General features: G+C 41.9%; 1 protein-coding gene across 1 annotated transcript; it reads left to right on the top strand.

The window, feature by feature from the left end:
* The first annotated feature begins 19,041 nt into the window (after positions 1–19,041).
* LOC117406416 (adrenodoxin-like) lies at positions 19,042–58,599 on the top strand. Its single transcript, XM_034010415.3, has 4 exons — positions 19,042–19,394; positions 34,101–34,225; positions 52,971–53,100; positions 58,274–58,599. The coding sequence occupies exons 1-4, from the start codon at positions 19,231–19,233 to the stop codon at positions 58,389–58,391; spliced, it is 537 nt and encodes a 178-aa protein (XP_033866306.1). The 5' UTR covers positions 19,042–19,230; the 3' UTR covers positions 58,392–58,599.
* Positions 58,600–58,997: the final 398 nt, after the last annotated feature.

The raw sequence follows: 58,997 nt of genomic DNA, 5'->3' as shown, positions 1-58,997 counted from the left end.
GAGGAAAATCTGAGCATCATCAGCATAGAAATGGTATGAGAAACCATAGGATGCGATGAGGGGGCCCAGGGAGCAGGTGTAGAGAGAGAACAGGAGAGGACCCAAGACTGACCCTTGGGGGACTCCAGTTAAGAGTGGGTGAGGTGTGGAGGTTGCTCCACGCCAGGTTACCTGGTAAGTGCAGTTGTGTCTCAGTAAATATTACATACTCTACACGACGTGAAGCATGGAAGCGGTGCGCTCCCTGCCCAAGAAGTGAGGGGTCAGCGCCCCCTGCCGACCCGCAGCACTACACCCCTGACTGTACTACTGCTGCAGTTTCCGGTAGACTTTTGAGATACAATTTTGTAGTTTATTAGATTGCATGATGTTAAATAAAATATCAAAATTATGTTCACATAGGTTTTTTTTTTTTGGTTTTTTTTTTAAATTATGTCTGCATCCTAATATTCTACTAGGTGATGTAAAACACAGGGGCGGATCCAAGAGAGGGGGGTCAAGACTGTCATGAAGGGGGAGGGGGATACCTGATATGAAACATACCGGTAAAGTAAACAACATTTTGACATTTATTGTACAGAATATTCTGTATTTTGCACAGTTTATACCGTGGGTGCATTTTGTATATAGCCTAGCTATATATATCATTATGGATTGGTTGTCTTATAAGGTCATATTGTAAGTGCCTGCAGCAGAAGTTGTAATAATAAATAATAATAATACATATTCTACACACATATATAGTGTGTGTGTGTCTGTCTAGTGTCATGGCAAGTATCCAAGTAATCAGGGCTTTATTTTAAAAATTAAAGCCCTCTAATAATATAATGCTAAATCTTATATAAAATTATTTTGCGCAATGTTATTTTCAAATCATTTTCTTAAACAGCTACACATATAGGTTATCTTAATGCATGATGCATTGTGGGGTTATGCTAATTTCAGTTCACAAGAAATGACAACATTTGCATATCCAGATACCCATGATACACTTCAGTTTAAAACTGTATTTAGTAGTATTCTTCCTACAAAGAAACATTCAGTGTTTGTTTTTTTATTGGACTGCAATACAATAGCATTTCTACAAGTGCAACTAGGTATGCACCTTGTTGTGAATTACTTAAATACTGGCAGTACTTGTCAGTACTTAATGGCTAGTTGTATTTGGTAGCTAGTAATGTTAAACTAGTAAGCTGTCAATTCATAGTAGGCCTCTACGCATATGCCTTTTATTCTTGTGAGCATAAGAACAGGAACAAGCGTTTGGGTAATCGAATACACGAATATGTTGGTCCCTTTGTATTGGAATAGCAAATATTACATCTTTTAAAATCCCACAAGCTACTGAAGTAATGATTGAACTATGGATCATTATATAATATTCTCTCAAGCTTATTTTTAGATTGTAAAATGAAATCTGTTTTTAACTGATCTACATCAGGCGTTGGAACTTTTCAGTACTTTGGAGGTTAAAATAAAACCTATGCACTGTTTTATTGCAAGGGAAAACTTCAAAAGACATACCTGCTCTGATTTTAGTTACCTATCTGTAGCTTGTTTAGAACAATGCTCATCCGACATTAAGCATTGTTATCTCTGACGAAATTCATACAGCAGTAAGATTGATTTGTAGACACCACAAATAAAATGGAACATTATTGTCATTGGGAGCCTCACCTCTAATGACTCATCCATTCTTCACATAACTAAGAAATACACCATTCCATTTCAATTTGAAGACAACCACCAACCAATACTTTTGGGATATGCCTGCCTTATGTCAGAGCTGCCGATAGGCCCCTCCATGGAATGACGTCCTCGGTCCCATCTGCCGAAGGAATAAATAGTCGCTCCGCGGAGCTCACTTCCTCTTTTGCCTCTCACCTATGTTAAGTGTGTTTTTGAAAGAGCTCCTCTTTCAAAAACACACTTAACGACGAGTCGACTGCAGTTTCCTTGCATTCGTGCTGAAAGCTGGCTTGCCACTCTCTCTTCTTTCTTTTTCACGGCCTGCTTCGCTTGTGTCGCAAGCTGTCTTTTCTATGTTATATGTTTCTATGTTGCCTATCATATGAGTGTGGCTCAGTTTGCCCCCCCGGCTGTCAAGTAGACCTCGCCGGCTGCCTCGGTCCGCCAACCTCAGTGCGTCGTGCCTTCAAAACATTTTTTAAAAAGTGTGTTCTCCCTTCTCCTTTACTAACTGAGCTCTCGTCCGCTGTGTCTTTGGCCTGTGTGTCTTCCCTGGTGCATGCTGCACGCTGACCAGGTGGCTGACTACATGCGGTTAGGGCAGGCACCACTGCATTAGCTGCCCCTGGTGCTTTAGTAACTCGATGCATGATCAGCCCTTGGTACTTCGGTACCTCGGTGCGCACAGTGCCCCGCAAAAGGGATCATGCGCCAGCCTCATGACCTCGAGCCGACAAGACGGGGGGACCATCAATTGGGTTACAGGCTGTCCTGTGCCTGTGGCAAGGTTTACCCTATTCATGATTTGCACCTGATGTCACAAGTCACGTGCCAGCAGCTTGTCGGCCATTTCGGACGTCAAAAACCTTCAGACGGCATATTGACAGCCTGTTTACCAGTGTTTAAAAAAACTAAAATAGAAAAAAGACGTTGTAGTATGTGGTACAGAGGAGAGCCCAAACAAGTTTTATAAATGTAAAACATGCGTTACACAAATAAATTAATTAAACAGTTTAATAATTTCCTTGTCGATGTGGAAAATAACCTTGTTAAAACGTGATCTGGAGGTCGTTGCGTTGTGCAGCCACATCAGTAACAAAAAGGTTAATTCAAGGTAAGGAGCAAATAAATAAATACATAAATAATGAATTGCCCGAGCTAAATTACACTTATTAGCTTTCACTTGAGTCTGGTGGCCCTGAATCTTTAAGCACTTTAACGCAAGGGAAATAGGCAGACTTGCTATCAGTAAGTAAAGTTGTCACCTGGCCCCACAATCCCGGGACACTGAGACAGAACGGGATTTTAAACTTGCTGCTAAATTGAAATAAATTAACGTGTTAATTAGCCCTACACCTTTGCTAAAATGAATCATATTGCTGAATTACTGTGCGCAACAAACAAGTCATTCTAATCAGTTCAACATACTGCCTCCGAACAGCTGAGCAATGTTACTTGATTGGGAGAGTAATTGTATGTTTTAGCGATTTATTATTAACAAACAGAAAGTAAGAACATTTTACGTATTAGTGTCTGCAAATAAATACATGAAATATTATTATTATAATTAATAATAATGAAATACATAAAAAGTAATATATTGTATTCATTATTATTATAATTATACCATTGTTTGCCGTGCATGGTAATTAAGCACCATCATTAATTTGATCGAAGGTATCGGAGCTAATTAACACGTTCTTTTCTCTCAGTTAAGTAGTCTTATTTTCATTTGTACTTTAAATAAAGCGCACACCCTCAGAAAGGTGGGATTCTTACACAACAATGTCACCCTATAATTCATATAACTTAAAAACATAACAAACTACAACAACAAAAACCTCCGAATTCTTCTTTGTAATTCTGGTCTTATGTCTCCTTTGGCTATTAGTGCTGTCACTGTCATTGCTAGTTTATCAAGTGAAATTGAGACGTGATTACCTTAGCCATGATAAGATGACGGACGCGTCTCCCTGGTATTAGCCACTGATGTCATCCATCCTGATACGAAATACAGGTATGCATCAAGGCTTTTGTATGCCTTGAGATCTTGGTCGGTGTACGGGGAGATGTTGTTTATTACATAGTGTGATATATATATATATATATTGTCACAAAGACGGCCGGAGTGGGTGGCGTCAGACCAGAGCCAGGAAGTAAACAACAGAGACTTGGGGTTTTGGTGAGGCTGAGCGCGTGATCGCGCTCAGCATTTAATAAACCGAACAGAACAGAAAATAAAAGGTTTTAAACACAAAAACACGGGACACGGCACTCGAGCCAAAACAAAAAGACAAACAAAACGTACTACACTTAAACAGACAGACGAACAAACACGGTGAGTGAAAACACTTCTAATTTACGTTCTTACTTTGTTTTATTTTCTCCTTCTCTCTCTCCCGTTCTCCACTCACCGAACACCCAACCACGAGTGAAAGAAAATGTGTCTATATATACTGTTGTGCTGGGATTCAATTACTAATTAATTATTCACTTGAATCCCAGCACGTGAATTAATTCTGTGCAATCCCGTGCTCACATATTACATTTAACCAGCACGTGAAGTGATTTGTGCCCTCCTCGTGCCTAAATACAAATCTACACTTTAATACACGTGAAACACAGACCCGTTTATATCCCGTGTACCAATCTATACACCAACATTAACACACGCATGCAACACACAAATGCACACAGGGACGGGGCACATTGCCACAATATATATATATATATATTATATATATATATATATATATATATATATATATATATACTGTATGTATGTGTGTGTGTATATATATATATATATATATATATATATATATATATATATATATATATATATATATATATATATATATACACCATACCCAGTGTGTTTCCCCGTGATGTTCAGACAGCGCAGAATGACTTGCTTTACCAGGTCGTACTGGGCAGCTTCAGCGTCCGTCATGGCCTGGTATGCTGCCTGAGCCTCCCGGTCAGACAGGGACCCAGCTGGCTCGCCCAGAACTCCTTTAGCCATGACGCGGTGGTAGCTAGCCGCTCAAAAGCGACCAGTTAAGCTTCCGGGTCATCCTCCGCCGTCATCTTCTGTGCCCTTGCCCTTGGGGCCATCATCATGAGTCCAGTTGGTACATGGGGCGGTATCGCCAGACCGACCCTCTCCTTCAGTGCCGTGTACCTTGCTCTCCAGCTTTTGTACACTTTCCCGCGAATACCGCTGCTCCCTGCCTTCCTCGAGAAGGTCAGGAGAGAAAAAGCAACAGTTTTCCTGGTGGCCCCGAGATGGCCCAGGAGAATCTGGTTTTCGAACCTTTGCCAGCTGCTGCAGGGCCAGCCCTGGGGGATCCCACTGTGCATGGACCGTCTGTCCGCATTAGGACTCTCAGATGCGGTCGTTAGTACACTGCAGAACGCTAGGGCTTCTTCCACAAGAGCACTATATGCGTACAAGTGGAAGTATTTTCAAAAGTGGTGTATGGCCAGAGGTCATGACCCCATCTACTGCCCCATAGCAATTATTTTACAGTTTCTGCAAGATCTGCTAGAGGTGGGCAGCTATATCTGCGTGCCACGTCCCTATAGACTCAGTATCCTCGGGCGCCCATATTCTGGGGACCCGTTTTCTAAAGGGTGCTCGGCGGCTGCGGCCCCCTAGAAAGGACATCCTCCCCGAGTGGAGTCTAGATGTGGTATTGGAGGCTCTCAATAAGGCCCCGTTTGAGCCTATACATTCCATAGAGCTGAAATATCACTCTATGAAGACAGCCTTTTTATTGGCCATCACCTCCGCTAAGCGAGTCAGTGAGCTACAGGCTCTGTCTGTGCAGTTCCTGTATGCGTGTTTGGGATGATGAAAACAGGCTATTGTTGTGCATGAACCCTGCATTCCTACCTAAGGTGATTACGGTTTTCCACTTGAACCAATCAGTGGAACCAGAGGCCTTGCTTCAGAGGAGGATAGGAAACTGAATTCCCTCTGCCCAGTGAGGTCATTGAGAGGTTATATGGATAGGATGAAAGCGCTGCATGAGTCTGACCAGCTCTTTGTTTGCTATGGTGAAAGGACCCTGGGTCAAGCCCTTTAGAAGCAGTGACTCATTGGCTGATATCTGTACTGTGGCTAGCTGGGCTACTTCGCATACATTCACCAGGTTCTATCGACTTAATGGGTTAGATCCCTCAACGCCTTCATTAGCCACAAGGGTACAGAGTGACTACTTATTCCCTCGGGAGGCGGGACTATCGGCAGCTCTGACATAAAATGCTCAGCGAATACCTACCTAAGGGAGGCATATCCCAAAAGTATTGGTTGGTGGTTGTCTTCTCTTTCAGGGAACCAGGGTTACGGTAAGTAACCTAATGTTTTGTTTGTTTTTTTTATAATTTTATAATATAATTTTGGAGCACTGTGTATTGTGTCCTCGTTAAAGGAAAATTAAGAATAGCTCAACCACCATTCCGATCTATATTTTAGCTGCATTTGTGTTAGACATGACAAGCCCTGAATTAAATTTAAATGTAAATTCTGCACTAGGTTTACGATTGCGTATTTTAGATATAAATTGCTTACTAGATGTAATAAAAGTACAATGCACGTAACGAACTGGAATGAAGCCTACCTTTTTGAAACAAAAGCCAACATCAACCCTTGTCTTTTGCGATCCATGCTGCAGTCTGTCTGGCTCTGAAATTTTATGGCAGGGACCAGGGCAATAGTAGCACGAACCCTTGTGGACAGATGCTGCTGACACTGAAATAAAATTTTAAAATTGCCACTAGATGTCATGATTCCAGTCATTTAGTGGTATAAAAAGTCGGTCCAGGTAACAATTTCTTTTCATTTTATCTTATACAAAAGTTTTGTTATTTAATGAAGGGGGGGCGGGGGTGTACAGACCCCAGGACCCCTCACCACCCTGGATCTGCCCATGGTACAAGCCTGAGGTACTGACAACTACTATACTGTACCATTCAATTTTTCTATATTGTAAGAAAAGTCAGTCGCATAGTGCGATGTCGTTCCTGTGTGCCCTAACATTTTTTTGGGGGGGGTGGGAAAATAAGTTTGAGGGTTACTTTTATCCAATTAGGGTGCATACATTGGTGACACGTTACAGGCAGATTACTAACAATAGAGACATCTAGTGCCAAGATAGCTAGCGGCATCGGGCCAGAACTGGCATTTCATCTGCACTGTTGGCTCGCTACCACCGTTGGCGACCAGTAATCGGGCCAGCACTGGGCCACTGTCAGTACCGTCATATAATCAGTTGATGTTCTCAACATTATCGGGCCAGTTCTGGCCCGACTCTGGCGAACCTGTTTCATTATTTTTCTTTTTTATATATTTATTTACAGACAGTACACCCACTTAAATGTATTTTCATTCAGAATTGCTTTTTTAGAATAATACCACATATCAGTGATTCTGGCCCAATGCCGCTCGCCGGGAACCGTCCCAGTGGAACCTACCGGAGCCTGGCCAAAAGAACGGGTTGATTCAGTGTACCTGTCTAAATTGAAACCTGTTTCAATTCTAAACCTACAAATGAAACATTATTGTGTAACTAGCAGATGTAATAATAAAACTGGTATCTTTTTTATTTCTATATCCATGTGTTAAGTTAGAAGATGATTGTGACGGAAATATAATGAGTTCTGGTTGTAAATCTCCCTCTCGACCTGTGAGAGTACGAAGTAGCGAAAGGGAAAGGCTTTGGACAGGTTGTCCTGACAGTTCATTCCCTGGGTCGGAAAAAGACGAGACTCCAGTGCGGGAATGTACTGACCTGGAAGGTAAACGAGGTAGCAGCTGCAGGCAACAGAATCAGCTGCAATCGTATACCAAGGGGTCATGCATAATCGCATAAAAGGGGCTGGAGAATTGTAAATCTTTTCCTTCGCTTTTGGTTTCGAAATAGACCCGGAAGGACCCGTGCACTGTGTATTAAGAGTATCGTGAGTGTTTGTTTGTTTGTCTTGTCTATAATTGTTACTTGTGTGTTTATAGACGGCTGACACGTTCCGGAGCTGTTGCCAAGGGCCAGCACTGAACCCAGAACAGCACTGCACTATTTGTCACTCTTTAAACTGTATCATCCACCACGATCACTGCAGCACACGCACCCGGGACTGGTGACCATGGTTGTATATTGTGGGAGAGATACTGTGTTTCTTGTTTAGGGCTGCAATCCCTGTTACTGTTCTCCGTGTTTTACGCATCGCTGTGTATAACCAGAGTTTATTATTTGGTCACCAGACCTGGATTATAACTAAAATAAAAAGGATATTTTTCCATACCGGATTACAAATCTGTCTGTTTATTCCTGCACTGCACCACCTCTGCACCTGTACATAATCAGCAACCACTTTGCCACACGTGGTGTCAGAACACGGGATGGATCGCAACGCACTAGCGGAGCTGCTGGAGGTGCTGGATAGCAGACGGGACACAGAGGAGAGAAAGAGGGAGGAGCGCTACACTGCGCTCATTGAAAAGGTAGGGCTGGCACTTTCCACAGCACCAGCCCCTACCGTAACACCAGCAATGTCGGCACCGAAGGCTTGGGCGATGAAGATGACAGCGGAGGATGACCCAGAGGCGTACTTGGTGGCGTTTGAGAGGATGGCTACCACCGCCTCATGGCCGCGGGAGCTCTGGGCAAGCCAGCTGTGACCCTGCCTGATCGGGGAGGCTCAGGCAGCCTACCAGGCCATAAGCGACCTCAGCGCTGCCAGTTATGACCTGGTCAAGCTGGCCATTCTCCGCCGGCTCAGTGGGCCCCCTTGAAGGACCGCAAAATGGGAGGGAGCATCACTGAGACAAGGCTGGGGTCTGGTGGGAGAGTGCTTGAATGGTAACAAACGCCAGTCAAAAGGAGTCGGAACGCAGTGTGACCGAGAGGGCGAGGTTACTGGGCCATCCACGGTAGATGCTACTCCGGCCCCTCTCAATATACCGGACATGTGGTACTCAAGCATGGACATAGTGTGGGGCCAACATAATGACCCGTCACTAGTGCACGCTTGGGGGCAGGTCCGGTCTATTGAAGGTAAGGATGTTGATGGCGCTGGGGTGCTAGTATATCCACACTTCAGTATCAAGGGGCAATTACTATATAGGGTAAATCTAGCTGCGAGCACAGGACAGCCTGTAACACAATTATTTGTTCCCCCGTCTTGTCGGACCGAGGTCATGAGGCTGGCGCATGATATCCCTTTTGCGGGACACCTCGGACCTGACAAGACAAGGGAGCGGATATTGGCTCGATTCTATTGGGTAGGTCTTCATACTGATGTGTCGAAATATGTAGCCAAATGCCCAGACTGCCAGCGAGTAGCGCCGGGTCGAGTGCGCCCTGCCCCTTTGGTTCCACTGCCGATTATTTCCACTCCTTTTCAACACATTGCAATGGACATAGTGGGCCCTTTGCTACCTTCTTGACTCTGGGTATACGCCTATATTAGTAGTGGTAGATTATGCAACGCGGTATCCAGAGGCAGTTCCATTGAGGTCCACTAGTGCCGCTGTAATAGCCACTGAATTCAGATTATGGCGAGAGTAGGGATCCCCAAGGAGATCTTGACTGATCATGGAACCAACTTTCTGTCTAAAACGTTACAGCAGGTATATAAAATATAAAAAATACGTCCCATCAGGACGTCTGTTTATCATCCACAGACAGACGGTTTGTTGGAACATATTAATCAGACCTTGAAGTCGATGCCGAGACGGTTTGTAACGCAAGAGCAAAAACATTGGGCATCGCTCTTTCCCTACCTCCTTTTTGCAGTGAGAGAGGTGCCACAGAGTTCGACAGGGTTCTCCCCCTTCGAGCTCTTGTACGGCCGACAGCCTCGCGGCATCCTCGATCTGTTGAGAGGGGGTGGGAATAGCACAAAGGCTCATCCAAAAATGTAGTGAAGCATGTGCTCCTACTAAGAGATCGCCTATATTTGGTCAGTCGTTTGGCCCAGGACAACCTCAGATCGGCTCAGCACCGACAACAGCAGCATTACAACAAAAATGCACTAATTTGAACCTTTCGACGAGGAGACAAGGTAATGCTGCCGTTTCCCTCCTCAGAATCCAAGTTATGTGCTAAATGGCAGGGGCCATATGAAGTGATTCGGGCTATAGGAAAGGTGAATTATGAAATTAGACAGTTCCGATCGTTCTTAAACTTGCAGTTCCAAGTTACTTATCAAATGTTACAGCTAATTTGAAATATTTAACTGTTCAAGAGCTGAAAACAAGTAAAAATGTCTAATTAAGCAAATTATCAGTTCAATTAAGTGTCTAGTTAAGTAACTGAGAGTTCGGTTGGAATGAAAACCAGCAGACACAGGGGGTCCCCAGGACCGAGTTTGAGAAGCCCTGGTGTAGAATGTACCTTGCAAGTAATGTATTATTATTATTATTATTATTATTATTATTATTATTATTATTATTATTATTATTATTATTATTATTATTATTTAATTTCATTATACTTTTAGTAAAGTATAAGAATTCCTTAGGGAAGATGGTCAAGTTATTAATGTCTCTGTTTTCCTGCTATTTTTGGTGGGAGATGCCTATTACAAAAGTATTTCTTATGAAAATAAGAATATTAGAAAATAATAAAAATATTACAAAATATAGAAAAACAAAAGTAATTTGACTATCTTTTGTGCTCTTTGACATACGACAGAAACTAAGCATTGACATGTGTTGTATCTATTGAACAGGCAATCAAGCCAATCTTCCTTTAAGTACGTCACACAATAGGGAACTATTTGGGCAGAATCCTGTAGATTCTCTTATTATGTATTATTATATTAGATTATTTTTATATTATTAGATTCTGTATTGTCTCAGTTGTACTAAATGCTGAAAGTGTGAATAACAGCTAGTATACAATGGATACCGTTAGGTTAGTTGTTCATAAAATATCACAGAACCCTGAGATGGGAATATTTTCTTACAATTTAATTACTATGTTTTTTAATACATGGATATTAGCATTTGTAAAATAAAGACAGTAAATGTGAGTTAATATTTAAATTGAGTGATTAACTTAATGTAACGAACAGTAATAACGTTTTTGCATGTGTTTTTAGTTTTTATTTAGGGTTCAACGATCAAATGCAGTCCTCCAGAGCAGGGGTCCCCACTCCTAGACACAGGGCTTTCATTCAATCTGATCACTAAACTATGTCTAATTGCCCAGACTACATAACCGATCTTGAGAAACATACTCAAAAACGTTCTAATTAGTCCAGCACAGTGCGTCCACACTGTAATACCGTTTTTTCTTTAGTCAGGACTAATGTGTCAAAAATAGTTAAGTTACAGTATCTAGCAGTGCAGTGGACAATGGGACTTAATATGGCAGTTAAAGCGTCCACACTTCTGACAAAACGCACTACTTGATGCGACCTAATTAGAACCGGACTGTAGACTACCTCCTGAGTTAGTCTTGAGTCTGGTTCTCAAGTACGGTATTAAACGTTCTGTCGTGTGGATGCGAACTGTATTTAGCACTTTAAACCATCTTAAAATACTCTTCCCAGTTCTGAGGTACTAATAATTTAAAGAGAGCTGAAAAATCTGCTGGAATGCGGCCATCCAGGACCAGGATTAAGGACCTGCTCTAGAGGAGCATATGTATTATGTATTATGTGCTATGTATTATACACATATGAATTTCATTTTTAAATTATTCTGTTTTTTGGACAATTTTGCAGGTGCTATCAGACGAAACTCTTTAACGTCAAAAGCATCAGGAGAAATTTAAGCTATTATTAAAAGATGGTTCCAACTGGAAGCAGACCGAGAGGGAGGACGGAGAGCTCGGACTAAGGAAATCTAGAGAAGTGGGGGTGGCTTGTCAGGTTGCTTGTGATTATTTATTTATTTATTTATTTATTTACAAAAATACTGAAATATATATTGCAATGTTCTCAGCTCCCACAGGCAGGGGTTGCTCACAGGCGGAATTGGGACGCGAACCCAGGACCTCCCGCTCTGAAGCACAGTGATATCGGCACTATGTTTCAGAGGTCCCAGGTTCGCGTCCCACCTCCGCCTGTGACGGAACCAGAAACTATGGAAGTTTTCTATTTATTAATTCAATAACTTTTATTTTGTCTTTTTGTTTGGCTATGTAATAAATAAATATGTAATAAACGTGTTTATTTTAAAAAAATGTGGTAAGTGTATATTTTGTATTACTGTGAAAGCTATTTGGATAAATAACATTTTATAGATAAAATGCTGTCTAAGCAGTGCGAATCAAATGTTTAAGCATAAAGTTGAAAGTTTGTAGAGTTTCAAAACAAATACTTTTTTTTAAGGTCCAATTGTAAATTGAGATGAGTTTCACCAAACCCCTTGGTCACCATGCCCTGGGCTATTTGTATTTGGCAAGTATTTACATTTACTGCTTGTAGCAGTAGTCTTAGTCATACAAAACATACCGTAAAACTTAAATTAAACGCCATTTACAATATTTGCCAGCAAACCCGGTGCATATTAGAGACTGGCGTTTATATTAGAGCTTCACATGCTTCAAACGGTCATTGAGAAACCGCTAACACACAACCTTGAAGCAACATCGTAACTTAATTTAAACATTCCAGCAACTTTGTTAAAATGTTGTGTGTCAGTGGGAACTAAGTAATGGTTTTACATTGTATTGTACAAACTCAAGTATAAAGGGAAAGTATTACAGTCTTTTTATATGCACTGGTTAACAAGGATACCGTAGCCTAGTTATTTAAGTATTTTCTGAAAAAAAAAAATTAAAATGTAAATCACATTATTAGATAAGAATACAATGGAAAGGGCCGTTTCTAGCCTTTGGGGGGCCCTAAGCAGAATTTGATTTGGCCCCCCCCCCTCACTGTAGCCCACTCCACTTGGCACAACATAGGCTTAAGCCTACTGTCTAGTAAACGTTTGTATGTGCTGTCACAAAGACGGCCGGGGTGGGTGGCGTCAGACCAGAAGCAGGAAATAAACAGACAGAGACTTGGAGTTTGGTGGAGCTGAGCGAATGGTTTCGCTCAGCATTTAATAAAACAGCACAGAAAATAAAAGGTTTGAACACAAAACACGGGACACGGCACTATACACCAAAATAAAAAAGACAAACAAAACGTACTACACTTAAACAGACAGACGAACAAACACGGTGAGTGAAAACACTTCTAATTACTTTACTTTGTTTTATTTTGCTTTTCTTTCTCCTTCTCTCTCTCCCGTTCTCCACTCACCGAACACCCAACCCTGAGTGAAAGAAATGTGCATCTATATATACTATTGTGCTGGGATTCAATTACTAATTAATTATTCACTTGAATCCCAGCACGTGAATTAATTCTGTGCAACCCCGTGCTCACATATTACATTTAACCAGCACGTGAAGTGATTTGTGCCCTCCTCGTGCCTAAATATAAATCTACATTTTAAATCACACATGAAACACAGACCCGTTTATATCCCGTGTACCAATGACTATACACCAACATTAACACACGCACCATACAACACATAACACACAAATGCACACAGGGGCGGGGCGCATTGCCACATATACCCCCCTTGTGCGCAGCACGCATGGCCTCAATGGCCACCTCCCCCCTTAAAAATCCAGCAGTCCAGAACAAAGTCTCGGGCTGGGAAGGGAGGCTTCAGTGGGCCCATGGCTGGCCATGCTGTCAGCACCCCTGCCGGTAGTGGCACGGCTGACAGCCTGCTGGTCCACGCCTGCAGCAAAATTGCTGCGGGGGATGCTGGTCTCCTGACCTCTCCCCCGATCTCTGGCAGCGAAACTGCTGCAGTGGGAGCAGGTCTCCGGACCTCCCCCACGATCTCCGGCAGCGAAACTGCTGCAGTGGGAGCAGGCCTCCTGACCTCCCCCACCTTCTTCGTGGCCGGCAGCTCCCCTTGGTGGGGTTCCGGCCACAGTACTTCCTGCTGCGATGCGGAGCAACTGACGGCCTCAGGCGATGCGGAGCGGCTGGCAACCCCAGGCGATGCGGAGCGGCTGGCAACCCCAGGCGATGCGGAGCGGCTGGCAACCCCAGGCGATGCGGAGCGGCTGGCAACCCCAGGCGATGCGGAGCGGCTGGCAGCCCCAGGCGATGCGGAGCGGCCCCAGCCCCTTGGATGAAGCGTGGCAAGCATCCTTGGGTGAAGCGAGGCAGGCATCCTTGGGCGAAGCGAGGCAGGCAGTCAGGACAAGCTGGGGTGCGGGTGTCGGCCCTCTTCTCGGCCTCTGCGGCCGGGCGGTTCTTCCCCGTGCTTCCCTCAGCAGCCTATGCAAGGGCTGCTGAGGACCACCAGCATCTAATCCTGATCCTTCTGGTGAAGGGAGAGGCAGCTCCTGCTCCTCTCCCCCTGATGGTGATGGAGGCAGAGGCAGCTCCCGCTCCTCTCCTCGTGATGGTGGGGAAAGTGATACCAGCAGGCATTCATCCTCTGCTGGTGGGGGAAGTGATACCAGCAGGTATTCATCCTCTGCTGGTGGACAGGGACCCAGCAGGCATTCACCCTCTGCTGGTGGACAGGGACCCAGCAGGCATTCACCCTCTGCTGGTGGACATGGCGGAGGCAGTGGCAGCTCCTGCTGCTCTGCTCCTGCCGGTGGAGGTGGCGGAGGCAGAGGCAGCTCCTGCTGCTCTGCTCCTGCCGGTGAAGGTGGCGGAGGCAGAGGCAGCTCCTGCTGCTCTGCTCCTGCCGGTGAAGGTGGGAGCAGCGTGTAGTCTCCTGGCGACGAAGGTGGGAGTAGCGTGTAGTCTCCTGGCGATGGAGGTAGGAGCAGCGTGTAGTCTCCTGGCGACGGAGGTGGGAGCAGCGTGTAGTCTCCCCCTTTTTCAGGGGACTGATGCTGCTCTGCCTCTCTTGCAGGGGACTGGTGCGGCTCTGCCTCTCTTGCAGGGGACTGGTGCGGCTCTGCCTTTCTTGCAGGGGACTGGTGCGGCTCTGCCCCTATTGCAGGGGACTGGTGTGGCTCTGCCTCGGAAGGGAAAACCAGCAGGCATTCTTCCTCTGCTGGTTGTGCTGGGGAAACCAGCAGGCATTCTTCCTCTGCTGGTTGTGATGGGGAAACCAGCAGGCATTCTTCCTCTGTTGGTTGTGCTGGGGAAACCAGCAGGCATTCTTCCTCTGCTGGTTGTGATGGGGAAACCAGCAGGCATTCTTGCTCTGCTGGTGAAGGTGGGAACAGCTGCCTCTCAGGCTTCAGATTCCCGCGGTCCCCCCGTCTGGGCGCTGGACGCTCGCGGTCCCTCCGTCTGGGCGCTGGACGCTCGCGGTCCCCCCGTCTGGGCGCTAGTTCCTCCTCTTCATACTGGGTGGGGCATATGGCTAATGTGTGCCCATAAGCCCCACAGCCAGGGCATAACTCTGCCGCGAGGTTCTTTAAAAAAACCTCCCAGCCATCATCCCTGACCTCCTCCCTTTTGGGCTGTGGACGCCCCGACTCCTCCCTTTTGGGCTGTGGACGTTCGGGCTCCCCCCACTCAGGCGTAGGACGTTCGGGCTCCTCCCGCTTGGGCTGTGGACGCTCAGGCTCCTCCCGCTTGGGCTGTGGACGCTCAGGCTCCTCCCGCTCAGGTACTGGAGAGGGCAGCGACTGCTCCTCTCCCTCTTGCTCACTGGAAGGCATCCCTCCCATGTCTGCAGCTAGGTACCCCAGCACCACCATGGTGAGGTCACGAACGGATGCCGGGTTGTGCTGTTGCTCCCAGTCCTCCCATCGTTTCCCATCTCGCATCTGCAGCGCGTGAATAACCCAGGGGAGGTCACTGGCGAAGTTCCCCTCTGGGTGCACCAGCCAGTCCCATATTTCCCGGGACGGTGGGGAACCCGGTGGCAGTGGGGGTAGAGGGGTGGCTACTGCCCCGTTGTGGCTGTCCTCCTCCCAGCCCGGCATGCAGGATGAGTGCTGCAGTTGTTGTTGCTTCCGCTGCTTCCTGCAGCTCTTTCTTCCCATCCTCGCTTTACTATTTTTTTTCCTGCTCTGGCCTGAGTCCTGGAGGCGCTATTATCCCACGATGACACCACGTGTCACAAAGACGGCCGGAGTGGGTGGCGTCAGACCAGAAGCAGGAAATAAACAGACAGAGACTTGGAGTTTGGTGGAGCTGAGCGAATGGTTTCGCTCAGCATTTAATAAAACAGCACAGAAAATAAAAGGTTTGAACACAAAACACGGGACACGGCACTATACGCCAAAATAAAAAAGACAAACAAAACGTACTACACTTAAACAGACAGACGAACAAACACGGTGAGTGAAAACACTTCTAATTACTTTACTTTGTTTTATTTTGCTTTTCTTTCTCCTTCTCTCTCTCCCGTTCTCCACTCACCGAACACCCAACCCAGAGTGAAAGAAATGTGCATCTATATATACTATTGTGCTGGGATTCAATTACTAATTAATTATTCACTTGAATCCCAGCGCGTGAATTAATTCTGTGCAACCCCGTGCTCACATATTACATTTAACCAGCACGTGAAGTGATTTGTGCCCTCCTCGTGCCTAAATATAAATCTACATTTTAAATCACACGTGAAACACAGACCCGTTTATATCCCGTGTACCAATGACTATACACCAACATTAACACACGCACCATACAACACATAACACACAAATGCACACAGGGGCGGGGCGCATTGCCACAGTGCACACATATGTACAAGCAAACATACAATGTACAATTAAACATGTAAAGACTAAAGAGGGACCTGTTAGCAGCAACATCATATTTTATTAACAAAAGGCAGTGAAAACAAAGTCTGGAACACAATTGGAACACCACAATTGCATTATGATATTTGGCCACTAGATGGCACTGAAGGTCAGGAACTGTAACACTACAAACACTGAACTGAAGAACTGACAAGGCAGAAAAAAAAGCTATTAAAAGCTTAATAGTTTAAAAGTATAAAAAATATCAAAATCCCACTTAATAATGACATTAAATTAACATTGAAATGGCCCTTAAATCAGGCAGGTGCAAAGTGCAAACAAACAATAATAGTTAAATAAAAATGTTTAAATGAAAATAAATACCCCCAGATAAAGTGCAAAATGAAAATAAATAGAGTTAAAAAAACAATAAATATCTAGTGACAGATAAAAAAAAAAAGTGACAATTTAAATGGTAACCAATTTACCATAGCCTTCTCCCCTTCATCCAGCTATGTTTTCCCTTAGAACTTCTGTCTTCTTGCCTTCTTGGAGGCAAAGTCATTTGGAGACTGTTCATGCAAACTGCAAAGCAATATTAAGTCCCTTGGATGATGATGTTAATGTTAAAATTTGATGACCCATATTATTTCAAAGATTAAAATTAATTGTCTCCCAGCAAAACCACAGCAACCTAAAATGACCATATTGACACTATCAGAAATATATTATTTTAAAAGGACAAGAATATAACATTATTATTATTATTATTTATTTCTTAGCAGACGCCCTTATCCAGGGCGACTTACAATCGTAAGCAAATACATTTCAAGTGTTACAATACAAGTAATACAATAAGAGCAAGAAATACAATAACTTTTGTTCAAGCAAGGTACAAGTGTGACAAACCACAATTCAATAATACAGCAGATAATAGTGATAGTTACATCAGGATATGATTAAATAGTGATAGTTACATCAGGATGTGATTAAATACAAAGTACTACAGGTTAAACACTTGGCAGATTACAGTATTCTGAAGTACAGGATTAAATGCAGTAAAATAGGGGGCAGATAAGAGCAAAATAAAGCACATTTACATGAAGGGTGATAGTGTCCCAGGATACAACAGAGGAGTTCTACAGGTGCTGTTTGAAGAGGTGAGTCTTAATCAATATTAATAAGTAGATGGGTTCATACCTTTATTGACATGCATTTAGTTCACTGCTACTTAAGTTGCCTTACACTGCTGGGACTGGTAACTGCTGCTGACTGGTAAGACTGGTGCTGATACTGCTGGGCCTGGTGCTGACACTGTGACTGGTGCTTTGAACGAGTTTAGCACACAGTTTCTCACTCAATTCTAATATTCTTTTGTCAATATAAATCGACGATAGGAAGTAGTACAGTACTTCAGGCGGGGGAAACCGGTCCCAGAAGTCCTGGTGCTGCCTAGCGCACAGGCCGGGTCGCTATAGATGCAAATACACAGCCACTATGCAATAATAAAACGCTATGCTATGGCAGGTAGGGTGATATTTGGACGAGCTGACTGTCCAATTAAAGTGACGAGAAAAAAATAAAAAAACACACAGCCAGCTATCCCGGTACGCTACACATTTAATGTCATCATAAAAAACAGGTACTCTGTCTTGGATTTTTGCTGTGCTGGTGTAAAACATTCTACATGAAAAAGATTTATCAAAACGTATTGCAGCTAAACATCACATTGCGCAGGGGAAAAACAATATAAATGATAAATTCACTTAACATTGATTCTTACCAAGAGTTGGCTTCTTTAGAAAGAAATGTGTAATTGGTTGTTTTTTCCTCCGTTTCATGTTTGTGCTGCACTGTCTGTACCAGAGTACAGAGTAACTTGGGAAACTGACTACGTCTTTGTGGCGCGAATTTGACATACCCCAGTGTCTGTACAGCCCGAGATCAAAGTAATGTGAAGAAATTAAAAATAATATTTTATATATATTTTACACTCAAAAAATAAAGTGGGTACGTTTTTTTATTATTATTTTGGTCTTCACAATTAAGAATTGAGCCGATTTCTACCGAGGGTCTCGGCTGCCTCAATGGACGCTACGCACCTGGGCACAGCCAGTATAAGCAAGCTACAGCAATAAAAACGAAGCAAAACCAAATAATACAGTATCTTTCTCTTGTTATTGTTCTTCTTTAGTTTTTCTCTTTTTACGCTTCTTCATGCCAGATTGGTACGTTCTTGATCTTTTTTCAGACATAATTTGGTCGCAATCCTCAAAGAAGCTACCAGAGGCTGATCTTTTTTTTCTCCCACATCCAAACTTTAGCAGACAAACGCAATGCAGCCGCAGGTGGCAGGTGTCTAGCGCATGCATGAATGAATAATGATGCATGATTCCATGATGGCCCTGGGCATAACTCACTCACAAACAAAATATGTAAATTCTTTGAAAACTGATCACGGCGATCATTTATGAAAATCAATTTAAAAGAAAAAAAATATATATATATATATATATATATATATATATATATATATATATATATATATATATATATATATATATATATTTATTTATTTATTTATTTTTTTTGCTAGGGGGCCCCCTAGCGGCCGCTTATATTATAGTTGTTATCAGAATTTCAATAATGACGTCACGGTAGAAAAAAGAACACAGGCCCTAGCAAGCAAAGATACAGTGTCGTGTAAGTGCACATAGATCCAAACATTACGAAATCAGAGTAACCTTTTACTTTAAGTGACTTGTCGGAGGTTCTTTTTCTAAAGAAATCGGATCTACAGAAAAATAAATACTTTTTAATTTGAGTTTTTATTGAACCTGTTGCAAGTATGACTGCAGCTGTAACACAGAGATGCATCCGTCTTTCCCAGAGTTTGTTACTTAGATCTCGGTCTATGATCTCTAAGCAAACGCCGCTGAGGACACTGAGGGGACAGCGGCACACGGCCTGCGGATTTAGCCGAACCTTCAGCTCATCTACTGGGACACTCAGGTAGGAAAGAGTGGGGATATTTTTAAGACGCTGTGAGATACGGAAATTAAACTTTATGTTTGACTGTAATAATAATGTAATCTATTAAATATTTTACTGTAATACATATATTTATTGGTTAAATCATTCACGCTTAGTTAGTAATTCTGACGTCCAGAGAGAACTAATGTGAACACCTGTTTAGTACTCAAAACTCTATCGGTTAGTTTTGTTTATGAAAGGCTTGTTCTGTTGTTTGTATTGCTCTCTCATAACGTCTGAATTGCGCACACCAATAAAAAAAAGCGTGGGACTAACATGTAAGCATGACAGTGTCGTGTGCGACAAGTAATCAACAGCAAAAATAATTAATACATGTTTTAAATGTAATAACACATAAGCTTCGCCCACTCTACTCCACTACTCCGCTCGCTCCACTGGCTCCCGATCACCGCTCGCATCCAGTTCAAGACTCTTGTACTAGCATACAGATGTCTTGACCAGACTGCACCCAGCTACCTCCAGACCCTCATCTCTCCTTACACCCCCACTCGACCTCTCCGCTCCGCCTGCACTAGAAGACTGGCTCTACCTCCGCTACGCTCCCCTGCCTCCAGAGCCCGCTCCTTCTCCACCCACGCCCTGCAGTGGTGGAATGACATTCCTACAGATGTCAGGACTGCCCAGTCCCTGACCACATTCCGGCGCCTCCTTAAGACTCACCTCTTCAAACAGCACCTGTAGAACTCCTCTGTTTGTATCCTGGGACACTATCACCCTTCATTTAAATGTGCTTTATTTTGCTCTTATCTGCCCCCTATTTTACTGCATTTAATCCTGTACTTCAGAATACTGTAATCTGCCAAGTGTTTAACCTGTAGTACTTTGTATTTAATCATATCCTGATGTAACTATCACTATTTAATCATATCCTGATGTAACTATCACTATTATCTGCTGTATTATTGAATTGTGGTTTGTCACACTTGTACTTTGCTTGAACAAAAGTTATTGTATTACTTGTATTGTAACACTTGAAATGTATTTGCTTACGATTGTAAGTCGCTCTGGATATGGGCGTCTGCTAATAAATAAATAAATAAATAATAATAATAATAATAATAATAATAATAATAATAATAATAATAATAATAATCTACATTTACTACATTCTTTCATTTACTGGACATTGCCTAAGAATAAGGAGACCAGATTTCTAACTCCTTAAACTGGGACAATATGGCAATATTGTGAATAACTTTAAACGTACAAACTACGGGGAAGCCAGTTCTAGGGTTTTTATTTTCACTTTGGCAATTTTTGATCTAATATCATATTAAAAGTGAATGAAGAGACTCGTGTTCTTTCATTTCTACACAAGTATAGCTATTACATACACAGTATCAATTCAATAATATTAAAATCAGAGATTCTTTTATGATTACTGCTGCAAATCTAGTCCCTTTTCTGCCAAAGAAGAAACTGCATCTTCTCTCTTTGATTTCCACTTCCCTTTTGGCTCTATCTCTATGCTATCCTTCAGTGTCCAATCTGCAAACCAGGCCCAATATCACAATATTTCTATTTATTAAATGGTTATTCATATAATTTTTTTTCAAAATATTTAATTTATTACCATTTAATATGACATGGTATTTATTCTGTATATTTTTCTTCTATTGCAGTTTCTGCTTGGCTCAGCCATTTTCTACTGTTAAACTATTACGGTACTATTACTATTAAAGGTGATGATAATGGTGATAATCTTTTGACTGTGCAATAAATGAAGCCCACTAATCAGTTTTTCTGAGCTTTTGGTTTAGAAACTGCTTTGATTGCAGAAACAGGTTTTTCTCTCTGAAGTAGTTCATTCTATAGGGTCCGCCCAATGTTAAATATCCCACCGGCGACCTGGCCCTTTAGCTGTCACATGTATTCAACAGATAGCATTAATCTTTGTCTATTTTTTCTTACACTTTTCAGGATCACATATACTTCTTCTATAACAAATTTCACAGAAATAAAAATAAGGGGTCACACAAATTAAAGAGATGATACATGAGGACACAATGATTTTTTTTAAGAAGAAAGGTAAAATGAAACGAAGACGTGATTCTTTTTTGTAATTGTTTTAAACTATTTGTATCATATACAGTACTCAACTATCAATGTAAATAATTTAATGAAATTAAATGGGCACCTGGAGACCTGAAACTATTGTTTAATTATTGCTATAGAATAGAAAATATGTTTCCAAATACTGTTGTCATATTTTACAGCCCCTCCTATTGTTGTGATGGGCTATTTTGATACACATAGAGCTCATACCACAAGCTTTAATGCACTGCTTTGTAAACATGGCACGGTGATGTGCCATGACAGTGTTGATTTCTGCAATTGTCATTTATAGCTACACACAAAGTAAATTCGTTTGCACGCAGATCTACAAATACCATGGATGAAGAGAATAATGAATGTCCCAAGAAAAGTTCCGGGGACACTGGGACCAGTGTTCCAAAAGTGGGAATGTCCCATCCAAAATGGGACGTCTGGTCACCATACCTAAGAATGCCATATCTATAATGATAATATTCTACAAGAAATCTTTTTTTTTTTTTTTTTTTTTTTTTTAACATGGGCTTATGCGGTTGTGTAGTTTACCACAGTATTTTTGCAGTTTTCCCCATTGTTGTCCTGTGTGTTAGTTTGTCATGTTTTTATTTTAACATGCCTCTCTGCTTTACAATGCCTACCTATTCTTTCACTGCTTTATTACATCTTGCTTTTACCGTGGCTCCACTGCAGAACCACAGACGCCCTATCGGCCACAGGGGTCGCTGATGTGCAGTGAGCCATGGATTCCCCTGCCGACCTAAGCCCTCCCTACCTGGGCAGCACTCGGCCAATTGTGCACCACCCTCTAGGAACTCCTGGTCACGGTCAGCTGTGACATAGTCTGGATTCAAACTTGTGATCTCCAGGCTATAGGGCACATCCTGCACTCCGCGCGGAGCGCCTTTACTGGATGCGCCACTCGGGAGCCCCTTCTGTGATTTTAGATTATAAAAGTGCAGTTATGAAATGTTGATTCGCATATTAGAAATATGTTTTTTTGTAGAACGTTCTGTTAAATGTTTTATTAATTTTGGTTTACCAATAACTTTTTTTAATGTGTGGCCACACTAAATTGTTTAACTTCATTGATATGCATAAGTTTGAATAGGGACATGACTTATAATAACCCTAGCCTTCTGATAAATTGGTTTTACAGTGTTCCAAAAAACAGCAGCCAGATAGCTACAAGACCTTTGTTCTGTTTGTATTCCTCTGTAGCCTACAGGGTTACAATTATAGTTTTCCATTCCAGCATATTTGCAATTTAAGAACACTTCTGCTGTTTGTGAGAAAAATCTCTCTCTTTCTCTCTCTCAATTCAAAGATGCTCATTGGCATAACTACAGCAGAAGTATTGCCAGAGCAATTACAAAATAAATAATAATAAAAATACAAATAAAAAAACATCATACCAAATGATTGCAGAAAATAAATCCTGTATAAAGATACAAAATATATATACAAAAACAAACCTATAAAGATACTTAGAATTGGGACTTTGTGTTCTGTACTGAACTTGCGGGAGGGTGGGGTGGGGTGGGGTGATTATCACTCTTATTTTATTGCTTTCTGTGTATGAGCTGCTGCCTGTTCCTTTCTTTTGTGTGTGTGTCTCTGCCTGCCCTTGTTGCAGGCTTGCTGTGCTGTGTGAGTGGTGAAAAGTTATGCAAATCACCTACTGTGCACTGAGTCAGCGGTTGGAGCTGACCAACCAAGACCCTCGACTCTGGCTGCCCAAGTTCACCTCAAGACCCTGATGAAACAGTTCGAGCAGCTCTTAATTGAACACACCAAGAGCCCGCCGCCTACTACTGCCGCCCCTTCACCGGCCCCTACAGTCACCACACCGCTGACCCCTACTACTGCACTTCAGGCACACGCCCTCTCCGGCCCTAAACCGAAGCTTCTCCGGGCAGACATCACTGGAAGCCTTCCTGGCCCATTTCGAGCTTGCAGCCACTGAGTACGGCTGGAGCTCAGTCATCAAGGCGTGTTAGCTAACCCAGTCTCTCGAAGGAGCCGCACTAGAGATACTACTGGATTTGGAACCTGAGGAAAAAGCTGACTACAGAGTCCTTTTAAGGGCCCTGAAGAGGCGATTTGGAGAAAGCGAGTCTTACGTTCTACTGCAAAACCAGTTACAGAACCGACGACGAATCCCTGGAGAACGGTTGGGAGTGCTGGGAGCAGACGTGGCCCGCCTAACAAGGACAACGTACAACAGTGAGGACAACAGCGTCATCTGCCGCATCATGCTAGATGCTTTCTTGCACAGCATTGAACCCCCAGAACTGCGTTACCAAGTTCGGCGAGCAACACCAACATCTCTGGATGAGCAACACCAACATCTACCACCATCGAAGCAGTGTTTCTAGACCAGCCCACAGCACACTGCCCTGTGAGCCTCCCGGTTTCCTGGACCAAGCCAGAACAGGAGAGAGAGAGGGAGCATAACTCGCCTAAGACCAGCCCGCGGGACGTAGAGAGGATCTGCTGGCGCTATGTGGGACTCCTGGGCACATCATGGCTAACTGCTGCCAGCTGAAAACCAAGACCGATGCCCGCCAGTCTTCGGTAAATGAGAACGGGTCCAAATAGAGGGGAAGATGTGGACCCCACCTCCCGACCCCCAAAGCACCACTTTGACGCTTGCGCCTGCTGCTGTGGGGCACACCGGAGAAGGAGCCTTGTGTACCTGGTGTACCTTGATGATCTGCTGGTCCACGCCACTACCTTTTGAAGAAGCTCTGACCCACCTACGCACTGTCTTACAATGCCTGCAAGGTGCTGGACTCAAGCTCCACCCCTGCAAATGCCGCCTGATGAGACACAAGGTCACATTCCTGGGTCACTGTGTGGGGAAGGATGGGATCAGGACAGACCCGACAAAAGTAGAAGCGGCACATCACTGGCCACCCCTGGCAAACGTAAGATAGCTGCGAGGGTTCCTGGGCCTGGCTTCTTATTACTGGTGATTCATCCCCTGGTTTGACACCATCGCTGCATCACTTCATCAACTGCTCCACATGCACCAAGCCTTCAGCTGGACTCCCGAATGTGACGCTGCCTTCTTCACACTCAAGGAAGCCCTCATCTTGGTGCCCCCTGTTCTCGATGCCCCCTTCGTCCTCGACACTGACGCAAGTGATCAGAGACTAGGTGCCGTCCTCTCACAGCTGCTACCAGGAGGAGAGCGGGTCATTGCCTATTACAGCTGTGCCTTCAGCAAACCAGAGTGTAGGTACTGCATCACCAGGAGAGAGCTGTTAGCTGTTGTCGCCGCCCTGAGACAGTTCAGTGCATACTTCACTGGCAGATATTTCACCTTGCGCACAGACCATGCTTCCCTCTAGTGGCTGGTCAGCTTTAACCCTTTGCGGTCCTATGTCGGACCCTGTCCGACATCATCAAAAAGACGCAAAAAACTGGTTTCTAGTCGTTTTTTCTCCGTTAAAAGCCGAGAAAACCATTCAATGGCCGAGTGGGAGCGACAGGAGCCGAGACAAGCCGAAAAAAAGGGCGTATCTCATGAATAGTCATACTTGCCCCTGGCATCAGATAACGGCGGCCATAAGGAAACAAGCTGGCTGATACTGCATCAGCGCTCAGAGAATATCACAGACATTTGCAGACCTTTTTTGAGATGTTATAGTAATATAATGACGACTTGGATCGCATTATTGAGGCGTTTGGTGATAAAACGAGTGATCAGGAGATGATTGATCGGTATGTACGACTATTATTATTATTATTATTATTATTATTATTATTATTATTATTATTATTATTATTATTTATTTATTAGCATATGTGAAAGCTATAGCGAACGAAAGGGTGGGGCGGGGCTGGAGATGCCTAGTGAGTGCTTTGTTGATATGCAGGGCCTTTTAAACCCATTTGACTGTGGAAAAAAAAATACTTTTAAACAGCGCGTCTAAAATTAACTGCGCGTGTGAAAATAAATTGGACCTAACGCGCCTGACACGCACTTAATAAATGGACTGCAAAAGGTTAAGGAGCCCGAGGGGCAACTGGTACGCTGGCTGGAACAATTACAGGCGTTTTGACTTCCAAATCCAGCACAGAGCGGGGAAACGACACTCCAGCAAGGACGCTTTGTCTCGTCGCCCCTGCGCACCTGAAGGCTGCCACTACTGTTAAGAGAGAGCAACGGGATCAACTGGAAACCAACTACACGAGTGCCTGCCTGCAAGGAGATCTCTATCGCCCCCCCACCCGACTTGCATGTGCTGCAGGAACAGGACCCCGACCTGCAACCCCTTTTTTCGTGGTTGATGCGAGGCACTGGACCCTGCTGGGAAGACATCACCGGCTACTCCCCAGTAACCAACGCGCTCTGGTCTCAGTGGCAAGGTATGGCCATCCAGAACGGACTGCTGCGGCGCCACTGGCTAGAACCCGCCACCAGAGAGGAACGATGGCAGCTGGTGGTCCCCCACCCTCTTCAAGACCAGGTCTTGGCCGCCGTGCATGGGACCCCCGGGACAGGTCACTTCGGGAAAAGTTATGCAAATCACCTACTGAGCAGTAAGGATAAGCTTATATTAAGCATAGCCTGTGCGCTTCATGTGGTTGTTGTTGCTGGGAGTGTAAAATAGTTAAATCCATTTTTCTAAAAGAGCAAATATTAAATGCCACTTTTTAAAGCCAAAGAAATATCCTGGTAGCGTCTTCATTTCCACCGCTAAGAACCCACTACACGCTTACGCTATAATACTTAATTGTATACATGTGTGATGTAAGGGAGTTTCTGTATGTGTAATGGGAGCAGATAGCCCCTTGTGGAGTTGTTACATAACTAAGTAGTTACCTAGCTAAGAAGGGATGCATAGTTAAGGCCCTGTGAAAATCACTGAAATTATCTTTAAAATTCACGGCAGTGTCACGGGTAAAGTATCATTCACGGAATGTGCACTGAACTTTTTTATAAAAGATGCGTACAAATTATTGTTATTTTTTTAAACATCAAATATAGGCACTGACATCGTCAAAATAAATGTTACATTTATTCAAGCACTTGCTGTTCCGGCTTTGTGCTGGCTTAAGGCGGCAGCTCCGGAATCGTGTTAGCTGTTTGGTGATTCACAAACAAGACAATTACCAACAGACAGAACAAACAAACAAAAAAATACTCACGATACTGTTGTAGTCTCTGGGGTCTCTCACCGTCCTTCTAGGTTTAAAAAACACAAACCAAGCGAAGGAACAGATTGCGATTCTCTGCCCCCTTTTATGCTTTCACACATGACCCCTTGGTAAACGAATGCAACCGCCTCTCCAATCTGCGGCTGCCACGTCGTTTCCCTTCCGGGTCAATGCATTCTTGCCACAGAGTCTCGCCTTCATCCAGACTGACTGACTTCCCAACCCGGGGAAAGAACTGTCAGACCAGCCCGTCCAAAGAACTCTGTTCTCGCTGCTTAGCGCCCTCACAGGTTGGGAGGGAGATTTACAACCAAGACTCATTGTATTTCTGTCACAAACCCATACTGATCTTGGGCATCAGTCAACTCGTCAGTGACCACTGGCAAGCAACCAGACTGTTTTACCAATTCCATAATCTTCTGCTTGTGATACTCGGCAACTTTTGGTATGTATTCATGTCTCAGCTGGGCTGATGAAGGAATCACTCCACCATTTGCTACACTCAGTCTGAAGAATTTATGTAATTTTGGTTGTCCAAATATTCAAGAGGGATGTTTGCACAAACAAACGGCTCTGTCAGGTCAAAATTTAATGTATTTCATGCTTCATGGTTTTCAGTGGACTTTTGGAACATGGAAGTCACAGTTTTTTGTTTTTGCAAGTAAAGCAGTCGCAGTACTGCTCTGAATTTCCACCTTTCTCTTTCGGTGAATACTAGATTCTAAATGCCTGTCAACAGCCGATTCTCAGTAGTTATCTATAGCAAAGGTGTGCAGCCAAACTTTTATCACGTGCCGCATATCCAGAAAACTAGTTTAACCTAATGTGTATAGCGGGCCGCACATTACTAAATAATCTGAGTTTAACCCTTAGCTGCAATATATATATATATATATATATATATATATATATATATATATATATATATATATATATATATAATGTGACGTACTTTGTTCTTTCCAACAGGTGTCTGTCACGAAACAAGGGTAGTGCTCTTTAAACGCCGTGGCGTACGTTTATTTAGCAAACTGTTCAAACAAAAACATACAAAACAAAACCTAGCCTTTCTTCAGGCGCTAACTAAACTGAGAAACAGAAAAGCTAACTAATGCAGGGCAGGGTAAGCCTGTTCCCCTGTTTAAACTAATTCCCAGAATCACCTCAGCCAAATCACCGTCCAGAACTCCGTTGTCAAGGATCGCCGTACCTTTATTTTGTTACAAGAAAAACCCTTTTGTCCAACACGCTTGTTTCACCACTTCAACCCTCTCTCTCGAACACACAAACTCAAACCCTTTTTAACCCCGACCTGATCACTTCCACCTGATCAGCATTTGCCGATTAATTATACAATTAAACACTTGTTACATTTGTTTCAACACAGTGTGTGGCTACCCCCCATGGTCCTAAAGCCTCCAAATTACTGTCTGGTACATACACATCATCACAATATATATATATATATATATATATATATATATATATATATATATATATATATATATATATATATATATATTGTGAGGAAAGGATAGCGTCGCCTTTAAGAAATGGCGGCGCTAAGGAAGAAACTACACAACCCAGAAATCCGAGTGCCAATTAATTGGGTGGGGTTTCTGGGTTTAAAAAGGAGCAGGGCAGAGCCATAAGAGAAGAGGCGTGGGGAACACGGCCCGGTTGTCCTGCAGGGAAGTAGCGTGTAAACTCCAGTGTGTTGGAAGAACAAGCAAAAAGAAAGAGATCGCAAGGTACAGCTATTGTTTGTGTTAAAATATAGTTGGCGTTTAGTTACTACAAAGTGCGACTTTTCCCTCTTGTTGAGGTAGCCTTTTGTTTGTCAAAGTTTATTTTTATTTTCTGTTGTCGGGGTGCAGAGGGAATCTGTTGGATAGTTACCTGTGTGGCGGATATACTCCAGCAGAGGGAGCTCAACCTACACTTACCGGTGACTCAGGACAGCTCTAGGGAGGAGAGCTGACCCTGTTCTTACCCGTGGACTGACTCACTTCAGTCGGAGGATCCTTGGACTTCTTTGCTATCTCCATATCCTGATATAGCTAGAGAGGGTTGAAGAAGTGAGTTAGTCAGTGGCCCGTACAGGGCGAGAACTGTGACAGAAACTGCTTATTTGATGTAAATATTGTAAATAAAAGTTACTTGCCTGCAAACATATTGAGTCTGTGCCAGTTGGTGGAACGGGAAAGCAGTGGTTCAACAGCACGTGTCTACTGGATCGTTTACAATATATATATAGGCAAGTTGCCTTAGGATTACTGTTAATTTTATTTCGTACTGCATGATACACATCACAAACAAAAATATACAAAACATTAAAAACAAAGCATTGATATTGTACCGTTATACCATATACACATGCATTGCACAATAATTCAAAGAACATTAAATATCTACTTGCTGAAGCGGTTTTTATTTTGGCAGACGAGTTGTTCAGTTGTAGCAGGCAGCAATGTAGCAAATGTCACTTCCCTAGCAACAAGCCTCCTATGTTGGGAATGGGTTCTTTCAATGCAGCAGGTTTGTGCATTCAAGAAAGGAGAGGAAGACTCGTGAAATTAGTTGGAGACAAACTGATGAGAAGAAATTACCCTCCGCAGTACGAATTAAAATGGTGTGATGCTTTTTATGCGAAAAATTTGAAAAAGTAAAAGTTTTATATATATATATATATATATATATATATATATATATATATATATATATATATATATATTCATATGTGAAATGGAATTAATACACTGGGCCGCAGTCAGATGATAAACGGGCCGCATGTGGCCCACAGGTGGTGGGTTGCGTGTCCCTGATCTACAGAAACGTTGCAGGACATATAGAAGTGCTTACCTCCACCGGAGTGTAAAGCTCCTGCTGGATAGTGCTTTATCTGCTGCAGACACATTTTTCGGTTTTTTAGAGACATCCATTTTCTTGTTTGCAGTGTGAAGTATTCCCCACCTAGATTGCATATAGTCAAATGACATACTCACTGCACAGCACTGTGTGCATAGCGAATAGTACACGCAGGCACCGATGCATCATTTTTGCATAACGCAAAAGAAACAGTGTAAATAAGTAGTACATATATTTCCAACAAATCTAATCACGAAAAGTAAACGTTTCTCCAGGTGAACTTAACACTACACATTTCTAATTATTTATGTCTAGTCACACTGTCGGCGAGGTTCCCCACAAAAAGTTAATAAAACATTAAAAATATTACTGTCTTACCTTAAGATGTCTTGACAGCAACCGGATTAGAAGGGAAAAAAACTCCAACAGGGAACACCAGAATAACTATTTACAAGTCCAACATAACAAAGTCTGTGCTCTCTCCAGAGCTTACTTTCTGTTTTCATTCAGAAATATTATGGCATCCACAGTCTCAGGTTTCAAAGAAGAACGGAGTTTGTTCACAAGCATCATGCTTTGCTGAACACACTCTCGCTCGGGACCGATGTTGCAGGGATACTTAACATGCCCTTTGCCAAGGCTGCTAGGTTGGGAAAGCGTGTCTGGTTATTTTTCTACCAAATCGGGATCTTCGCTGATGTTTAATGGAGTTTCAGAAGCATAAATCGTCATCTCTTGTTTGATTAAGGTTTGCTTGGAAGTAATGTGTGTTTGTTGCTGTCCACGAAGTAACAATTACATTGCTTGTTCGGTCTTTGTTTTCTTTTTAACAGGAAAGTCCTCTGTGCTGCATTTCCGTCATTTTCGAGGTTGTTCTCCACCAGCCTCACTAGTTTGGAAGACAGTGCTTCAGACACGCGAGCATTGGCCTGTTCGTATAGGAAATCCAGATGGCGAAATCGTGGGGTCAAGAGATGACACAAAAAGCAGCAGCATAACCTCATTACTTGGGTCATTCAGCTGATGTAAACAAAATCGCTGAGACAAATTACGCACTAGCTTATCTATCAAACTCTGTGTAACTGGAATTAGCAAATTGAATTTGAAGAAGACGGTGTCTCCCCTTCATCAGGAACTTCAGTCAGTCTGTGTTTTACCCCTGTTGCAAGTGGGTACAAAGAACTAGCCGTAATGTTTTTCTCTGCACTTAAAAGTACTGTGGCCAGTTTGAATGGCTGTACTAGATGTAGTATCTCAGCCATTAGCTTCCACTGCTCAGTCGTGAGATCTAAAGTAGCTGCGTCAGACTTTTTGGTCAAATCTGGGTCTGACAAAACAGCAATAACTGGCCATTTTAATTCAAGGCGGCATTCAAACATATAATAAACTGTGTTCCACCTTGTTTGCACATCCTGTATTAACTTGAATGGTTCTTTTTCTGTGTTCAGCATTTCTGTTTGTTTCCTATTTAAAGCGCTTGTTGCCATCTCATTCTTTTTAAAATGTGCAACCAGTCTCCGTGCTGCTGCCACTAACGTACGGACTTGTCGTACATCCTCCAAGCTTTTTCTGAATGCAGAGATTTATATTGTGCCCTGCACAGCTCACACTTGCCACGCTACCAAAAAGTAACACAGCATGCTCGCTTGCAGAAAGCAAAGACATTGCTCTGCACACGTCATGAACACAAGCTATTGCTTTTGTAGCCACTTCAAACTCTGTGTTTATTTGATTGATCGCTTCTGCTAAATTCACAGCTGCATGTCTCTCGTGTAATTTTCGTGTCGCTAATACTTTTGACTTGAGTTCCCAGTTTTGCTTATGTAATGGCAGGTGACTGTTAAAAAAAGCTTCTTGTACCATGCTTGTCCACACATCGGTAGTGATGGACAATGAATTACACTCCTGACTTAAATCCTGTCTAAGCTTTTCCTTTGCACGTTCGTGATCCAGAGTAATGAATCCCAGAGTAATGAAGCAGGAAGAAAACAAAAGGGAAAAATACTGCGGTGCAAAAAGAGGCGCCGTGCGCCGTTTAAGTAACAAAAACAAATAAAATATTTAAACAAAAACAGTGCTCACAGAGCAGAATAAATATTCAAACAAAAACAAATCACAAGCACAAAACAAAACAATAGGTCAGGCTGGGCAGAACGCTTTCACTGATCCTATGTTGATTTTTTAAATTCCTTTTTCTCCTCGTTCTCTCACGTTCTCTCCTCTGAACACCCATCCTGAGTGCAGAGATCTGCAGGCTTATATGCAGGTGACCATCTCCGCACAGCAGCATATGCAGGGGCTGCTGAGGACCGCCGGCATCTTGACCTGATCCCTCCTTGTTGAAGGGAAAGGCAGCTCCTGCTCCTCTCCCTCAGGTGAGAATGATGGAGGCAGAGGCAGCTCCTGCTCTCCTCCAGGCGGCAAAGACAGAAGGGGCTCCCCATTATATTCTATTCCGGAAATGGACATATACCTACCACATGCAAAAGAAAACGGCAGTAGAATGACTTTGAATGAATTTTGGATTAAAGCTGAATAATTATTTCCCAATTTAACATGAAAGGCTAAAATATATTTTCAGTTGTTACCAAATCTGTAGATGCTGAAAGAAGTGTTTCTTCATATGGCCAATTTTTTACAGAACAACATCAATCTATGAAAGAAGGCAGGGTTAACCAACCCTGATGATGATGCTTAAGTTTAATAGCAACATTTAATGCATGGGACATTTTCTTTCATGAAACTGTAAGTGACACTTAATGTGCTGTTTGCGAACAACCTTGCATTATTATTATTATTATTATTATTATTATTATTATTATTATTATTATTATTATTATTATTATTATTATGTTATATTTGTAATATATTTGTTACAGCATTGATGTTATGATTTCAGTATTTTATATAAATTGTTCCGGGAATCAGTGCTGTTTTTTTTTTTTTTTTTTTTTTTTAATATTTGACAAATGATGTTTTCCTACTAGTAAACAGAAACATTTAAATTATTTATTTACACATTCTAAGAAATAATATTGAATCAGACGTATTAGTAATAAAGTGATGCATGACTAAATTAATGTCTATATCTGCTGCTGCCGCCTAATCAATGCGCCAGTGCGCATTAATAGAATGACTAATTGAGATGATTAAAGGAATCGGGAGATTAATAATCAATAAGTGGTTTAATTAAGCAGACTGCATGACCACCTTGCGGTGGGAGGAATGAAGTGCAGCCTAAGAAGGCAGGTCGTGTAAAACGCAGGGCCCTAAGTATAGACTATAATAATGACGACAAGGTACTGTGCATTAAAGATAGGAAACTGCATTCACGTTTAGATTACTGTACAAATAAAATAGCAACACTTGAAAATGCCTATGTTTGGATTTTTTTCTTTTTTTAGAAACTTGATGCAGTTTTAAAAAGTTTGCAAATGTTAGAAGCTACATAGTGAGTGTTATTAATTGTCATGTCACATATTTCTTAAACAGTGTTATAGTGTTTACAAATAAATATTTTTTGTATTGTTCATTACATTTGTATTGTTCTTCTTAAAAAAATAAAAAGTACATGTCAAATATGTGTGTCTTATTTATTTTACTTTGTTTTATTGACACACACAGTGTATATATCACAAATTTCTGTTTTATTTTCTTATCTACTAATATTTTATAGCAATTTCAAGGGTATAAAGTGCAATTCAAATGATTTTAAAATCTGGTACCTGCCATGAACCTTCATTTTTACATTTGGAGTTGAAGGGGTTAAACAACCTGACAAATAACTTCTTCTGTTTAAAAATAGTTAAAAATGGGTATGAATACATAACCCTTAATTTCAATGAAAAAAACAAAAGTGATAGTGAACAAAACAAAGAAAGCTCAGGTGGTTTCATGTTTTCTAACCTAGCGGCCTAGAATCACGTACGAGAGCGCACTTAAAATATCCAGCACTACTTTATTTATTTATTTATTTATTTATTTTAACCAGCACTTCCTTATAGATTGTTGTAGCGTTTCAGGCATTCTAAATTGGGTGAAAAAGAAAGAAACTTGGTGTTGTAAAATATCTCTGCGGGATTTTCCCACACTGAAAGTTGCAGATATGTGGGAGCAACTTGGAAAATGCGCGATTCCTGCAATCCCGCACTGAAATTCAAGCCCCAGTTGAAAACCATAAAACTGTTTTATTGTACACAATACAATAAAAAGTGATCTACATGTGATCGATCCTGTATTGGCGTAAAGAAGATAAATATCAAAACAGACTTTGAAAGGTTAATGTTTTAAATGTTAATAAGCTATTGATACAGATGTTCCATTTATGGGTGCCAAATGTCGTTCGAAACATAGCTGCTGAATGATGCGTAAGAACTAAATCAGTTTTTGTCCTTATTTCTGAACCAGGTAAAGTGTGCTTCTGCTATACAATATATAGCTGAGGAAGGAAATACAAATGCCTGTTTTGTCTGTTGTGTTTTCATATTGATAACGTTATACAGAACACCTAGGGCTGATATTTTAACTTCATTATAAAAACAAGCTTTACTTTATTTGTCCTCCTGCTTTTCTCAACAGATCAGAAGACAAAGTAACAGTCCATTTCATAAACCGAGATGGAGAAAATATCACGACTGAGGGGAAAATTGGCGATTCTTTATTAGATGTTGTTGTTAACAAAAATCTGGATATTGATGGATTTGGTAAGTTTTTGTTGTTTTTTCTCATGGATAATGCACACTGCTGTGTTAAATTTAGGTTTTATTTTTCACTTTGATGAAAGGCAAACTGAGAATATTTTGAAATATTCACTTTTTTTTCTTTTTATTTATATTTTGTTGAAGACATGAGGTAACATGGTTACACACACATATCATCTTCCAGCTAAACCACATGTATTTAATGCACATTAGTTACATGAAGTAATAGTGTCAGACTTAATGCAGCATGCAAGTAGCGTTTGGTACCTATACACCAATCAATAGAATTAAATGGTTAAATAATACTTTACTGTGTGGTGTTTGTCTACGAGAGTGACAATGATTGGTATGTACAGGATTTATTGTATCTTAATATAAAATAAACTTGATTTATAATGTGTTTGTATTTTTAGCAGTATTTAACAATAAAAAGTATGTCTGTGTGAGCATACAAATTATTATTTTTTAAATCCCACGATATTGCGACATGGAAATTGTTGATATCATATTAAAATATCTTGGTGCCCATCACTATTTATTATTATTTATTTCTTAGCTATTAAATACCAATTGTCAAATAATACACATGCCAATTGATGTTTACTAATAACTTTAAGTTAGGACTGGGTTGGTATTTCGATAAGTTGATAAAACATATCGAAAAACTAACTGGGCAGTTTTAAAAGTATTGGGTCACCTAATGATAAACTGAAAATATTTCGTAAGGTGCACACCGAACCATAAACTCTTTAGCCTCCACAAGCTTAATACTAATAGAGACCGACTGTAATTAATTCCCCTACTAAAACGCATAAAGGCTGGTATTGCAGCTGCTGTTTCATAAACATACACACAATACCCCAGCACCACAAAAAAAATACATTAAAACAATGCAGCTTTATCCTCAACCTCCTCACATCTGGTAATGTTTGTTTGTTTGTTTGTTTGTTTGTTTGTTTGTTTGTTTGTTTGTTTGTGCCCATTTCCAAAATACTCTGCTGTGGTCAGATTTTCTCCATTTTCGTTTTTATTACGAATTATTGCAAAGAGCAAAAGTTTTTAACCAAACTGAAACATAATGTGTGTGTGTGTGTGTGTGTGTGTGTGTGTATATATTATATATATATATATATATATATATATATATATATATATATATAAAACATATACTAACTCAGTAGTACAGTTATATCAGCTACTTATACATTTACTGGTGCTTTGCACTTAACCTTTTCTCCATAATAAATCCAAATATTATTTGAAAACCTTTTGGCATGTCGATGTACGGTACCGGTAATAAAAATAATACCCTGTTCGGTTTGCTTTTATTTTCTTAGCGAGTGGAAGTGTGTACCAAAAAGTCTTAAATATAAAACAGATGAGACAGTCACTTACTCCTTTCACACAGAGACACTAAAGGGAAGGGTACCGATGTAGGGCCAGAAAGTGGTACATCGTCAGAATGTGGTACGCGTACCAAAACGTGACCCATGTAAGATCAGAAAATGGTAGGCTGCCAAAAGGTTTGTATTTCAAGTACTTTTCATGCATGTGCCAGTTTATGTACCAGTTCTTTTTTTTTCATTTTCAATATACCGGTATACACTGATAGTGGTATAGCCTACAGTACAATGTGAAGCAAGAAAGTATTGAATAGGCTACTGATGTATGCTTGCTTTAAATATATACATTTCAGAACCATTAGTTGTGTTCATAAGTTACTACAGGCCTTAACGTTGTGTTAAAACAATGTGCAGTTTTAAGCTCATGGAATCTACATTATTTTCAAATTTACATGTGATTGTGTTCCCTTATCTTAATAGATGAATTTAATATATAATGATTGTATTAAATGAGGTGTTGTAGCTGCTGAGTAGAACAGGTGCAGAGGTGATGCAGTGCAGAAACAATCACAAATGGAAACTGTAATCCGGTTTGGAAAAGGGATCTTTATTTTGTAAAATCCCGGTCTGGTGACCAAACAATAATCCTCCGGCAATACACACCAAAGTGTAAAGCTCGGCAGGAAAATGATAATAATGATTTGCAAAACAAAACAAATAATAACACGTTATCCGATCCCACAATAATACTATTAGTAGTTGTTGGCACGGCCGTTGTACAGTTTAAAGTTCTATAAAATACACATGTAAATTGAATTTATTTAGCGATGGTATACTATACAACTATACATTTAAAGTAATAATGTATACACCAGTAATATACCAGTGTATTCTCTAGTGTAATATTATTATTATTTTATTATTATTTTTTTTATTTAGCAGACGCCTTTATCCAAGGCGACTTACAGAGACTAGGGTGTGTAAACTATGTATCAGCTGCAGAGTCACTTACAATTAAGTCTCACCCGAAAGACAGAGCACAAGGAGGTTAAGTGACTTGCTCAGGGTCACACAATGAGTCTGGCTGAGGTGGGATTTGAACTGGGGACCTCCTGGTTACAAGCCCATTTCTTTAACCACTGGACCACACAGCCTCCTATAATAACTGTATACCAGAGAATAAAACGTTCAGATATTGTGACACAGATCCCAAGTTGCTACACAAATTATATGAAGATGGACACTGTGTGGAGCTCATTGCTCCTTTTGTACATGAAGATGGAGAGTGTGGAGCCTCTATCTGATCTGTTAATTTAAAGTTCATTAACTCAACCAAATGCATCTGGGAATAAGTGTTTATTTTATCTGTTTTGTAATAAGTTTCAATTTTGTTAGTTTCTAACCCTGACTAAAGCTTCGGTTAATATGCAAGTTTCTTCCCTGACAGCACACGCAGAGTGCAGTGACCATATTTTAGCTATACTTGCACTGAAGCAGCAAGCTACCATGAAAAAGCTCTGCGATAAAGCAAGTCAATCCTCAGGCAGCAAACTGATTACTCAGCCTAAAGTTATTTATCACATGGCACAAAATGACATTCCAAGTCATCAGTTTTGCGAATATGTACACTAAAATATCAATAACATTTGAAAACAAATGATTTAACTGTTTTGTTTTATGTTTAATTAAAAATAAGGATTTTTTCTCCATGTAATTTTGAATACGCGTATGTGTAGAGTGGATATAACCGGTTCATTTTGTGTGATGACCGGTAAAATACTTAGTAACAGGTCACTGTGACAGGCTGTGTTTTTTCCTAGCGGAAACGTTGTAAGCATTGTGTCTCCAGTCTATTGGAGCTGAAGGAAATAGCAAGACCGAATGGGCCCAGATTTCCCCACCAAAATGTAACATACTGGTTAAGAATTATCATAAAAGTCTGAAAGCCATAATAAAAGCAAAAGGAGGACACACAAAACACTAAAGCAGGGGTGCCAATACTTTTGGCATTAACTAATACTTTAAATAAGTTTTGTTTTTTGATAAATATTATTTGTTAAATTACTAGAACGTGTGTATTTTGCTTTTTGATTTATTCAAAGTGGTTAAAGTTTACTAAATGCTTGTCCTTAATCTGTTACCTTGAATGATGATATAATAAGCGTAGGGTGCCGATACTTTTGCATTGCCTGTACATGTTGTCTCTATAATGCTTTATTTATCTTATAAACTGAGGGGTTGAAAAAGGAATTAATCGGTTTTGTGTAAACCTGAGATTTCAGTTCTTTTCAGTACGCTCAGTATATGTAATTGATGTAATTCAGAATCTTTCTTCACCCAGTACAGTACCTATACTCAGATATCCTTCACCAGCTGTTTCAAGAAATGTTTAAAGAAGTGTGAAAGATATCTTAATACATGTAATGTGCACTCTTTTATAATTGGAAATATGAATATGTTGACCATAGTTTTTATGGTCTCTGTTTTGCAGTGTATTAAGTAGTTGGATAAACTATACAGACATAAGGGGATGTGCACAACAAATAGATTTCCCTTTCAAAAAAGAATTGTTGAAATGGATTTTCAAATGGATTGCAGTTTCACTGTTTGACCACCAGATGTCACAAAGAACTTATGAAAAAAAGAAATGTACACATTTAAACCATAAATGGGGATACTATTCCACAATATTGGGAGGTGATTTTTTTTTTTTCAATTATGAACAAGCCTAACAGGCACACGGACATAATGAGATCCTAAATAACTCTGTTTGCAAAACTTGAAATGTCCAGCAAGGAGACACTATTATTTGTATTTAATGTTAACCAGCTCTTTAGTAGTTAACTCACCAATTTTTCCTCCTCTCATGCAATCTTCCTATTTTGGTATAGACATTTTACAAATGTGGGTCAGAACTCTTCAATGATCTCTCTGTTGAGCTAGGGATTCTGGAACACTTCAGAGATCTCTCTGTTGAGATTTTGAATCTGTTGAAGTTTCTCATCTTGCTGGAAAATAACCGATATACACAGTGGCATATCTTGACAAACCATTTTGGGATAAATTGTACTGTCATCTGTTTATTAACCATCCCATTTAATCTTTTTAGTATATGAAGTGATGGTAGGCAATACAATCAATCTTTGCCAGGCAAATAATTAACCTTTTGTTGATGGTAGTATACTCAGCTCCTTGAGTGTATAATATGTTTTAGAGAGAGAGAGACAGTGAGGTTAAATCTAGCTCGCTAAATACAAATAGTTATTTAATTGTAAGGCTGGAAATAGACTCCAAATATCCAAACTTCTGGGAAAAGCCTTATGTAGAAAAATAAGCACTTATGTAAAGTGACCCTGTGGAATTCATTGACTCCATGTGACAAGAAATTAAAAGTGTCAATGAAAACAATATATATATTTTTTACTTGTTATTTATTGTCAATCGTGACTTAGAAATGGATAGTGAGGATGTACAATCAGATGGTGACTGTTGACATATCTGTAGTTTGGCAAGGTTGTTTGCTTTGGGTGTATTTGCACCCCAAACAGATCAAAGTTAAGGGTCGTGCAGGCATTCATTGAGTAAATACAGCAAAGATTCCACATTGCTCTTGATTTGGTTATTGCCAGCTTGATGTCAGCTTAAACACAGCAGGTGTAATGTCTGGTTTATGTATCTTTGTATCTGCTCTGTAGGCTGGACATTAGTCTTGACTACAAAGTTACACAATTGTACAAAAAACTCACCATACTCCCTCCACCAAACAAAGGATTTATCCCCCTTTTATACAGATGTCCACTCCCCAGTTAGCACTCACTTACCTTATTGGAGAATGGCCACACCTATGACTGTTGGCAAGGACAGACCCCATCCCTGCCAACCTTACATTCTCACACATGCTATTTACACAAGCAGGGCTATTGCCCTGCCACATACCTCCCCCTTGTGCACAGCACACATGGCCGCCACTAGCCACCTGCTTACACGCATTTTTAATAATACAAAATAAACAAAACCAAATATACACCTAGCTCCATCGGAGCGTTGACTAAACATTTGTCAGGAACCTATTCTAATAAACTGGACAGCTAAGCTGTTTGCTGGCTGGAAAAACAATAGGTTGCGGATGCAACCCCGGTTCCCTGAAAGAGAAAATAACCATCAAGGTATGGGACATTGCCATCAGGCAGTAGGGATTGGCTGAGCTTTATGTCAAAGCTGCCGATAGGCCTCCGCGCAAGCTGCCTTGTAAGCCCGCCCCCCTGGGAGCTTACTATACGCAGCGCGCGGAGACTCTCTTCCTCTTTTGCTCTTCAGGCCGTGAAGGCTTCCAGAGCGACCTCGCGGCTTGATGGTTATTTTCTCTTTCAGTGAACCGGGATTGCATCCGCAACCTATCGTTCCCTTTCAAGTTGAAAATCACCATCAAGGTATGGGAACAGTGTACCCAAGCCGTCGCGAGGGAGGATTCTCGGCAGTAGGACAGATTTACGTCATAACGCAACTGCGTAGGCAGTACATCTGCGCACATGCGGAGCTGCGCCTCAGCGTCTATGCTCGCAATGACACCTGTCCTAAGGTGGAATAGTCACACCATATTGTCAACCACTACACGTCCGCAACCTGAGGTGTCATAGAGTGTAACACAGATGCTCCAAATGACGGAGCAGAGGATTCCAGTACATTCAACCGGTAGAACCTCGTAAAAGTATGCGGTGTAACCCAACTGGCTGCAGCGCAAATGTCAGACATCGGCACCCCTCTAAAGAGGGCCCAGGATGTTGCCATACCCCTAGTGGAATGTGCCTTCAACTGCCCTGGTGGCGGAAGGCCCATAGAATCATATGCTAACTGAATAGCATCCACTATCCAATGAGAAAGGCGTTGCTTAGACAACGGCTGACCCAAAGTCTTAGAACCATGGCATATGAACAGCTGTTCTGTTTGCCTCACAGTCCTTGTGCGGTCAATATATCACCTCAATGCCCGCACAGGGCAGAGCATGTGTAACCGCTCTTCCTCTGGGGAAGAAAAAGGGGGAGGATGGAACGCCATCAACTCGACTGGTTGGTTCATATGAAACGGGGATATGACCTTGGGTAAAAAGGCCGGATTTGGACGCATGGAGACCTTAGAACCGTCTCCTGCGAAACGAGTACATGATGAATGCACCGAAAGTGCATGTAACTCGCCCACGCGTTTTGCTGATACCACTGATAGCAAAAACGCAGTCTTTATAGACATGAACATCATATCCACACTGTGGAGAGGCTCGAACGGTGCCTTGGTAAGGGCTTCTAGCACCACATCAAGGCTCCATGACGGTAAACTGGTCGTCCTTGGAGGCCGCAAGCGTCTTGCGCCTTTTAGGAACTGAGATGCCAGAAAATGGCAACCAGGTGATAACCCGTCAATGCGTACATGGCAAGCCGAAATGGTGGCTAAATACACTTTAAGTGTAGAGGGAGATTTCCCCTCATCTAGCAGCTTCTGCAGAAACTGTAATATCACTGCCATAGGGCAGGAGACCGGGTCATGGCCCTCAGCCAGACACCAACTCTGAAACAATTGCCACTTATACGCATACTGCGACCTAGTAGAGGGCGCTCTCGCACTTTGAATGGTCGATATAACCGCCGTCGAAAGCCCTAAGGCTGACAGGCGCTCCCGCTCAGGGGCCAAGCCCATAACTGCATGAGTTTGGGGTTTGGATGCCATAGCCCTCCTTGGGCTTGGGACAACAGGTCCGCTCGCAGAGGGAGCTCCCTCGGGCGACCGTGCAACAACTGCACCAGACTCGGGAACCATATTCTCCGAGGCCACCGAGGAGCGATCAGAATCACTGTCGCTTGCTCTACCGTGACCTTCTCCAAGAAGGCGGGGAGCATCGGAATCGGTGGAAATGCATACAGGTGCCCTGGCAGCCATTCGTGAGCCAGTGCATCGACTCCTAGGGGGCTGTCGAGGTCCTTCACCGAGAACCATAGGGGACAGTGCGTGGTCTCTCGCGAAGCGAAGAGATCGACTTGCGCTGTGCCGAACCATTCCCAAATGCGCTCTACCACCTGAGGGTGAAGACGCCATTCGCCTGCAAGAGGACCTCCTCTGGACAGGAGATCTGCTGCGTAATTGACTCTGCCCGGTAGGTGAACCGCACGCAGAGAGGCTAAACGCGGTTGTGCCCAAAGCAACAGCCGTGTTACCATCTGGTGAAGACCGGGGGACCGCAAGCCGCCCTGGCGGTTGATATACGCCACTACCGTGGTGTTGTCTGACCGCACTAACACGTGCTTGCCTAGAAGCACTGGCAAGAAGTGCCGAAGGGCGAGGTCCACCACTCTGAGTTCCAGAGCATTGATGTGGGCCAACCTCCAGGGTCCTGACCACACTCCGAGTCCCCGACCCGTTCCAGACTGCTCCCCAACCATGGTTGGAAGCGTCGGTCGTAATAACCTCCCTTCGGAAGATGGGACCCAAGCGTACGCCCTGGCAGATGTTCGACGGAACTTTCTACCAGCGCAGTGCTTCCCAGCAGGTTCGGGATACCCTCAACCTGCAGTGATTGTCTCTCCGCGGATGCAACGCGAAGGCGTTGAACCAGGCCTGCAGAGGTCTCTGGTGTAGTAAGCCCAAAGGAAGGGCTTGCGAGTCGGCAGCCATCAACCCCAGCATGCGCTGACACAGCTCCATGCTGACTGTTTCTCTCAACCTGAATAGGGAGAGACACCGCTCCAGCGAGGCAACTCTTTGTGTCGACAGGGTCGCTTCCATGGACACAGAGTCCAGATGCAGACCCAAGAATTCGGTCTGTTGGCTCGGCATGAGGCGGCTCTTTTCTGAATTGACCTTCAGACCCAGCCGCTGAAGGTGGTCTGTAACCATCACCGTGTGCTGTGCCAACTGCTCCTTTGACTGCGCGCAGAACCCCTGGTCGGTCAGAGCAGGGTCTACTAGTTGAATGGCACGCTTCTTGAGTAATGCCTGTATTTCCACATTCAGAGCTGAGGACTGAACCGAGTCCTTCACTGCAGTTACCACCACTCCCCTGAAGGGGGGGGTGGGGGGGGTTTAACCGGAACTGAAGGGTGTACCCGGTGAATATAGTTTTGCGCACCCAGATGTCGTTGGTGCATTGTTGCCAGAACAGAAGCTGTGGAACAGTGTAGGGGTGGGCTGCGCTCGCTCACGAGGGGCCTGGCCAGAGCCACGAGGACGCGGTCTGCCACCTCCTCTAGGGCGCCATCCTCCGCGCTGCGGTCTTGCAAACGCAGGTTGGCTGCGTGCTGATACACCCAAAGGGGCGGTTTTACTGCCCTGTGGTTGCGCCTGCTGCTGCGGCGGTGCCCTGCGCCACTGGCGCTCCTGTGGCCGCCTTGGCTGGAAGGGTTTGCTTGGCCACATTTTTTGCCAACTGCTGCAACGCCTCACGCGCCTTGACAGAGCGTTGCAGCATCTCCTCAACCGCTGGGCCAAACGTGTGCCCCGGTGATATCGGAGCATCTAGCAATGGGGCCTTATCAGGCTCCTGTACCCTCGCCTGCGAGAGCCAGAGCTGCCTTCTTGCCACCACAAGAGAAGCAATGCTCCTGCCCTGTGCTCGCGCATTTAGTTGAGCCAGCTTAACTAATAGCTGCGCAACTGCACCCAGTTCGGTCCTAAGGGCAACAGATGGGCACTCAGGCAGATCACGGATGAGCGCCGCCTGGTAGACCGTCAGGAGGCTGGCCACGTTAGACAGCCTAACTGCCTCTGTAGCCGCGGCGTACCCCTTTTTTAGGTGGGCCTCCGTAATCCTACACTGCCTGTTAGGGCAGGAGGGGTCCTTAGCCAGCCCCGATAATGTTGGCGCCTTTACCAGCGCGGCGAACGCAGCGCCCACTGGTGGAAAGGACGCTAACCCAGCTTCGCTCGCCCCGTGCATGGTGAAGGCCGAAGCCTTGCGAGAAGTTGCAGGGGTGGAGGCCGGGGCCCCCCAGGTGGACTGCACCTCCTTAATAAAATCAGGGAATGCCGGTAGCATCCTGGACTGAAGGGGCGGAGCTGACGGTGACTCAAATAGAGAGCGTCGAGTTGGCTCTAACGCAGGGCAGTCCACGCCTAAATGACGGGCTGCCCTCTCCACCACTGACCACATAGGGTCATTAGTATCCAGCGCTTATGGGTCATCCTGTCTAGAGTGCTGGGATGCCACCTTAGGCTCCGTGCCCTCTTCAAATAGTGGATCTGCGTCAGACGCGTCCCTTGAGACAGCATCGACGTCCCACTCTACTTCCTGGGGTTGGCCGTGAGGCACTGGTGGAGGAACCACTGGCTGACTAGCGATGGGCCCGGTTGTTAGCTCTGGAGTCCGAGGCGCCACATTCGCTACGGTCATGAGGAGGGATTGCTGTCCCATCATGACCTCCATGAACTGTGACATTTTGGAGGTGAGCTCAGCCACTCCAAATGTGTCTTGACATCGCCTGCCCCTGCGAGGGGAGCGAGAGTGCCTTCTACGGCGAGGCGATCGAGATCTCGATCTAGACTCCCGACGGGGATGTGCCCCGCGAGAGGAGGGACTGCGGGAACGTTCCCGACCACGCCTGGCTGGGGACCTCTGACCAGCTGTAAGCTGGGAGGATGGGCTCCGGGAGAGCTGTGACGGCACCGGCGGCGTCAAAACAGATGACGGTGGGGCCGAAACGGTATGGGACGACCCCGAGGATGGGGAACGACCCCCAACCGCCTTCCTAGCTCTCTGGCGTAGGGTGCGTGTCTGGAACCCCGCACATAAATGGCAGTATGCCCTATCTGCCGCCGCGTCGAGGTGCGTGCGTCGAGCACCGAAGTGCGTGCGTCGAGCGTCGATGCGTCAAGCACCGACCCGTCGAGTGCCGAGGGTGCGAGCGTCAAGCACCGAAGCGTCTAGCACCGAGCGCCGAAGCGTTGAGCATCGAGCACCGAGCCCCAAGTGCAGAAGCACTAAGCACCAAGCGCAGAAGCGCTGCACAAAGCGCCGAAGCGCTGCACCAAGCGCAGAAGCGCTGACACCAAAAGCGCCGAAGCGCAGGTACCGAGCGTGGAATGCTAGCACAATATACAGAATAAATATATAAGCAAGAGGGTGTAGTATACAATTACCACGTGGCGGGTAGAATGCGCCGCGGTGGGGAAGGAAGACTGCAGAGCAGACTACACGCACACACACGGTCTAGCCTAAGCGAGACCGAGGATGCAGATATGCGCGTGGCCTAAGGCCAACGCAACACGCGTCCTAAACAAAAAATATATACAATATATATAAACAATATATATTACACACAATATTTTACAAAAACCCAAACACAATAATAATAATAAACAGAGGAAAGACGGGGAGACCACGAAGAAACGCGATGCCGAAGCAAAGCGTGAAGGAAATATATAATGTAAAAACAATATATAATCCTAAAATAATAATAATAATAATAATAATAATAATAATAATAATAATAATAATTACTCCGAAGAGTATAACTGAAATAAACGCGGAGAAGGAGATAAACCAGCTTCTCAAGCCTAAGCTTATTGAGTTCAATCAGTTACAGCTCTAAGTCCTACCGCTACTGAGGCTGAAGGCAAAAGAGGAAGTGGCTCTCCGCGCGTTGCGTATAGTAAGCTCCCAGGGGGGCGGGCTTACACGGCAGCTTGCGCGGAGGCCTATCGGCAGCTTTATCATAAAGCTCAGCCAATCCCTACTGCCTGACGGCAATGTCCCATACCTTGATGGTTATTTTCGACTTGAAAGGGAAACACAGTTTTTAAAGATGAAACAAAAAGGCTTTACACAGTACCTTTTAGTACAATTGAACACACCAACAATCGAGCTCTCCACACAGCAGCAGACTGACTGCTCTCTTTATATACCCTGCACCTAGCTGTAATTTACAATACTAGCCACGTGCAGGTGATAATTAACAATAAAATAATAATTTAATTAACAATAACACACATTTGTATTGTTCCTTGGGATAACAAAATACTGAGCTCAAGTCGTGATTTCATAAAAACGCCAGGTGCTCAGTGTTTGGTATTTGAGTTGTTAAAATTGCCAAAATGAGTTGATTTAAGAATCTGTATAAATAGCCATTTGAAAAGAAATTTATAACGCAAGAACAGCGAAAGATACGACCATGCCCTGCTTGAGTAATGAAGATCGCCTGGTTGCTATCGGCATGATTGAAGTCAGCCTATCTGTGAGAGAAGTTACACGAAGAATAAGATGTTCTGCTTCAACAATCAGCAGACTAGTCTAGAAAAATCAGGAAACCGTCTCTGTGAGGGACAGGCCACATCCTGTAAGGCAGAGGGTCACCACACTGGCCCAGGACTGTCACATCCGACTGATCTATTTGCATAATCGTTTTCAGACTGCAGTGGCTACAGCATGAGAAACTCCAGGAAGAAATAACCTGTGCATCAGCAGAATGACTGTAGCTGACAGTCTGCATGAAAATGATTTGCATGTTCGGAGGCCATTCAGGGGTAACATGGTGACATCTTCTGTGGGCCAGAGAACATCTGAGGTGGTGGCAGAGAAAGTGGTGGAGTGTTTTATTCACCAATGAATGCTGTTTTGCCCTTGACAGACCTGACGAAAGACAACGTGTGTGGAGACGTCGTGGTGAGTGTTGCATTGTTCAACCCAACTGGTGGGGCGGTGGAAGTGTGATGATGTGGGGAGGAATCTCCTTTAACACAAGAACGCCTTTGGTGCTCATTGAGGGCAACCTTATTGCTCCGCGATACACTGATGAAATTCTTGAGGCAACAGTTTTTCCGTTCCTGCAAGCCAATCCGGAAGTGTCGATTTTCCAGCAGGACAGTGCAAGACCACACAGTGCTAGGATTACAATTGCACAACTTCAAGAAAACAATGTCGAGGTCTTGCCGTGCCCAGCATTTTCTCCTGACCCGAGTCCAATAGAATATCTGTGGGACCAAATCGTCAGTGACAACCGCGACCAGCCAACCATCGCCAGCTAGCTGCAGCTGCACAGGAAGAGTAGAGGAATATCCCACAGCAGTCTGGCCAGAGGCTGATCAAGTCTATGCATCAACGCTGCCAGGATTGTGTTAGTGCTCAGGGAGATTATGTCACGTTTCATACTGAAAACTGATCCTGACTCTCTGATCTCTATTTTTGTTAACATTTTCTGTGATTTTGTTTAATATCTATGTTTAAAATATTTTATTAAACCCATTAGACCTGAGTGTTGTGTTTTTGTGTGTGTGTGTGTGTGTGTATATATATATATATATATTTTAAAGAATCTCCTCCAGGGGAAAATAAGACAGCAACTCCCATTGGAATCAAGTCCATATCCACACTGAGTTCTCAATAAAAGCAATAGTCTTTTATTAAATATCTTTTAAAATTTCACAGTAAACATAGCTAACATGTTTTGACCCATAGGTCTTCTTTAGAGCATGAAAAAGAAAGGTGAAGGGGGCTCCCAAGTGGCGCATCCAGTAAAAGCACTTGCGTAGAGTGCAGGATGCGTCCTATAGTCTGGACGTCGCGAGTTCGAGTCCAGGCTATTCTCTTGCCAACCGAGGACTGGAGCTCCCAGGGGGCGGCGCTCAATTGGCCGACTGTCGCTCGACTGTCGCTCGGCTCACCGCGCACCAGCGACCCCTGTAGTCTGGCCGGGCGCCTGCGGGCTTGCCTGTAAGCTGCCTGAGAGCTGCGTTGTCCTCCGATGCTGTAGCTCTTGGGTGGCTGCATGGTGAGTCCGCAGTGTGAAAAAAAGCGGTCGGCTGACGGCACGCGCTTTGGAGGACAGCGTGTGTTCGTCTTCGCCCTCCTGAGTCAGCGCAGGGGTGGTAGCGGTGAGCTGAGCAGAATAAAATAATTGGCCATTCCAAATTGAAAGAAAATAATAAAAATAATTGGCAACGACTAAATTTATTAAAAAAAAAAAAAGAAAAAGAAAGATGAAAATCACCCTTAAATAGTCATTATTCATGTCAGGTGAACAACAGGAAACATTAAGCAGATCACATTTCAATTAAACACACCAGTAAATCGCAGCACTCAATTAACAAATAACACATTATTTTAACGGCAACCGCAGCAAACTTACAATCACAAAGTTCATGAAATAATCAAATATGATCCATAATAATATATCCAATCTAGCATAACAACATGAAACCTAAATTACACAGTTCATATCAAGACAAGGTTAAACTCCTTGCTGTAGTGGACATTTAAAAATTAGGAAACACATTTCCAGTTAACACGAGAACATAGTTGTACACTTGATGTACACTTCGGTTTCCCAAAAGGTCAACATCTATATAAATCTCGTCAGTCATGTTTATTGCGATAAATTCCAGTATGTCTGCCGTTTTTGCTTTTAAAATTTCTAATGGCGTGTTGGATATCTACCAGTGATTTGCACCTTTCTGAAAAGTGCTGACCCACTGTAATGGGTGTTCTATTAGCAGTCAGGCGTCCAAATTGTATTGATAGTTTACAAGCAGTTGCAGTAGGTGGGGGCACTCCGGCAGTGGAGCTGGAGAGGGGCACTCCGGCAGTGGAGCTGGAGAGGGGCACTCCGGCAGTGGAGCTGGAGAGAGGTACTCTGGCAGTGGTGTTGGCGAGGGGCACTCCGGCAGTGGCGCTGGAGAGGGGCACTTCGGCAGTGGCGCTGGAGAGGGGCACTCCGGCAGTGGCGCTGGAGAGGGGCACTCCGGCAGTGGCACTGGCAGCAGCTTGGATGCTGGACCCTCTAATTTTGTGGATGGTAGTGGTAGCATGCTTGGTTTCAACCACCCTCCCCATAGCAGCATGTTGTCACATTCATGCCTCATAAAGGTTTTTTTTCCTGGTGGGTTAGGTGAATTATATATTCGTTCTCTGGGCTTGAGTGAAATGAATTTAAGCAACCCAATAAACCTTTTAAGAGCAACAAAAAAACAGTCACGACAGTTAAAGAATACACACTCCCTTTTAAGAACACATTCTCAATTTAACAACATTTTAGTTTCCAATATAGTCATATATTTTAAGAGAGTTATCCTATTTTTAAGCATTTAGTAAAAGAGAAAAGTAGCTTCCTTTGGAGAGACTATATTAAGAGTCCAAGCCCTCAATTAAAAAAATTAAGTTTAAAATATAATCCTATTTTACAGGTGTTCAATTCTATTAAAAGCTTATAAAACAGTACTGTGTTATTCAGGCATACAAAACCAATCTTATCCACCCATCTAAAACTAATAGTGATTTTATAGTAGATACATATATAAGACATCTAGTTTTCAGGCAGAGAATTTTACTTACCATCTTCTTTTGAGGAATAATTAATTCAGAGCAGGTAGGTGATGTCAAATAGGTGAGCGGGCTTTCGGGCAGTTTCTGATTCAGGATTCAACTGCAAAGGCTGGGTTAATGAAATCACAATCTCAAGTTGAGATTGGAGATCGAGAACAATTTAGTGAGATTTGACTCTAGTATTGTCTGTCTGATTGACAACTCATCTTTAATTGACGTCACTGCATCTTCCAAGCTATGTGGTTACAATGTGCTGAAAGCTGATGCACCTGTAATGCATTACTGAAATCATGCTAAAAAATACATATATTGCAGTTAAGTAAAAATGCATATAATGCATTCACTTGGTTTATATGCGTAATATGCTTTTTTTCAAGATTGTATCAAGAATACTAATTTTAGCAAACTGACATTTTAGTTAAACATCAGGACCTGATCATTGCACCAGTAGAGTCATCAATAAGTACATTATGTGTCAATTCTCAGAACATCACCAGACTGCAACAGTAAGGCTGTTATGCTGTAAGTCCAAGAAACACCTTGGTTATAGTTAACAGAAGGTTAGTTATTTTGTAATTAAGCAACACATTACCCGATCAGTTCACAAAAAGTTCACTATGTGGCAATTCTAAGCAAACGCAGGTCCCTCTTCGAGTCGACCTGAACTTTGACTGAGATCTCTACCTTGTTCATTCAGTCAGGAATGAAATTCTTGCTTCGGACCGCTTCTTTTCCAAGGCTGGTGGAAAGACTGGTGCAAGTCTCCAGTATCTAGCTTCGTATGTATGCTAAGTCTGTTCCGGCTGGCTCATGTAATGTATTGAAACGTCCTCACTACACTGTATACATTCTGGGCTGCTGCCCATTCTATGTGAGTTTTGCACCTGAGGCAAGTTGCCCTTACTATTTCTTCTCCGTCAGGGATATGGATCAGCTCTGCTGGGCTAATTCTGGTATAAGCATGATATCATTTAGGAAAACAGGCTGAACAATCTCCCTTCTTAACTGATTGTTCAGCTGAATCAGCTCTTTTCTGACATCTGTCACAATTATAATTGTTGTGTCTTGGAGAGGCCTGCATCTTCCTGGAACTTATTACCCTTAGCTCAAACCTATCTGAATCTCCCACAAGACAGTTATGAAAAGTCCTGTACTTCTCCATCTCCATCCCCATCTGTTCACACAAGTATAGTATTCTGGGTACTCCACGAGCCATTATAATTCTTTTAACATACTATTGGCTCACTTCCATGTCTCCAGACTGCCACACCTCAGCATCGTAGTTGCTGAGTGCAGCATGGTCATTGCATTTCTCTTGCAGATGGTGGCCCCTACTCTCTGACTGTTGGGACAGTGGCTCCTCCCCCTTTGGGTTCTGGCACGGCAGCTCTACCCTCTCTGCCCTCTCTGGCAGGCAGCCCCTCCTTCTCCGGCTCTCGGGATGGCAGCCCCTCCGTCTCTGTTTTCCTCAGCAGTGCCTGCGGTGGCTGCTGAGGGTCATCTGATACTTGCTCTTGTTCCCCGCAAACAATTTCAGAGGTTTTGAAGCATCAGCTCCTCCTCTGGTTCCCTTAGCAGCGGTTCCCCAGTATTGAAAATTACTTTTCTGACTTCAATTCCAGATTCTGCAGTTATAAATCCCGATCCCCTATTCTAATTTCCATGAGGTCATGTAAGATTACTGTTTAAAATCCCACAGCCCTGCAGTCTAAAATACTAAAAATAAAGATTTTAAACTACATATAAAACCATAATAATAGATCGAATTTCCATTCTTTATTATTTAAAAAGAACAAAGTGAAAAAAAGAGCAACATTTCGACCTGACGGCTTTCATCAAAAATAGGTGTTTCAAGAGAATATTTATTAAAGCAGAAAAAAGGGTTGTCAAATTCAAAATTGATCATTAAATATTTAAATGCTTACCTGAAAAACAGTAAATGCTATATTGTAGAATATTTAGTTTTTTATGTACACCTTTTATAGACTATTTTCACCATCAGTAAATTATCAAACAAAATACTATAAAAACATAAATAAATGTAAAAATAACAACGGACACATGAAACGTCCCCTTCTTGTACTGGATAGAGCGATCTTTAGCAGAAATATTTTTTATCTTTGCACCTGGTGTCTTTTTTGTGGGAGACATTTTAAAGAAAGCATGCAGCTCTATTCAGTGTGTTCAATCATTTACCGGAAGCAAACTAACTAAAACCGGCTGCCAAATTCCTAAATGTAGTGTATCAGGTAGTGTGCGCGTCAATAAGGTAAACGTTTGCTGTATTTATTTTAAATGATTAAATATGAATATTCGCACAATTCTTTCAGAAATGGGAATTTTCACGGGGAACTACATATTACACAGCAGTGGGGTAATTTCACAGAAATCGTGAAATCCGTGATAGCCGTGAAACAAATACAGCCTTATGGATTGTAAATGGATCGCTTGCATGAGTAGACAGCTATTTAAAAAGCTGCTACAGTCATGGGATATAGAAGAAATGTAGAAACGAGTACATCTGCTGTATTTTGATGAATTTGTTGATTGACAACAAGACTGCTAAAAGAAAAAAAAATCATATTAAGTAAATTAAATGCTATTTTTAAACTGAAATGCTTTTCCAGAACTCCTCTTTTTTTTTCTTTTTTCTTTTTTTTAAAAAGAAATTTCATAGAAATATGAAAAATAAATAAATAAATAAAACAGAACAACTAAATTAAAAATAGCTCTTCATATGGGCAGCGGAACGTTTTTTTTTTTTTTTTTAATATCTATAGATGTTTTTGCTTTGGTAGTGTGTGGCAAAGTGCCCCGCCCCTGTGTGCATTTGTGTGTTCTATGTTGTATATATGCGTGCGTATTTTAATGTTGGTGTATAGATTGGTACACGGGATATAAACAGGTCTGTGTTTCACGTGTGTTTAAAAAGTGTATATTTGTATTTAGGCACGGGCTTGCACATCACGCACGTGCATTTAAAATATAATATGTGAGCACGGGGTTGCACAGAATTAATTCACGTGCTGGGATTCAAGTGAATAATTAATTAGTAATTGAATCCCAGCACAACAGTATAAATAGGCACATTTTTAGTCAGTCAGGGTTAGGTGTTCGGAAGAGGAGAACGGGTGAGAGAGAGAGAGAGGAGAGTTAAAATCATTAAAAGTAAACGTAAAGTGTTTGTTCTCATCGTGTTTGTTTGTCTCTCCGTGCACCGTTTGTTTAGTGTTAGTCCGTTTTGTCTGTCTTTTTATTTTGGCTACAAGTGCCGTGTCCTGTGTTTTGTGTACCGTTTAAAACCTTTTATTTGTTAATAAACGCTGAGTGCAGCCATTGCACTCAGCTCATCACCACCGTCTGTCTGTGTGTTTGAATTCCTGTCTGGTCTGACGCAACCCACTCTGGCCGTCTTTGTAACAAGTGTCATTGTTGATTGAACAAATTTATTTTAAAAATACAGTGGCCTATGTTTGTTAATACAGTAACCAAAAAGAGAGAGAGGGGAATAGTAAATAAATCCCAAGCAGAAATCTTTTTGTTAAGCAAAGACGGTAACCGGCTCATTAAATTGCTAAAAGCTCTCTGGCGCACCCTGCTAGAAAAATCAAGTATTGGTTTTACACTTCAAGCTGCACCACATAACTATGGTATGCTGTGCCGTGCCTCGAGGTACTGCAGATTTGCCGTGGTGCGGTGGAAGTTTTACACAGAGGTCTGGGGGATGTTCTTGAAGATTGATTGATTGATTGATTGATTGATTGATTGATTTGGCATGGAATGCCCCTCTTAAGATGGGTATCACATTTTAACAACAGCTGACTTACCATTTAATTGAATTGACCAATATTTAGAAATTACAGTTCATTTAATTTGTATTTCGATTTTACCATTGGTGGGTACAACTGGCCATACTCAGTGGTGGTGTTGTAAAGGTAACTTGATTTAGTCGTGAAAATATAGAATGACTTGATAAACTTTGTCTCACTAGTGATTGCTCTAAAGTCAGCTTATAACTGCTCTGTTTCTCTCAGTTTAATTATACAAATGAATGGATCCCCAGTAGTTTCGTTTGATTTCCTTCAACCATGATAGTTTTGTTTTCCAGGTGCCTGTGAAGGAACATTGGCATGTTCCACCTGCCATTTAATCTTTGATGAGAACATCTTTAAGCAGCTGGACCCAGTCACTGATGAAGAAATGGACATGTTGGACTTGGCTTATGGACTCACTGAAACGTAAGGGCATTGTATTTCGGAGGGAGCTACTGATAAATATTGATTTCATGTGATTTGTCTTTGTTACCGTCTGTCATTTTAATGTTAGTTAGACTGATGGTAGTGACAGTTTTATAGAGGACTGTCATATAATGGTCTTCTACTAATCTACTAATAGACCTTTAAATGGCAGCATTAAACATGGTCCCAACAAGGTTATAAGTTACAATAAAGATTACTGTGCAATACCTGCTAACCTTTATTGGAACTGCGGCATTTGTTAACTGAAAAAAACATGCTAATTTGATAACAATGGCTGTTACGTTTATCAATGCTTCCACACTGCACAACAATGACATTCTGGGAATGTACAGATACAGCACCTTACTCAAGCAAAATATGTCTTGTCACTATGAGTACACTTGTTGTTTTAGTGTCAGTTAACTTGACCTGGTTTTGAATTAAAATAGATAATTAATAACTGAAAACATCCTCAAAAGAAGTTAAGTCCATAGAATCTTTTTTTTTTGTTATGTTATTCCATGCATAGTCACGCTGGCTAAGTGTTGTTGGTCAGGCAGAATAACCAGTTTATCTGAATAAATCAACATATTTGCTAGCATGGCACTGTAATGTGATCTAGAGCAGGGGTGTCAAACTCCAGTCCTCGAGGGCCGCAGAGTCTTCTGGTTTTCATTCCAACTTAAACTCTCAATTAACATAATTGATCTAATTATTTGTTCAATTTGACATATTTAATATTTTTCAAGGTCTTTTACAGTTGATGGTTTTAAAAATGTACTTGATTGAAGGTACACTACCTATGAAACATGTTGAGGCCTGAACAGAAGTGTTAAATGTGTCCAGTTAATCAAATAATTAGACCAATTAAGTAACTGAGAGCTCGGGTGAAACGAAAACCAGAAGACACTGCGGCCCTCCAGGAACTGAGTTTGACACCCCTGATCTAGAGGATAAGCGGATTTATACATGTAATCCTAATCAGTCTGCAGTTACTTGCACATGCAGGAAAGGAAATGATGACACTGATTAAACTATACCGAGCATCAAAAGAAACTTGTCACTATTATAACACATTTATTTAAAATAATAATAATAATAATAAGGTATATAAATGATGGACATTGACAAAATGTTTTTGGTTTCTTTTTAATCACGCGATCATTCACCCTTGGCCATGACACGCTTGAGTGGCTATGACTGAAGCACGTGCACTTAATCACCTAATTAGTGAGACAGTTGATTGGACACTGGATATGGAGTGATTTCAGCTGTTGATTTGCAAGCTTGAATAAAAGCAATAAAGAAAATCACAGAAAAAAAAAAACAATGTCTGTCATGAGAGCAGCGCCTTCTTGAAATCTACATGTTGTAGGCTGGACTAGGGCAGCGTATTGTGGCTCGTCGTCTTGGGTGCTCACAGCCAACAATTTCAAACCTGGCGAGATAGTATAACCAGACACACTCTGTCAATGACAGGCCACGAACTGGGAGACCAAGAGTCACAACACCTGCCCAAGATCGACAGATCATTTTGCAGCATCTTTGTGATGTCAGTTGTTAATCAGCACAATAAAAAGTTACTGCACCTGCTCTAAAATTGTGTTTGTCATTTTTCGATCACGTCTTGTGAATTTTATCCAAATATAAGTGATATGTTTCTTTTGATGCTCAGTATTATTATTATTTAATCCTAGATCATAATGTATATTTAAAACAAATGCCAATGAAATGCATCTTGTAACAAGAGGCTCCGGGTTGTATCAGCTGATTTAACTTGTAACATTAAACAAGACTTCCTAGTTCTTCGCTGCAGCTGGCATGATTTGGGAGTCAAACATAGCTACTGATGCGCCATTGATGTACGTTATAATAGAAGCACTAACTGATTTAGTGCTCTTATGGTAATGTTCAGTGTTTTTGTTTGAAGTTCAGTGGCAAATCAGCAAACCGAGATTACCTTTGACAGATGAGATCTGTAATACCAGATTTAACACCTTGGGCATTTAGTGTGACAAACACATGTGACTGCTCAGTCTTATCAATTTGTCATAATGAGTCTTTGAATAGTCACCAGGAAAGAATAACTGAAGCTCATCACAGATTGACAGCCACAGTATATAGTACAGTTCTGGAAATACAGGCTTATCCAGGACACAACAAACAAATACATCCTCCCTAATTAGGAACCAAATAATGTAATTGTCCCTATTTTGCGAGTACAAAAGGTGTTTACAAATATCAGTATTAAGGATATGATAATGTCCCATGGAGTGCAAGTGTTTTTAAGTGTAATTCACATCTATTGGACAGTAAATACTAAAGAAAGACACAATTGGACCAAATTAATTTTATTGTCCACCAAAACCAGCCAATCAGTACTTTGCATCGACAAAAGCAACCAATCCTGTACCTGCAACTGCTGAGAGCCAATCGCAGACTGTCAGCTAGACTGGAGCACAGACACACAGCAACAACAACAAAGTGAGACGCGGACAGTTCAGTAATATTGCTCCATTCATATACAGATTCAGGAGAGAAAGGCTTTGGCTGAAGGTAGAAACATGGTGAGCTAGGAGGCATTTTAGAGTGGTATTTAATGAGAGGTTGTGTTGGTAGTTCAGACACCATCGTACACGGACTGTTCAGTAATTGCTCTGTTCATTTCTCAGGCAATGTCCTGATTATAAATAAAACCCTAACAAGTTAATGAAAAAAAAATCGATTTACTAAATAAAAACTCATTGTTTTTCTCTTTTTATATGTATATCATCCTAGTTTTTTGTTTAAAAAATGTTCAGGACTATTTTCTTAGAATGGCTTTACTTAGCAGAAAGGTAACCGACGAATCAGTACAAGTTCAGGGTAAATCTAGGTTTTAAGGTGTTTTTTCTTTTTTTTTTTTAAAGAAAACAATGGTAAAAATCGTTTTCTAATGACGATAGTGACCTCTCGATGATGGCTCTACTGTGTGATAGTTGACCTTGACTTTCTTTAGAGCCCTCGCCTTCGGCTTGGGACGATTAACTCCCATCGTGGCCAACTATCACACAGTAGAGCCATCATCGACGGGCACTATCGGTTAAATATTACTTACATGTTCGTAAATACTGTGAATTTGTAGAATTTTTGCTTGCGATGTACTAAACAGCTCTTTTCCTTGAACTACCGTTATGTCAAGTTTACGAACAGCATAAATTACTGTTTATTTTACAGGAGAGATTGGAATTTGCATCTCATTATAAATAGTTTTGCAACACTGAAAGTCAAGAACTTCCTTCTGGCAAAAATAAATGAGTGGTATAGTGAACAGAAATAAGTAGTAGGCAAATATAATAGGATCGAGCTATGACTTCTGCAGACTCTGACCTTGATGCAACTATGGCACCAGCCAAGAAGAAAAGGAAAAGAAATTTCCACAAAGACGAAATTGACCTGTTAGTGAAATGGAAAAAAATCAAGAACTATTCATTTCACAGGGCCAAAAAACATTAAGAAAAGAAACATGGAAAGAAATAACTAACAAAATAAATTCACTGGGACACTGTAACGACAGACGCTTGACATTAAAAAGAAAAAAAAAATGGCATGACCTTAGGAGGATTACAAAGAAGAAAGCAGCAGAAATCAAAAAACAAACAGGACAAACTGAATGTGATGTGTTACAAACATAGCGCAGACCCTGGGCACAGCAGAAACAAACCAAAACATAGATCTAAAAGAAAGGGTCCCCAAAAACAGAAAGCTTAAATAAAACTAAGCTTGTTTCTATATATGGAAGTTTACCATGGTAAATGTGCACGGTAATTCTGCAGTTTACCATGTTTGTAGTCTGTACCCTAACCATGCTTCCCTATGCTTTCAGTGCTTTAATTAATACTAGTTTAGAAAACTTGCTTGAATATATGTGTATTTTTGTATAGTTGTGTAAAAAAGGTACAGTACATACAGTAGGCTACGCAATTAAATACTTTTCGTCGTATTTCAGTTATCAATGCAGTCAATAGTCAATCACTACATAATTACTGAGAAGATTTCAGTTTGTGTTTAATTAAAGAGCTCTGCAATGATTTGTTTCTATGTTTCCCTTCCATTATTAATGTGAAGTTTAAAATAAAGCACCTTCAAATATAAAAGAAACCAAAACAACATTGCCATTGTTTTTTTAATATAGATTATTAATAAATACATTTTGTTTGGTTTATTTTATCTTTTAAGGTGCTTTATTTTAAACTAACTAAAAGCCTGTAAATGTTTTCACATATGAACAGCTAGTTGAATCTATGCCAGTGAGAGGCATGCGTAAAATAACAGACACAAACTGGAGTCGTAAATCAGGAAAAAATGATAATACATCAAGGGTAAGTGCGAAACTTCTATATTATAATGAGATTCGTACATTTGCATACGAAAGTAGTTTGAAACGAACAGTTGTAACTAAACTACGGCAGCAGGGATGAAACTAAGTTACGGGAGTGAAAATGACTTTAATACATCGCAGGTAGGTCTACAAAGTCACAAAAACCTACGAAAAGTCAAGATACGAAAAAAAAATCAATGATACATAGAGCTCAATAGGTACATTATACATTTCTGAACAAGAATATACAAAAAGCATTAAATAAATCATCTTTTAAATGTATCTAGAAAAGATACATATTTATTCAGAAGCACGACTATAGTTCTGTGGAACTTCTCATCCTGGTAAACGATTTCTATCTGTGATAGACTCGCTCACATCATTTTCCAGTGGGAAAATTTGGCTAACCCATGGAAGCTTTACCACTGTAAGTGATTGGTAGTGGATGAATTAAGTGTAGACTGTCCACTGTTGTACTGTTCAACATGTACTGGTCATTCTGATATATTTGCTATGTACTGCAATCCCTTGTTTAAATACATACAAGTATTTGAATAACTGGATCAAATATAAGTTGGACAGCTACACAAAATGTACTCATTTATTAGAAGACATAAAATCAACTCATGAATTCTTAGCCAATAGCACCCAAGGGTCCAACACATTTTTCTTAATGGATTTACTAAGATTGCAGCATTACATGGACACTTTAATCAGCTGTGTATTAAAACTGTACTCTTTAAAGTTTTGAAGAAATGTTTGGTGATTTGGCCTTTTCACTAATGAAGATCTCTTTGTTTTTTTGTCTTTCAGCTCACGTTTGGGCTGCCAGATCTGCCTTTCAAAGTCGATGAACGGTATGACAGTATCAGTGCCGGAGGGTGTGGCTGATGTCAGACAAGCTGCAGATATGGGCTCGAGTCCTTCTTAACCCTAGTGAAATTCCTTGAGACTCATAGTGATTAATAGATTCCTACTGTAATTACAGGGATGGAAATAAGACTATATACATACACTGCTGTGCAAAAGTTTTAGACATGTTGCATTTTTCTACTCTGACGCATTATGAGCATCAACAATTTACTCAAAGCCTCCACTGGTGTTTTCTACTATTATAACAACCTTGACTTGCATAAAGAAGGAAAAATATTGAGTGAAATAGCTCTCATCACTTGATTTTCAAGGTGTGGTATCCGAAGCATTAATCAACAAGTACAGAGAAACATCATCTGTAATTGACAAAACATGGAAAACCCCAAAAGCTGTCTAACAAGGATGAGCAATACTTGAAGATAATATCCTTAAGGAATAGAAAGAAGACAGGTGACACACAGGTGTTATTGTCCATCAAATCAACAGTACGAAGATCACTCTTGAAATCAGGACTTAAAGGATGTGTTGCAATAAGAATACCTCTGTTAAGAAAGGGGAATAAGACTAAAAGGCTAAAATATGCACAAGAACACAGAAATTGGACTATGGAACAATGGTCAAAGGTGCTTTGGACTGTTGATGGATGGACAACAACACCTGTGCC

The sequence above is a fragment of the Acipenser ruthenus genome, chromosome 8 (genome assembly GCF_902713425.1).
Source record: "Acipenser ruthenus chromosome 8, fAciRut3.2 maternal haplotype, whole genome shotgun sequence".
NCBI classification, from domain to species: domain Eukaryota; kingdom Metazoa; phylum Chordata; class Actinopteri; order Acipenseriformes; family Acipenseridae; genus Acipenser; species Acipenser ruthenus.
The sequence above is the reverse complement of the archived record's forward strand: the minus strand, read 5'-3'. Positions and strand labels throughout refer to the sequence as shown.

Coding starts and splice junctions, on each gene's coding strand:
- LOC117406416 (XM_034010415.3), top strand. CDS start 19,231: ATGACTGCAGCTGTAACACAGAGATGCATCCGTCTTTCCCAGAGTTTG. Junction 19,395..34,100: donor TCATCTACTGGGACACTCAG/GTAGGAAAGAGT, acceptor TTTTCTCAACAG/ATCAGAAGACAAAGTAACAG. Junction 34,226..52,970: donor TCTGGATATTGATGGATTTG/GTAAGTTTTTGT, acceptor TTTGTTTTCCAG/GTGCCTGTGAAGGAACATTG.